Here is a 72,089-nt window from a genome sequence, read left to right on the forward strand (position 1 = left end):
AACACTAATTCATAACAAAATTACGCAACATGATTATAAATTATGGCCAATTATACAAAATGTTTGGGATGAACTCAACACAAGCTCAATACATTAACCATACCCTAGTTCATCAACAAAATGCTATTACATAACCAAAAACCAGACGTGTTCCATCGACAAATCGAACACTTCAACTTTGACCACTAGGCTAATCCTTGACTTCAATTCTTCGGCCCTGTTTTTGAAAACAACAAACAAAAATAGTGGTCAAAATTTAAGTCGTTTTCAATTGTTCTAGTTACTGAAATAAAAAAAACTAAATTCAATAAGTGATTGTTTTACCTTGAATAACACCATGAAGAGCTCTCTCTTCCTTTGAAACAGTTATGAAATCGTTTTTGTACGAATTCCATAGGATGGCAATCCCACCAGTGAATGCACATGCCTCCACTACGCGTACTGAATCAAACTCGGGGAGAGTCATTAGTATAGCTTCAGCATTAGGTTTGGAAACTCTTGTATCAGTAATAACCAAAATGTCAGGGTAGTGATCTTCGATTAGTTGATCATAATTCCCTCTGAACCATCTTCGAGCAATCCCCCTTGCATTCCATAACACGACAAGCATAAGCCTAGGCAGCTTAGGAAGGCTTTTAGTTTCAACCATCGCGTCGTATGAAATGTTGTTCTCTGAAACATACCTTTCAAGGTACGGGCTATACATCTCAGACACATTCTTCCGCAATTTTAAGCCACCCATCAACTTCTCGGTTCCCCTCTTCCAACCCCAAGCACAGGACAAGGAAATTTATCTCGCGTCCTCTTTGTAACACCTGAATAGAGTGACGTTGTTACAACTCAATTCATACTGGGCCCTAACCCATTCTTCAGAAATTACCAATTGATATTGTTGCTGAGGAAGTACTGGTTCCGGATCCGAAAGGAATTGAAGCTCGGAGGGTATAACAATCCTATCGACACAACCAGCAGCCAACTTATCTGTCCACCACCTTAGGACAATTCCGACTACCTTAGACATCGAATCAACATCTTGGAAGGATGGAATGTGTGCCGGTATCAGTTCAGCCTCAGCACCCGGCAAAACCATGAAAAGGTTCCACAGACTTTGGGGGACATCCAACGGATTCATCATAATGTCCCTCATGGTGAAAGTAGAAATGTTGTAAGGATTCCCATTAAGCCCGATCCCGTAGTAGTTTCTCATATTAATATGAAGACCTGGTAAGGTTAAGCTAGGAGGGGTAGTGGAGGTTACGCCCGTCCAACTAGTGCTTAACTCATGGACGTGAACGGGTGCAGGAGTGGGAACAGGTGGAGATCGAATTGGATTCAACTTCACTCGTTTCTTAGGGACAGTAGAAACAGAGGAACTGGAATTAGAGGAAGCCATTTGTGGAAAGGGTGGATTCTTGGAGATACTGAGAAGAAGGAGGCGCTTTTTTAGGTAAAAAACACTGTGAAGTACGAATTGGATTTATACTGGATTTCGTTGATTTCGATGGCTACGATTAAATTAGATAAACGGCTCAGATTTGTCTATGAAACTACTTACTTGGAGATAAACGGCGTATTATCATAGTTCCCTATTTCCCAAAATAGTATGATCCATTTTTTACGAATAAGTTTTCTAGAGTGGCGAATTTAAAAACATAGTATGAACTATGAGTCATGATAGAGGTCGCAAGTAGCGATAACATTTAGTTGTCGCAATCTTACGTGTTGGAATCTAATTGGTACATATAGGCGCCACGTAGGTTTGCGTCATCACAATATTTTGAAATATATATAATAGGTTATATAATTTAAATATATTAGTTTCCAATTTAAATCACGACACATAAGCATGACATGTCATCATTGTGACACGGCTTAAAGGTCGCATGTTGCGACCTTTATCATTTCCGATGAACTAAATACGCCGTGTAGAATTACTATGATGTGAAGTATTTAGTTCTACTTAAATGTCGAAGAATCAGTTTAGGATGCGAAAGTGAAGGGTTGAAAATTGAATCTGTACTAATGTAGACACGTATACCTATCCTCATTACGCCACGCCACCACTAATTAGCATCATGACCAGTCAATACAACAAAATAACATGTAACAAGGATCGAAGACTTACAAATCTTTGTCACTCCGTAAAAGTTACACTTCCTTTGTTGTTTCATATATTTTTCCTTTGTTGTTTAATATATTATACAACTCGAATCGCCTCTTTCACTCCATCTTACTCATACAACATCAATACACCAATCTATCATTCAACATTTTTCGCTCCATCTTCCCGATTAACACTCAATACGAATACATTTTTTAATATATGTATTTTTTCAACTTTCATAACTCACCTCTATTTAAATCATATATTCTCTCTTATAATTAAAGCTAAATCAAATCTATACCTAGTACGGAGTATTTAAAAAGCAAAACCATAAATCTATAGATGACATGTGGCATCTCCTTTTTTTTTCATGCATCATTTTTTGAAATGTGGCATCCCCTTTTTTAATTCATCATTTTTTTTCCAATTGTTTCTTATACTTTTACGACTCTAACACCTTTTCCACTTCATATTCTCCATTCAACATCGATTTACCATTTTAATTCATATATCAGTATTCAATCTTTTCCACTTCATCTCTTTCTTTAATACTTAATATTAATTTCATCATTTAATTAAATTTAATTTTATAAAGTATATTATTTTAACCTTCAAATTCCTCACCTCTTTTAAATCATACTAGTAGCTGGCTAGAAGGCTATCCTTGATAAATTATGATACAATAATGATAGAAGGCTATTCTAATTTCAATGTATTTTTCCTTTTAAAAAAAAAGAGTTCACAAGTTGGATACTCAATACTATACACAGTACATGTTCTACATGCTAATGTATATGAGAAATTAGGTGTACTCAACATCCAATTTTTTTCTTCTTATTGATCGGTTGTACTAAATCGTAAATAAACAAAACCGATAAAGTTAATACAAAAAAATATACATTTGGTACATGTACCCAACTCTAAATATACTTCGTACTTAGTGCAAGATTATTAACTAAGGAGTATGAGTTGACCGAGTACCAAAAATATATGCAGTGAAGTGTTTAGATTAGAGTGGCAATAAGACTATTGCCCTTAATAAAGGTAGTTGACAAATTAGTTAAAAAAGAAATTAGGATAATTAGTTAAAATGTATAATTGGTGCATGGAGTTAATGTGCGTATCCTCCAAATATCAAATTACTGATTATTTTCTTTCTAAATAAATCAACACCTCTATGACTTCACCCCCACCTCATCAAAATTAGAAAAAAAAGACCATAATTCATGCAAGACCAGAGACATATTTTAATTTTGAGGTTAACAATGAAGTGTTCCTTTGGAAGCAGAGACAACAAAACATAATTATTTAAAAAAGAAATTAGGATAATTTGTTAAAATTAAAATAAATAATTGGTACATGGAGTTACTGTTCATAAGGAATAGTAACAACTATCCCACTTTTTAAACTGTAGAGATATTCCTACTTAAACACAAGATAGCCCTCCAAAAACAATGAATTTCAAAAGAAAGTTTAACAACCACTAATTGGCCCGTTCTTGGAACGGGCTTAAGAGCTAGTTAGAACAAAAAAAGATACAATGATAATTACTAAAACAACAACTCACAAATGATAATTACATTTTTACAAAACACTATAGTTGAATTTATAAGTTTAAATATACACTTTTTTTTTAAGATTATTAATTAAGAGGGGATTTAGAAACCAGATATCAAATTTAATCATTTTGGCTTAAATCCTTCACTCCACATTAAAAATTAAATTTAACCACATTAATTAAAACATCAAAACAAGAACTTGTTCATTCATAAGCCATTTTGGAAACAAAATACATAAATTAAACATGGCTGCAAAATAAACCATTAGCTTAAAGATACGAAATACATAAAATAACACGTTCATACTAAACTATAACTAAAACACACATTATCATCATAATACCAAACTAAAACTCATATTCTAAAGTCCACCTAAGTCTGGGATTCCCAGGAGTCGCATCATAATCCTCGAACTCATCATCACTTGGTTCGAGCAATTCATCAGCCTTTGGATCTTCTGCTTCTTTGGCCTCCTTCCATAGTTCACAAGCACACGTATACCTGATCAAAGCCTTCAAGCCAACACCATCTTCACTTCTTAAGTGGTGACTTTCATAGTACAAAAAATTGGCATACCGAATACGACTCACAAAATCCCATACGTAAAGCGGCTGGTTGAAATTGTAGTCAATTTCCCTTGCCCACTCCTTGCAAACAGCAACACACCTTCCCCTGGTCTGATAATCAAGTCTAGACAAAATTTCCAGCCTAATTTCTGGAATAGACCCAACCAATGAGGCATTTACCTTTGATGGAGAGTTCATATCATCGAATTGGACCAAGGGGTTAGGCCCGTATTTCTTATCAAGCGATTGGACGAAAGACTCCTTCTCTTCAGCTATCCAATCATCCAGACTGCCTGCGAAGTTATCAAATTTAAGATGGTGATTTGGGCATTCACAAGGGTACTCCTCCATTTTTTGTTGGTTTTTTGGAAAGAGGAAATTATAAAGGAGATATACTAGACTTCTCTTAAATGTTTAGTGCGTAATACTAGCTCGAGGGAAGCTGTACTTATAGGACCCTTACAGTGACTTTCTACATTCCTGTTATATCATTTTGCCCATGTGAAATTAGTCTGCTAGGGATTTAAGTAATTGCTTGTTACTTTAATCTTTAGTATGCCTCGGATTACAATTTTGGCAAATTACCTTCAACTGTATTTTGTGCACCTAACACGTTGGATTCCTCTTGTAACACATACGGTAGATCATAAGTACTTTGCATGCCTATATTTACAGTCACACTAACCAACAGACACATTACAATATAATTGAATGCATTCACATATAAAGTTCACCAACATTATCTAAATTGTTGTACACCTTACCTTCCCTATAATTAGTATGCCATACACAATTTCGTTTAGAAAAATAATTTTTTACATACTCTTCACTATCATCACTTAGTATGAAATATTGTTTTCCAATTTCGACCGACTTACATGCAAATTTCAAGCGTCAAATGTGCATTGGGAATAGGTGAGTGAAAGTAATAATTACACCCGACATTGAGTTAATGTATTTGGTATGACATTTAATATATTTTCAGTAACTTTAGCATATAGGAGAAGTTCAAAAGATTAAATTTTTTTTTAGGATAAACATAATTACCTTTAAACAATCCGACGGTCCATATTTGTTTATTACTTTCAAGGGTCCAGATCATTTGCATGATCATTTAACCTACACAACCTCTAAAATTATAAGATCTAAACATTAATGAGGTAGAGTCTAATTTTAGTCTGATTTCGTGTTTCAAGAGTGAAAGACTACACTAGAATTTTAGTCTGCACCCAACAAATGACGTCGTTTCGTATTTGTATCCCTAACATATATAAATAGCCTGCAATACAACATTTAAACACCATACCCAACAAATCAATTCATCTCATTTCTAACTCTCTCCCCATCTCCCTCTGTAAGCTCCATAGTAACTCTTTCTCAACATCATGACATCCAATCACCAAAATCTCCCAATTGTAGACCGGACTATCCGTCCAGAAACGCAGCTCAACGTCGTAGATAACAACCCCATCAGCAATGAACTCCCCACCACCGTCCAGCCGGAGGAAAACCTTTCACCTGCTGAGTTATCCCTTCTTCAATTGTTTGACGACCTGGAGCGCGATGAACGGAAGGAGCGTCGTCGCCAGAGGTGACGAAGAATAAGGAGGCAAGCAAGGGCAGCGGAATGACGTAGAGAGAGGAGGAATAGAAGGCCTGAGAGGTTGCACACTTACAACTACATACGGTGTAAGGAGGAGGGCGACATCGAATCAGGAGCAAGCGACTCCGGTGAGCATTCCGGTATGTATGAAGAAGGACCTTGGTACTAAAGTTGGTGTTGGAAGTTTCGTAAATCAAGGGATTCCTGGAATCCTGTAGTAGTTTATGTTTTTTATTTTGTAGTTTCTATCATCATCTTGTCAAAATTTTCACTTATTTTGTATTTAATTATGACTTTTCATTTACTACTAGTAAGTAGTAAGCGGATGTATTTCATGTTAATATCTAGTTAAAGTTTTTGGGCTTATTAGATTTTCATTTAGTAGTAGTAAGCTCTGAAAAATTGGTTTCCAATTTTATGCGTATAACATTAATAGATTTTGGACTTATATTTTGCTTTGACAATTTGGTTTCCAATATAATATTAGATTATTAGATTTTGGGATTTTATTTATCTTAATAAAATTCGTACTATGCCATATAATATTATACAAGATTAATATATTTTAGGATTATATCTAGCTTTGATTAATTCGTAGTCTGTCACCTAATACAAGATTATTAGTTTACACCGTACCCTTTTTTTTGTTTTACCAAAAGGCATTGTAACCTCTTGGTGTCACTTCCAAATTTTTTCCTAAACTAGACCCACCAATAATATCAAAAAGTCAAATATTATGTGTTACGACACATATTACAGGTGTGACACTATCACATAAGCATAACACCATATTTAAATTACTAATAACACGCGTTCATTTTGATGAACTTTCCCACATGTTGTAAAAATAGTATGACTTAAGGTCATATGTAAAACATACCGATCACCTTTATAAAATTAGTATGACTCTTTCGTTTTCTTCTACGCCTTATGTAAAACATACTGATCACTTTTTTTAAATTAGTATGAGTTTTTCGTTTTCTTCTATCACCACGGATCCGTCAAACTAGCATGCCAAGGTCATATGTGCATTGGAAAGTGGTGTACAAAGAGTAATAATTAAAGCCGACATTGATTAGATGGATGTGGTATGACATTTATTTCATATTTCAATAAATTTTACTTGTGAAGAGAAGTTAAAAAGATTGAATTTTTTTTGTTTTAACTTCAAGATAATTCAGTTACTATAATCCTACGATATTAATTTCTTAAAAAAAATGAAAGTTTTGCATGTAAGTTTACCCTACCCAAGCACTACATATAACTAACAAGTGTAACTACCATAAATAACCACCCCAATGTAACTACCATATTAACTACCATTACAATAGTAACCACCCTAAAGTTTAAAGGGATAAAATGGTCATTGTACATATTAGCCCTTTGGCGGTTTCGTGAGTACTATATAAGCGCATTGATCCAACATGCATTATGCATCTAACCATACACCAACGATAAGAAATATATTCTCACCATGTATAACCTCCCCCATTTTACAATTACCTTCACCGAGCGTGGGCTAAATGACAACCGCGTCAAAGTGGTAAAATACATTCTTCTCAAAGTCCTTGTTATTGTCATTATTTTCATACACTCCGTATATTATATTTGTATAATACTGTTTTACGGCCAATTTGCCCCATGTGAACGTAATCATTGCAGGAAATACCGCCGAAGTTTACGAAGGCTAAGGACATATGGCGCAGGAATTTACATTTTGGAAGGATACGTATGGTAAACACACCAAGGGAATGGCACGTTGCAATTTGGCGTGCGAAGGATTTCTTGTACATCGGGGCTGGGTGGAAACATTTCGTTGATGATTTACACCTTCGACAAGGAGATGTATTGTATTTCTATTATGCTGGGCTCGGTGTCTTTCATGTCAGGGTTTACAATACCGATATGGTGGAGAGGTTCTTTGTAGAGCCCGCCGGACCTGTTGACGTGGAGGAGCCTGCTATAGGGGAGGAGGTTGTTGACGTGATGGTGGCTCCAATAGAGAAGGTTGTTGACGTGGAGGATGCCATGGTGGGGGCTGCTTTAGGGAAGGCTGCTATAGAAGAGCCTGTTGACGTGGAGGACCGGGAGGAGGCTGCCGTAGAAGAGGCTGTTGAATTGGAGGACTGGGAGGAGGCTGCTATAGAAAAGGCTATTGAAGTGGAGGAACGTGAGGAGCCTTCCGTAAAAGAGGCTACTCGGGGCTAATAACGTGAAGAGCCTCTCGTAACAGAAACCTTACATAGGCCTTGCATTCATTATGGATGTTGGATTGTGCGTGGGTTGTGTAAATAATTTACTTATGTCGTGTGCAAATTGTGTGTGTGAATTGTAATAATTAGTTTGAATTGTGGATTGTAATAATTAACTTATATTGTTGATTGTAATAACTAAATATCATTTGCAGGTCCAGATTTGATGTTTTGTGAAAATTTTTGATTTAGGGTTAAGTAAACAATAACTTTATCACAAACCAAACCAAATTTTGATTTAGGGTTAACTAAATCATAATAAAGGAGTATTTCACAAAAATCCACATTTAAGATTCATATGTAAATTATCCCAATACACTACCAATTACCCTTGTGTTTTATAACCTTAAACCATAAAACGAAAAAAACTATCTTTAGAATACTCAAACATTTTTTTTTACGGGAAGAATACTCAAACATGATTAACTATGATAACTACCTTCCCAACAAATAATAGCTGAACATACAAGAATACCTTTTTAAAAGCACTTAAAATATTAGTATGACATAATATATTTAACTGTGTTTACTAAAAATACTAATATATTATAAAATATCTACACTTATTAAAAATATTAGTATGCCAAGAAATATTTAACCACACTTTATAAATATATTAATATGACATAAAATATACATAGTCAACAATACAGTTGAATATAAACAATGCCAGTTCAAATAGTGCAATGTTTACGGCCACAAGTCACATTGGTCAATAGAAGTAAATGCCAAACCTGTGAGCACGAGTTCGATTCTTACTGTAATTTTATTTTTTGCGCTTAACTTGGCAAAAAAATATTTTTATTAATTTAAATATATTTTTTCCAGTACACTAATTAATTAATACATGAGAACAAACATCCTTCATAATCTGTGTAAGGATAAATCGTAATAATAATAACACAATTTCATTACAACACCCCAAATTCATCTACAGGGAATGGTTACACCAATATAAAATCATAATTTTTCTAGGGACATCACTTACACTTACACAAACTAACCAGAATCAAAGTAGCTATCAGAAATAAAATTACACAGCTCTGGACCATTATCTTCTTCTTCTGGTCAGATGTATTTTCCTCCAGATCTTTGTTCCTATTAATCATGTTCACCATTTCAATACTTAGCTCAATAGGGTGTGGATTATCAATCCACTCATAAAAGGAACAACCATTAGGCTGCTTGTAATTTTGGCATATCAAGAACCTCATAAACGGATGATGTACAGTCCTTGACACCCTCCAAAAGACCCGACGTTGACATTCACAGTAAATCATCTAGAATTTGAAAATTGTTTTTCTACAAAAAAAATAAGAAAACAGAACAACAATAGAACGGAAATTGGTTGTGAGCAATTCATTGTTCCAAAGGGTTTATATACACACACATTGTTCTAGCGGCTAAATTTTTAAATTATTATTTTTAACTATTTTAATTGATCATACTAATATATGGTCACTGCAGACTAAAACGGCTAAATTTTTAAATTATTATTTTGTAACTTTTTTAATTGGTCATACTAAAATATGGTCACTGCAGACTAAAACTAACTTCACACTAATTACACAATCTCATAGTCTCATGCAATTGAACAAACTTGTACTAATTCTAAAATGCCTAACAATTTAACAAATTACGTTACAAATTTTTTTACGTTACAATTTTGTAATTTTTGATACAACTACGCATTAACAGATTATCAATTAGGGTGAAAAACATCTTTGGGACTACAAATAAAAATTTAGACCTACACCACTTAGTCAAGCCGTGTACTCCAATCGAAACCACTGTACTCAGATTGTTGTGACATATCTTGCGAGGTGTTGAGCCGAGAACTTCGTCGCAAGAATAAATCATACCCATTCGGCGGATTATCCTGCGACATGTTCACCCGAGACCTTTCTCTCGTAAATAAATCAAACCCATTTACTGGGTTCTCTTGAGACATGTCCACCTGAGAGCTACCTGCAACGTCAATCCTATATCCGGAGCTACTAGGATTGTTCACCATACTTTACCGGTACCAAGCTGTCGAACCGAAAGTGGTACGAATTAGGGCCTGCACATTTTGCATTCTAAATCAAGGTGTACAATAACAATAAATTGATAATCGAATAAAATACTATTACATACCTCCTTTGTAGCTATTTCCTCGGCTACAGCCGCATCTGGCACCTTCCTACGCTTATCACCTAAGACCGTTGTGTTAGGTTATGATTCATATGACAGTTCATAAATCATGCGGAAAAACCATAAAGCCAGGAAACATATTATTTACACATAATCATTTAGCATAGTTTAGATGCATACTCTTTGTTGCGTGCCTTCCCTAGCTGCGCCCGAGCCGAACAAGAACAAGTCTTTAGGACTCCAAGTGTCGTCCCTCCGTAGATAGTCCACAGCACGTCCGGATCCGCCTTAAGATTGACCAACTAGAATCGCCCTTAAGGATCTAATATTTTCGGTTAGGTAGGCAAGAATATTGGCTGATTTTTCTGCTTAAAAATCTTAGTTTTGAATACTTAAAACTTGTATAAATAATGACCCCTAGGCCTTTATTTATAGAGTTATGGAAAAGGAATCGTAATCCTAGTAGGATACGAATTAATTGAAATTAGAATCCTACATGAATTCTATTTAATTAATTTATCCAATTAGGAATAGGAATTTAATCATACACTAACTCTTGTAGATTTAGGAATCACGCATGAGCACAAACTCACACACACACGGCAGCCACAAGGGCTGCCCATGCGCGTGCGAGCAGCAGCCCACGCAGCGCGGCCCACGCATCCGTGGCCTTGGCGCGCGCTGGGCTTGTGGCGCGCGTGCTTGCTGGGCGATGGCCCGGCTTCGTGCTGGGCCTTCGTCCGGCAGGCCTCGTCCGATGCTAATTCGTACGATACGCTTCCGATTAAATTTCCAGTTCCGGAATTTATTTCCGATACGAACAATATTTAATATTTCCGATTCCGGAATTAATTTCCGTTTCGAACAAATATACAATATTTCCGTTTCCGGAATTATTTTCCGATTCCGGTAATATTTCCGATTCTGACAATATTTCCGTTTCCGGCAATATTTCCGATTCTGGTATTATTTCCATTTCCAATAATATTTTCCGATACGTACCATGTTTCCGTTTCCGGCAACATCTATGACTTGGATAATATTCATATTTCCGATACGATCCATATTTCCGTTTCCGGCAATATCATCGTTTCCGGAGTATTCATTTCTTGCCTGTGACGATCTTAGCTCCCACTGAAACCAAGATCCGTCGGTTCCGAATATTCATAGATGGAGTATTTAATGCCATTAAATACTTGATCCGTTTACGTACTATTTGTGTGACCCTACGGGTTCAGTCAAGAGTAAGCTGTGGATTAATATCATTAATTCCACTTGAACTGAAGCGGCCTCTAGCTAGGCATTCAGCTCACTTGATCTCACTGAATTATTAACTTGTTAATTAATACTGAACCGCATTTATTAGACTTAACATAGAATGCATACTTGGACCAAGGGCATTATTTCCTTCAGTCTCCCACTTGTCCTTAGGGACAAGTGTGCATTTCCTAATTCCTTTGTCGCTCGATGCTTGCTCTTGAACATAAGGTAAGAGTTGTCATCCTTATTATGTCCAGAGGCGTTCCTCGGTTTCAGAGTTCAACTGATCAAATAAACAGATAATCATAGCCTATGATTCATCCGAGCACGGCCATGCATTTCACAGTTTCTAGCTCTCCGAGTGGCCTTGTACAACTTTTAAGCATCTCATCCCGATTTATGGGAGGACAATCCCAATCTTGCGATCTTGAGATTAGACTTCGTTTGATAGGTGATTACCTGAGCGTTGCCTTTATAGCCTCCTTTTACGGTGCGACGGTTGGTCAACGTCAAAGCAACCAGTTCTCAAACAAGTAATCTCAAATCACTCAGGTATTGAGGATTTAGTGTCTAATAATTTAATGAAATTTACTTATGACAGACTTTCATCTCTTACAGTAAAGTTTCATAGGTCTTGTCCGATACTAGTCTTCCCAAAGTAAGTATCTATGCAAATGATTATGACATTGCCATGTCCACATAGTTCAAGAAACAGAATTACTAGTCATCTTGCATTCTAATCGTCTAACGTTTTCTATGCGTCCAATTTTATAGAAAACTCCGATTAGGGACCATTTTCCACCTTTGACATTCAAGTTCACTTGATAGACATTTCTTAGTCACAGGACTGGTCCTGACAGTCTATCTTGAATATATCGTCAAGTTGAAGGGACTCATCATTTAATAAACCACAAATTAAATGGAAAAATGAATTCCTTTCATTTATTGTGAATGATTAACCAATAATGTTTTACAAAGATTTAAACTCTAAAACTTTAAAACATTAAACAGAGACATCAAAGCCATTCTCCAATATGCTTGATTCCCATAGCTGCAGTGTGCGAGTTGTGCTTCGCTTGCGGCAGAGGTTTAGTTAATGGATCTGATATGTTGTCATCAGTTCCAATTTTGCTTATCTCGACTTCTTTTCTTTCAACGAACTCTCGTAGAAGGTGAAATCTACGAAGTACATGCTTGACTCTCTGGTGGTGTCTAGGCTCTTTTGCCTGTGCAATAGCTCCGTTATTATCACAATACAGGGCTATTGGTCCTTTAATGGAGGGGACTACACCTAGTTCTCCTATGAACTTCCTTAGCCATATAGCTTCCTTTGCTGCTTCATGTGCAGCAATGTACTCCGCTTCAGTTGTAGAATCCGCAATGGTGCTTTGCTTAGCACTTTTCCAGCTTACTGCTCCTCCGTTGAGGCAGAAGACAAACCCAGACTGTGATCTGAAATCATCTTTGTCGGTTTGGAAACTTGCGTCCGTATAGCCTTTAACAATTAATTCATCATCTCCACCATAGACCAGGAAGTCATCTTTGTGCCTTTTCAGGTACTTCAGAATGTTCTTGGCAGCAGTCCAATGCGCCTCTCCTGGGTCTGACTGGTATCTGCTCGTAGCACTGAGTGCGTACGCAACATCCGGGCGTGTACATATCATAGCATACATTATTGAACCAATCAATGATGCATATGGAATCCCATTCATTCGTCTACGCTCATCAAGTGTTTTTGGGCACTGAGTCTTGCTTAGAGTCATTCCATGAGACATGGGTAGGTAGCCTCGCTTGGAGTCCGCCATCTTGAACCTATCAAGCACCTTATTGATATAAGTGCTTTGACTAAGTCCAATCATCCTTTTAGATCTATCTCTGTAAATCTTGATGCCCAATATGTACTGTGCTTCTCCTAGATCCTTCATCGAAAAACATTTCCCAAGCCAAATCTTGACAGAGTTCAACATAGGAATGTCATTTCCGATAAGCAATATGTCGTCGACATATAATACTAGGAAAGCAATTTTGCTCCCACTGACCTTCTTGTATACACAAGATTCGTCCGCGTTCTTGATGAAACCAAAGTCACTGACTGCTTCATCAAAACGTATATTCCAGCTCCTGGATGCCTGCTTCAATCCGTAGATTGACTTCTTTAGCTTGCATACCTTTTTAGCATTCTTTGGATCCTCAAAACCTTCAGGCTGTGTCATAAACACAGTTTCTGTTAAAACGCCGTTTAAGAAAGCAGTTTTGACATCCATCTGCCATATTTCGTAATCGTAATATGCAGCGATTGCTAACATTATTCGAATAGACTTTAGCATTGCAACTGGTGAAAAGGTTTCATCGTAATCCACACCGTGGACTTGCCTGTAACCTTTTGCAACCAATCTAGCTTTGAAAACTTCAAGTTTCCCATCCTTGTCCTTTTTCAGTTTGAAAACCCATTTGCTTCCAATGGCTTGGTAGCCATCTGGCAAATCGACCAAATCCCATACTTGGTTTTCAGACATGGAGTCTAATTCAGATTGCATGGCTTCTTGCCATTGCTTGGAGCTAGGGCTCGTCATAGCTTGCTTGTAAGTCGCAGGTTCATCACTTTCAAGTAATAGAACGTCATAGCTCTCGTTCGTCAAAATACCCAAGTACCTTTCCGGTTGAGATCTATATCTTTGCGATCTACGCGGGGTAACATTTCTAGATTGACCATGATTCTCACCAGATTCTTCTAAAGATCTCTGAGTTTCATCTTGAATGTCATCTTGAGCATTCTCTAGAGTTTGTTGTTCGACTCGAATTTCTTCGAGGTCTACTTTTCTCCCACTTGTCATTTTGGAAATGTGATCTTTCTCCAAAAAGACACCATCTCGAGCAACAAACAGTTTGTTCTCAGATGTATTGTAGAAGTAATACCCCTTTGTTTCCTTTGGATAGCCCACAAGGATACATTTGTCAGATTTTGGATGAAGTTTGTCTGAAATTAATCGTTTGACGTATACTTCACATCCCCAAATCTTAAGAAAAGACACATTTGGAGGCTTTCCAAACCATAATTCGTATGGAGTCTTTTCGACAGCTTTAGACGGAGCTCTATTTATAGTGAGTGCAGCTGTATTTAGTGCATGTCCCCAAAATTCTAATGGAAGTTCGGCCTGACCCATCATTGACCTGACCATGTCTAGCAAGGTTCTGTTCCTCCGTTCTGACACACCGTTCCATTGTGGTGTTCCAGGAGGATTCAATTCTGATAGAATTCCACATTCTTTCAGATGGTCATCAAATTCATAGCTCAGATATTCACCGCCTCTATCAGACCGCAGTGCCTTGATCTTCTTGCCTAATTGATTCTCTACTTCACTCTGAAATTCCTTGAATTTGTCAAAGGATTCAGACTTATGCTTCATTAGGTAGACATAACCATACCTACTGAAGTCATCAGTGAAAGTGATAAAGTAGCTGAAACCACCTCTAGCATTTGTACTCATTGGTCCACATACATCTGTATGGATTAAACCCAATAGTTCATTTGCTCTTTCTCCAACTTTAGAGAAAGGTTGCTTTGTCATCTTGCCAAGTAAACATGATTCGCATTTACCATAATCCTCTAAGTCAAATGGTTCTAGAATTCCTTCCCTTTGAAGTCTTTCTAAGCGTTTCAAGTTTATATGGCCTAATCGACAATGCCACAGATAGGTGAGATCTGAATCATCCTTTTTGGCCTTTTTGGTATTTATGTTATATACTTGTTTGTCGTGATCTAATAAATAAAGTCCATTGACTAATCTAGCAGATCCATAAAACATCTCTTTAAAATAAAACGAACAACTATTGTCTTTTATTATAAAGGAAAATCCCTTAGCATCTAAGCAAGAAACTGAAATGATGTTTTTAGTAAGACTTGGAACATGGAAACATTCTTCCAGTTCCAAAACTAGCCCGGAGGGCAACGACAAATAGTAAGTTCCTACAGCTAATGCAGCAATCCGTGCTCCATTTCCCACTCGTAGGTCGACTTCACCCTTGCTTAACTTTCTACTTCTTCTTAGTCCCTGTGGATTGGAACATAAGTGTGAGCCACAACCTGTATCTAATACCCAAGAAGTTGAATTAGCAAGTATACAGTCTATAACGAAAATACCTGAAGATGGAACGACTGTTCCGTTCTTCTGATCTTCCTTTAGCTTTGGACATTCTCTTTTGTAATGGCCTATTCCATCACAATAAAGACAGCTTGATGTGGACTTGTCCTGCTTTGATTTAGCATTGCCCTTGGACTTTCCACCTTTCTTGAAATGGTCTCTTTCTAGCCTTGAGTAAATCTTTGGCTTCACAGTCCAGTACTATTTCAGCCTTTCTGACAAGGTGAATAAATTCTGCAACTATTTCTTCTCTTGGTTCACTTAGGTATAGTTGCTTGAAGCAACCAAACCCACTGTGTAGTGAATTGAGCAAGACAGAGACTGCCATCCTTTCGCTTATTGGTGTTCCTAGTAGACTTAGGCGATCAAAATATGAACACATAAGATCCACATGGAACCTCAGTGGGACGCCTACCCTCTGTTTAGTGCGAAGGAGCTGAACATGTGTTTCTTGGACCTCCATCCTATAACACCTGTTGGGAGAACTAACCTTTAGACCAGACATTGATTCAATCAACTCATGGACGTTCAGGTCCCTGTCCTCCGTACTTCCACGACAGATATCCCTCAGATTCTTGATGAGCGTAAAAGGTTCATAGGCTACAAACCTTCTAGCCCAATCATCAGGGATATTGTTCAGCATGAGACTCATAACCTTTTTGAGATCCGCATCCCAGGCGTAAAATCTCTCAGGGGTCATGTCTCTGGCATAGTAGCTTGGCATGGGATGTGACAGTACATACTCAAGTCCATTGAGTTTGACTATTTCAACTAGCTTAGCTTCCCATTCAAGAAAATTTGTCAGGTTCAGCTTGACCATAAGCTCAGAACCCATGATGATGTTTTGATTGTTGTTTGCCATATTAAAAACTACAATTGAAAAGAATAAACAAATAAATAACCATTCACAGTTTCTCTTAATAAACTTAAATTCTAGCATTCATGCATAATTCAATGTTTATTAAGCATTTTATTCAAGTTATGTGTTCCGGCAGGTGTGAATAAAATGATTCCAAGATCCTAAAATCATTGAAGAACTAAGCACAGTTTGTCGACTTAATCCTAGAACATCTTAGGTAAGCAAAAGCCTTTTGCTAATAGTCTAGAAACTATTCTTGGTTGATAGGTACGTCTAAGAACTTATTAGGTAAACCTATCGAATTTGCCACGACATAAAAGGACTCCTTACTTATATCGTTGAGTTTCACCAAAACTAACATGTACTCACAATTATTTGTGTACCTTGCCCCTTTAGGACCAATAAGTAACACCTCGCTGAGCGAAAACTATTACTAGATTGATGTAAAGGATATCCAAGCAAGTGTATATTTTGGCATGGCACCTTTTAACTCAATTTTTTTTTAAGTTTGGAACTTAAGGCTCTTACTATGTTGGTTAGATTTTAAGTGAACTAAAATCCTTAATCATGCAACATAATCAAGCTTTTGATCTCATGCATTTTAAGACATATTTAAAGCAATAAATAACTTAAAACATGCATAAGATATTTGTGATCTAGTATGGCCCGACTTCATCTTGAAGCTTTGACTTCAAAGTCCGTCTTGAAAATCTCCGTGGGAGGCACCGTTTTCTTCAAATAGGATAAGCTATAACTAATTACAACTATTTGATGGTTCGCAGACCATATTTGAATTGAAAAATAACTTTGGTACTTTAGACCAATTACATTCAAATTAATGGTACGCAGACCATATTTTCTATCCTATTTGGGCCATACTAGTCACTTCATAACCTGCAAAACAGTACATATACAATATATACCATTCACCCATTCATTATCATGAATGGCCCACATAGCTGGTTAGTAAAACACATTATGCATCACGTAAACATTTGCAGCAATTAATCAAGGGCACCAATAATCTACCAATTATTCAGTCCTTATTAATTCTAATCAAGTTGTTTTAACCTTAAGGATTTGTAGACCTAATCAAGAGTTTATGACTAAAAAGCGCTCCCACTTAAACCAATAAATTCATATGCTTTACCAATTTTAAACATAAAAATGTATTTCTAGTCCAACCGGAAACATACAAATTTAATTAAAATTTAAAGCTCATATCAATTTATAATTGAATCCAAAAATTTAATTTAATTTCAGTCGTATTTAAATTAATTCATGATTTTAATTTTAGTAAAATAATTAGAATAAATAACATTTATTATAATTATAATATTCAAAATTAAAATCCAAGAAAATAATTCAAATTATTAATTTTAAAATTAATTAAAATTACGTGAACTGAAATTTTCAAATTAAACATTCAAAACGATCTAATCGTAACGCAAACACCCTACGCGTTGCACGCCCATGGGCCGTACGCACACAGCCATTGCTGGCCATGTGCGCGCAGCCTATGCGCTCGTCGCATAGCTGCTGCTTCCCTATCGCAAGCCTCCGCACGCATTGGTGCTCGCTGCGCGCGCCAACGCTCATCGCACGCGAGCTATCGCTCGCAGTGCGCGCGCGCGACATCGCTCGCTGGGCGCGCGACATCGCTCGCTGGGCGCGCGACATCGCTCGCAGTGCGCGCGCGCGACATCGCTCGCTGGGCGCGCGACATCGCTCGCTGGGCGCGCGAGCCATCGCTCGCTGGGCGCGCGACATCGCTCGCTGGGCGCGCGACATCGCTCGCTGGGCGCGCGACATCGCTCGCTGGGCGCGCGACATCGCTCGCTGGGCGCGCGACATCGCTCGCTGTGCGCGCGAGTAATGCTGGGCGCAGCGCTCGTGGCACGCGAGCTTGCGCTCGCTGCGCGCGAGGCTGCGCGCTCTTGTGCGTGGCAGCGCGCGTTGTGGCGCAGCTCGCTTGCTGCCCACACGCGACTGCCTTGGCTCGCTCTTCGCCCATGCCCATTCGTTCATAGCTCGTGGCACACGACACAAGGCAGGGCTGCTGCCTTGTGCTCGTGCACTACGCCCTTGCTCATTGCATTCGTGCCGCACGGGCGACGAGCTCCCTTGCTCGTCGTCGCATGCCCGCATTATACAACACCCCTTAAGGGTAACACGAAGCGTCCATTGCTTCGTGCGTGCAAGTTTTATGAACGAATCGCATAAAAATTTAAAATTTATATTTAAAATTAATGACAAATTAATAAATAATATTAATTTCATAATTTTAGGGCGAAAAATCGAAAATTTATTATCCAATTGATTTCCGATTGTTATGGATTCAAGTCTAGGTCATAAAAATTTAAAATTTATCGTAAATTTACAATTTTTATGGTGGTTTTTAATCATAGGTTTCTAATTAAATTACAATTAATTATGAAAATCAAATTAATTCTAAATTATTCTAATTTTCAACAAATTAATCATAATTACAAATTAGATTGCATAATTAACAAGACTAGGCATTCAAACTTGTTAAACATATGCAGTAGGTCAATCAAAAATTCAAGATTTATCAACAAGAATCGCAAATATTTAATTTAACATCTTAAATTTACGAAATTTTGCATTCGAAAAACTAAAACCTTCGAAAAGTCATAGTTAGGCTTCGAATTTGAGAATTCTGGGTTCGGCAGAAAAATACTGTTTTTGTCAAAATTTTAGAATGCCTTTTACATGCGTAATTGACACAAAAATCACTCGATTTGGATGAGTAACGAAGAAACTGCCGAAAAACTGCGTACGTATAATTAAATAAACGCAATTTGCAATTAATTAACAATTACGAAAATTAATCACCCCTTTTAATTCTTGCAAATTTGTAATATTTAACCATGTTCATGCAATTTAGATTATGAAAATAATAAGGGGCTCGTGATACCACTGTTAGGTTATGATTCATATGACAGTTCATAAATCATGCGGAAAAACCATAAAGCCAGGAAACATATTATTTACACATAATCATTTAGCATAGTTTAGATGCATACTCTTTGTTGCGTGCCTTCCCTAGCTGCGCCCGAGCCGAACAAGAACAAGTCTTTAGGACTCCAAGTGTCGTCCCTCCGTAGATAGTCCACAGCACGTCCAGATCCGCCTTAAGATTGACCAACTAGAATCGCCCTTAAGGTTCTAATATTTTCGGTTAGGTAGGCAAGAATATTGGCTGATTTTTCTGCTTAAAAATCTTAGTTTTGAATACTTAAAACTTGTATAAATAATGACCCCTAGGCCTTTATTTATAGAGTTATGGAAAAGGAATCGTAATCCTAGTAGGATACGAATTAATTGAAATTAGAATCCTACATGAATTCTATTTAATTAATTTATCCAATTAGGAATAGGAATTTAATCATACACTAACTCTTGTAGATTTAGGAATCACGCATGAGCACAAACTCACACACACACGGCAGCCACAAGGGCTGCCCATGCGCGTGCGAGCAGCAGCCCACGCAGCGCGGCCCACGCATCCGTGGCCTTGGCGCGCGCTGGGCTTGTGGCGCGCGTGCTTGCTGGGCGATGGCCCGGCTTCGTGCTGGGCCTTCGTCCGGCAGGCCTCGTCCGATGCTAATTCGTACGATACGCTTCCGATTAAATTTCCAGTTCCGGAATTTATTTCCGATACGAAAAATATTTAATATTTCCGATTCCGGAATTAATTTCCGTTTCGAACAAATATACAATATTTCCGTTTCCGGAATTATTTTCCGATTCCGGTAATATTTCCGATTCTGACAATATTTCCGTTTCCGGCAATATTTCCGATTCTGGTAATATTTCCATTTCCAATAATATTTTCCGATACGTACCATGTTTCCGTTTCCGGCAACATCTATGACTTGGATAATATTCATATTTCCGATACGATCCATATTTCCGTTTCCGGCAATATCATCGTTTCCGGAGTATTCATTTCTTGCCTGTGACGATCTTAGCTCCCACTGAAACCAAGATCCGTCGGTTCCGAATATTCATAGATGGAGTATTTAATGCCATTAAATACTTGATCCGTTTACGTACTATTTGTGTGACCCTACGGGTTCAGTCAAGAGTAAGCTGTGGATTAATATCATTAATTCCACTTGAACTGAAGCGGCCTCTAGCTAGGCATTCAGCTCACTTGATCTCACTGAATTATTAACTTGTTAATTAATACTGAACCGCATTTATTAGACTTAACATAGAATGCATACTTGGACCAAGGGCATTATTTCCTTCACGTTGTTCGTCTAGTCTTCCCCCTACCCGTTCTTCGCTTATCCATAGGGGTTTTTATGCATCCTTCATCTTCTTCAGCAGGTTGTGCGTTTCGTACAAGTTCTCGTTCATTGTTCTCCCTTGGCCGTAATCTACGACGCCCAAATACACTACGTGCTGCGGGATCCCACCACGGTTTTGATTCATCCCCACGCTCCCCGGTCTTCCGTATTCCAACTAAATCCTCCAGAGTCAGCCGAATTTTATCCGTGGCCTCGTTGTACAATGCAAGAGTAACGTCGTTGTGCATAGCTAGAGTACTCAAATAGTTGTGTCTTTGAGCTAGCTCTTTTGCCTTCGTCGCCACTGCGGATTCTTCTGGATCATAGTAGGACACCTTTATGTTCTCATACGACCTCGCGTCTTTCTTCCAGCGATTTAGGATGTACTTTTCTGGGATAAATTCAACATCTTCAATGGACATGGCCCGGATTATGTGTCTGCATAATATACCTCTAAACTCAAACAATTTGCACGAGCACGAAAATTCACCCTTAGACTTATCACATGTCATGTCGAAGGTCTTGAATTTTTTTCGCCAAATTACAGTGGGGAACCTTTCAACAACTACGTAGAATACTGCTGACCCCAGTGCATAGTCCTTCTTCGTAACATTTGTGTGAAGCAAACCTTCACACTCTTTCTTCACCTCCGCAAACATTGCGTTTGTGTACGACTTCTAGAAAACGTACTCCGCTAGTATTGTCTTGTTAAACTTCAGAGGTTTTTCCCTTGTTTTTAAATTATTATTTGCTTCCTCCGTGGCTTTAATCTTCAAAGCTTGCTCGTATCGTTTCACAAATGTAAGCAACCCACATTGTAAATTAACTTGAGTTTTAAAAAACCTATTCATACCTTCACTCCTCTGCGTGGAAGACATCCCAGCTCAAGAAGTGCCTCTACAATACACGGGAGCCCATTGACTCCTTGTTTCATATTGGTCCTTCATCCAACCCGCTTCCCTTAGACCATATTTGTCCATTATTATACACCAAGCTTCATCAAATTCTTCCGGATCCACCATATCACGGACAGTTGTACGTATTAAACGGTCAATATCTTTCCAATTGGCATTGGTTCCCAGGTTCTTCGACGCATTCTGGAGCAGATGCCATAAACAAAATCTGTGCGGGACACCCGGGAACACAACCTCCACTGCTCTACCAATCGCCCTACACTGATCTGTACAAATTCCTTTTGGTTTCGTACCCATGCACTTCAGAAATTGCTCAAACACCCATACAAAAGTTTCTGTGTCTTCGTGCGTGATTAATGCAGCCCCAAATATTATAGATGATCCGTGGTGGTTGATACCGATAAAGGGTGCAAAGGGCATACGGAACCTGCATGGGGAAACAACATATTAGCACCCGATATTTCATTCATTCACATTACTTGGTTAGCAGAAGTTAATTTAGAATAACACCTGTTCACAGAGAAGGTTGTGTCGAATGTTATTACATCTCCAAAGTATTTATAGGAATCTCTGCTCCGGGCATCAGACCAGAAAGCATTCAACAAAGTCCCATCTTCACCAACTTTAAGACAACTATAAAATTCATTATTCAGTTCATGTTGCTTCTTGAAGTAATCTTCTAGTGCCTTTGCATCTCCCAAACACCTTGACATACGTCGATCTAAATTAATTGCATTCCTCAGATCTCGATTGTTGAAAGTCATATTATCAAACCCACCACGCTCAAGAACCTGTGCACTGAAGTTCCTATTTATGCTAATTCCCGCGTTATCATTGATGATCGCTCTCTCAAACGTTCCTTGATCAATACTTCTATAGTTAACCATTAAATTACTACACGAAGGATTGAGTTCATGGTTATGCGCCAGCTCACACCTCGTTATCTCATATTTTCCTCCCCTCAAAACCCCATAAACAAACATTTGGCAACCAGTGACATTACAACCTTCCGTTTTTGCCTGACCCCCCCTCTTACATTTGAACCTCATACGTTTCGTCATATCTGGCTTCGCCTCTTTTTCTCCTACACCTCTTCTACAAACCCCCTTAGCCTTAAACTCTTTCAGCAAGTCACTACTTTTTATAAATAGCTCGAAACCTTCTCCGTAAGCATATTCATGACAAAATCTACTAAAGTCGGCTCCTGATAGAAAGCACATCCCTACCCTATGTTTAAGTAATTCTTCTGTTTCACCACTTTCATTCAGGTCTATGGGTACCCTAGGATGCTCTTCTATGTTATCCATCACGCTGCCATTACACAAACATAATTTCAAATTCACGCTTCCATTACACAAACATAATTCAACGGCATACTAAATTTTTCAATTTATGCATTAATATTCAATTTATCATTGCATGCATGCAGGTACGTCATACTAAATGTTTTTTCGAGTATTTAATTGATCATACTAAATTTGAGCACCTTATCCCCTCTACTCTACTATCAATGGCTTCGACAACTCCGCCACCCAAATTTCACACATAGATTTGATGCAACATTAACTTAATAATTAATACCCACCCTTGTTTGTTATTACAAATATCACCAATTAACTCATACTTTCATTTGATAATGATTAAATATAACCTACAAGTATCAGGTCAATTGCCGAATTTAACAAAATAATTATTGCAATATTGAATAGAATTTACCAGCTCTCAGTTGTGTTCGCTGGAACTTTTGTTGACTACGGAATTTGATTATTAAACCCTCTCATTTGTGGTCGCCGGTACTCTTGCTGTGATCGGAATTTGATTCTTAAACCCTATTGTGGCCGGAACTTTTGGTACCGCCGGAATTATATACCAACCACCTCTCGGCTGAGGTAGTCGGAAGTTTTGATGTTGACGGAATTTGTATAACTCTGGTGAAGTTCACTTCAAATTGACTCCCGTCAATGAAGCTTTCGATTTTAATTTCTAGGCTAATAATTAGTGCTAAGTTCTAATTAATTAATTAGTGCTAATTTCTAGGGGAACTAATTATGGGGAGATAATTGTGTCTGAAACTATTAATTACCAATTTTTTTTTTTAAAAGACCAAAGTTGGCGGGAAAGGGAAGCCTTGTGAAAGTGGCGCAATTCCACAAAACAATTTCTCCCCAAATTGCCCCACCTTTGCCGCTCAGCACCAAAACCAATCAGATGCAAGGGTATGGAACTATTCCATACCCATTGTGTAGATGTAGCCTTTTCTCTTTTATTCTCTTTCAAAAGGTATATAAGTTCGTAAATCGTACATGCAATTATCAATCAAACTACTAGCTAGAGGCGGAACATAGGGGCGCGGCGAGGATAAAATTTTGCCCTCCAATCGATTATCAACACATATTGAACCTGTAAGGCTGTACCTATATATACTCCAATTCATATAAAGTACGTGTTGGATAAAATGAAAAGTATCGGTAAAAATACACTTACTATTTTTGGGGAAAGTTTTGTCTCTCATTAAAAGGGAAATGAAGTTGTTCCCTGTTTAAATAGTAGTAAGGTTTATATACTTTGAAGTACTTCCCTTGGTGGTTCGGGCTAGAAAGAGGCATCTCCACACGTGCTACGTCGTCGTCCGGCCGTTTTCTTGACACTTGCGCGGTATGTTGGTAACTGTCACGTGATTTTCGTATTCTGTTAATTTTCTCTCCAGTTACGATTGTTTTATAGTTTTAAAAGGGAAGCTTATGGATTATTAAATACACACGGAATCATTCTTCTTCTTTTTCTCTTTTCTATTTTTCTATAACCACTATTCCGAGCATATTATGAGTTCGTAATTCGTCTTATTTGAGTGCACATTAAGACCGACCACTGTGTTAAATTTTGGGGGGAAACGCCTTTTTCCGATTGCACCATAGTCGGGGCGAATTTTGCTTCTAAGACAATGTTGTTCAACACGTTACCGGTTCACATACAAATCAAATATTCGTCCCACGTTTACATAACCATTTTCGTTCTTTGCAATAATATTTCCTACAATTTAGAAGCAAAGTTCTCATCTACGAAATCAGATTATGGATGCGTCTCTTTTCAAAACCCTTCCTGATCACTCCAAATTGGAACTCCTCAACGGTACCAATTATAAGCGATGGTCGGGCTCAGAAATTGCTGATATTTTTTGAGCCATTGGAGGTTGCTTACGTCCTTGTTCAAGATTGTGCTCACTGTCCTACTACCGAGACATCAGATGTTGCCGATGCTACACCTAACCTCGACGAACCAAGTATAAAAAACACAAAAAATTCGTTAAAGGGCATCTTCTCAGTCACATGGGTAATTCTCTCTTTGATCTCTTTATCAATAACAAATCTGCTAAATCTATTTCGGAAACCTTGGAAAAGAAATATGGAACAGGTGATGTTGGTATAAAGAAATATGCTACGGGAAAGTGGTTACGATTCAAGATCGTTGATGGCAAGCCAATCATGGATCAAGTCCATTAGTATGAAAATCTAGTTGTTGATATCTTGGTAGAAGGTATGAAGATGTGAGAGGTGCTACAAGCTAATGTTTCGATCGAGAAACTTCCCGATTATTGGTCCAACTACCACAACCATCTCAAACACAAGAAGAGAGATATGTCCCTTGAAGAGTTGGTCAGTCATATGAAGATCGAAGAATCCAACAAATTGAAGGATAAGGATTTTTTTCCCTATGAACTTTATGTTAAAGCTAACATTGTAGAATCCTCTTTCCCAAAATCTAACAGGTCTAATAAACAAAACAAGGATGATGGAAATTTCAAGAAAAATCAGAATACAAAGCAACTTGGTGTTCAAAACAAGAAGGCTGAAAACTTGAAGAAAAATGAGAAGTTCGAGAAAAGTTCTGGTGGCTACTACGTATATTCATGAAAAGTCAAGCCACAAGGCTAATGCTACAACCATAAAGATGTTGCAAACAATGTCTATAAACCGGATTAAAACAAGAACCAAGCTCACATTGCTGAAGAACAAAATGACATTATTGCTGGTGTAGTTTCTAAAATTAATTTAGTTGATAATAAAACTGAATGGATTATCGATACAAGTGCAACTAAGCACTTTTTCTCGGATAAGGAGTTGTTTGCAAAATTTGAAGAAGCTACTGGAGGACCAAACAGCCCCGAGGTACGTGCTTGGTAAAGGAAAATTTCTCCTTAAACTAAATTTTGGAAAATCTTTATCCTTGCAGAATGTATTTTATGTTCCTTTCCTTCGCAGGAATTTAAAGGTGCTCTCCTTAACAAAGATGGTGTGAAACTTATTTTTGAGGGTATAAATTTGTTTTATTATGTAATGGATAATTTGGCGAGAAGGGATATTTTAGACATGATGTTGCTAAATTTATTAATATGACTTCTACTTTTGCCTACTTGCTTGAATATGTTGATCTTTGGCATGGTAGATTTAGATATGTTAATTATGGTTCTATGAAACGTTGGAAAACAATGTCTTTAATTCCTAACATAACGAGAAATGGTCAAAATAAATGTGAAGTTTGTGTTAAGGCTAAGCATTCTAGGAATCACTTCGTTGCCACTTCTGGACAAATTGATTTACTTGAATTGATTCACTCGGACTTAGCTAACTTTATGAATACCGAAAGTATAGGCGGAAAACGATATTACATTATATTTAAAGATTACCATTCTACAATTACCAAAGTGTATCTCTTGAGAAACAAAGACGAGGTAGAATAAAAGTTCTTAATTTATAAGGCAGAAGTAGAAAACCAGTTGGGCCGTAATATATATTAAAGACTTAGTTAGGGATGGCAATGGGTAGGATCTGGACCGGATCCTATTGGATCCAAATCCAGATTTGTTTTCCACACATGGATCCAGGTCCAAATCCGGATCCGCCAGTCCAAAGTTTTGGGATCCAGATTCGCCGGATCCAACGGATCTGCGGGTAGGATTTGGATCCATATATTTTTTTTTTGCTTCAAAAAATATTATTGTTATGCTACTTTACAAAAAAAAGATAAAATTATGCATTCACCCTATGATGCAAAATTTATTTTAACGGTATAAAGAAAATAAATATCAAAATTATGAAAAAAAATTCAAGTTCATACTATTTTATACATATTTTTTTATTAAAAATAAAATTTTATTTTAAAATGGATCCATGGGCACGATCTGGATCGGATCTAGATCTCAAAAACGGGATCCAGATCCAGATCCTATCCGCCATAAACGGATCCGGATCCAGATCTACAGGGTCCAAATTTTAAAGATCCATATCTGCAAAACGGACCTGGATCCACCGGATCTGCGGTGAGTGTGATACGACCTTTTTAAAAGAACTTTGTGATAAAAAAAGGGAATTATTCATGAACTATGTGCTCTCTATACTACCCAACGAAATGGCATTGATAAAAGGAAAAAATAGAGCCCTTAAAGAACTGATGAATGCAATGTTGATTAGTTATGAGTTACCTGATAATTTTTGGGGGGAGGCCATACTTTCTGATAATTATGTGTTGAACAAAATACCCCGTAAGAAGTTATACAAAACCCCTTATGAGTTGTGGAAAGGGCATGTACCCAATCAGAAATATTTGAAAGTATGGGGTTGTTTAGCTAAAGTTGGTTTACCTTCTTTTTCACGGGATAATTAATATTGGACCAAAGACCTTTGATGATGTGTTGTTGGTTATGCTGAAAATAGTGCAACTTATAGGTTTATATGCTTAGAGATAGATCAGTGTGTGAATCTAGAGATGCTAAATTTTTTGAGAACTTTTTTCCTTTAAAGAAAAATGTTGTTACACATAATGATTCTCATGATGCTTCACATGATGTGTCTACTTTTTTCTTCTTCATCTTCTATGCCTTTACCTTCTCGATCTTGTTGTTCAATAGTTGATGTCATGGAACCTAGGAAAAGTAAGAGGCATGGAACTGAAGCTAGTCATGGTCCTGATTTCTTGATTGTGTTTCTATCTGAACTCAATGATGTGGATGAAATATATGAGTTAGTTATATTTCTTCACTTGTTTGATGATGAACCTAAAACCTTTGATAAGGCAATGAATTCAATTAATGCTAGTTTTTGGAAAGAAGTTGTTAACTATGAAATAGAGTCCATTATGTATTTATGTCTAATCGTACATGGGAGCTGGTTGAATTACCTAAAGGTAGCAAGGCCATTGGTTGCAAATGGAATTTTAAAAGAAAATGGAAAACAGATGGTGCATTTCACAGGTACAAAGCAAGACTTGTAATTAAATGTTTCACTCAAAAATTTGGTGTTGGTTCTTTTATACTTACTCACCTGTAACTAAGATCGCCACTGTTCGTGCTTTACTTGATTTAGCTTCAAGTTATAAGTTGATTGTACATCAAATGGATGTAAAATTATTTTTCTGAATGACAACTTAGAGTAGGAAATCTATATGGTTCAACCTCCTGGTTTTTTTGTTCCTTGACAAGAAAATAAAGTGTGTAAGTTAAAGAAATTTCTGTATTAATTGAAACAAGCTCCAAAACAGTGGTACGAAAAGTCTCATAAAACTATTTTTAGTTTTGGATTTATAGTGAACCGTGTTAATGCTTGTGTTTATTAAAAAATGTTATGATCTGATTGTGTTATTGTCTGCTTATATGTAGATCAGTAGATGATATGTTGATTTTTGGTACACATATTGATGCTATTAATGAAATTTGACTGTTTATATCCTTTTAGCTTCAAATGAAAGACTTAGCTGAAATTGATGTGATTTTGGGTGTTAAATTCACCAAACTTGTAATGGTTTCTCTTTGTGTCAAGCTCACTATGTAAAGAAAGTGTTCAAGAAATTCAACTGTTTTGATGTTGTGCCAGTTAAAACTTCTTATGATCCTAGCATACACTTGAAAAATAACTAAGGTAATAATGTGTCTAAATTTGAATATTGCTAAAATAATTTTGGAGATTAATGTTAATTATGAAATACACTCGGTCTGACTTAGCCTACGTTGTTAGTATGCTTAGTCGATATACCCATAACCATAGTAGAGATCATTAGAACGCTCTTAGGCGTTTGTTGATGTACCTTAGAGGTACTATAGACTAGGGTTTGCAACTTTTCATTATGTTTGATTTCCTGTTGTATTAGAAGGTTATTGTGATGCAAATAAGGTACCTGGCAATGATGAGGTAAGTTCCACTAATGGATAGAGCAACGATCTCTTGAAAGTCTTCTAAATAAACTTGTATTGCTCAGTTAACTATGGGGTCTAATTTTGTTGCGTTGGATTTTCCCGGACAAGAGGCGGTGTGGTTGAGATACTTATTGGATGATATTCCATTGTACACATGTATCTTTACATTATGATTCATATGCTGCTATTTGTATTGCCAAAAATGGTGCTTATAATGGAAAAAAGGAGGCATATTCATGTGAGAAATGAAACTATAAGAACTTTGATAGAGAGTGTTGTAATCACTATGGAGTATGTGAGATCTTAGAGGAATATATCAGATCCTTTAACAAGGGACTAAATAGAAGATTATTCCTTGATACGTCGAGATTAATGAGGGTTAAGCCCGCTAGTTGAGGAATTTTCATGGTGGACACCCGACCTTGCTCACGCAAGGTTTCTTGTGTCCTAACGAAGCCATGGAAAGACTCATTCTTGTACACTTCTCATTCCTATGACATGTACATTTTTCGAGGTTAAGATTTTTAGCTTTTAATTAATTCTATCCCAGGTTTTGGGTGGTCCTATTGAGAAGGACTTGATGAATTCAATGCATATATGTTGAGAGGTTGAGCAAGAGATCTTAATGATTTCATATCCCAGGATATGGGTGGTCTATGTGTCAGATTTGATGAAATCACCTAGTTGAGTGTGAAGGTTTAGCCACCTTCTATGGAAGACTTGGACAAGTTTTCTAGAACACTCATGAGCTTCCCAAGTATAATGGTTTTTGTTGGTTGACTATTGAGGAACTCATAAGTCATAATGGTTCAGATAAGATATGTGTTATTGGGATTTATTTCTCAGTTGGGAGAGTTCCAGATTCTTTCACTTTCTCAATAAATAAATTTCCTAATGTTCATTATGTGTTAGTTCAATCACAAGATACCAACATTTAAGTGTCAACACTTCTAAAAATTCCCAAACTCTTTTTCTCATTATTTTTAATTTGTCTTTACATTTATGGGGGATTGTTGGATATAATACAAAGTGTGCGTAAAAATTCCCTTACTATTTTTGGGGGAAAGTTTTATCCCACATTGAAAGGGAAATGAAGTTGTTCCTTGTTGAAATAGTACAGTAAGGTTTATATACTTTGAAGTACTTCCCTTGGTGGTTTGGGCTAGAGGGAGGCACCCCAGGCGCGCAGGCGCGCGCTGCCGCCGCCGTCTAACCGTTTCTGGTCGTGTTCGTACGTGGTGTGGCGGGGCCTCCTTTTTGGGCCAAGATGTAAACTGGCGGTTCAACTCTTACGTGAACGTTTAGTTACGAAACTCATTCCACAACCTTAATTGTGTTTGTAACAGTCACTTGATTTCTGTCTTCTGTTAATTGTCTCCCTTGATTTTCTCTCCAGTTACGATTTTTTAGGGTTTTAAAAGGGAACCGTCTAGGTTGTTAAAAACACAGAATCATTCTTCTTTCTCTCTTTCTATTTTTCCATAACCATTATTCTGAGTATATTATGAGTTCCTAGTTCATCTTATTTGAGTGCACATTAAGACAGATTGTTGTGTTAAATTTAGAGGGGCAATGCCATTTTTAATAGTCGGGGCAAATTTTTCTTCTGAGACAGTGTTCTTTAACACGTCATAATTTTACATACAAATCAAATATTCGGTCCATATTTACATAACCATTTTTTGGATTTTGCAGTAATATTTCCTACAGTACATAGTCAAGTAAGTTAGTCCGTATATCACATCAGGGGCATACCTATATAGGTTCGGAGGGATCCAAATGGACCCCCGTTATTTTTGTAAAAAAACTGTAAAATTGATATTGGGGTAATTAATTATACTAGAAATAGTTAACTTATGTGTAATTAACTTACATTAATAATAACGAAATATACTTGTAACATAACGGTTGCTTGAATACTATAGTACATGTGATGTTTGGGTTCGAATCCACTTAAAAGGACATTAAATATGATTCTTCTTTTTCCTTCTTTATGTCTTTTACTTGTCATTCGTTGATCATCTAAATTATTCATGTTTTTTTTCCTTTTCCCTTTGCAAATCGTTTTTCCTTAATCGCTTTTTTTTTCCCTATAATGGTTCATGATTTTGCTTTTACAAAAACACCAAAAAAAACAGTTATGTTATTTTTTCTTCAAAAAATATTTTGTAATTTTCATACGTTATATACTTCTAGTAATGTATTTTTATACTCCAATTTTATAGACGTATAATTGCATGTTTCTTAGACTTAATTAGAAGCTTTATTAATTCCTCCGTATATAATAATAATGCCCCATAAGCGTTAAGAATGTTTTTTTCTTATTAGTTTCTTTGCGTGCTATTTGTTCAATGACAAATATTGTAATAAAGTAAATCTCCTTCAAAATATTAAATTGAAATCGAGCCAAGTTATTGTTGCAATTTGAACTAGGTGTTGAGTTTTATTGTTATGAAAATCCAAAATTAAAATTCCTAAATCCTCCACATAATTTATTATGGCATTTTTTAATTTTTCGACTATTTATCTCTCAAATTAGCCCCCTTGAAAGGTGCAAATGTGAGAAATTAGAAAGCAAATCTAATCTTTTATATATATATATATATATATATATATATATATAAAGGAGGCACATTTGCTGAAATATTAGAGTGCCACCTAGGATTACTATTGGTTTCGACCAATGAAAAATAAGATTTCTAATTTATTTTTGAATTAAAAAATCAAGTGCCACATAGATAATTAATTAGGTGCCACGTAGATATTTTAATTAATTAATAATGTATACAACTTCATCCAAAATCAAACACTCTGATAATAAAAAAAAAATCTAAAATAAAATTCATCCAAAATCAAACACTAATCTAAAATAAAATTCAATATAAAATCAAACACTAATCCAATATTAGAGCGCCACGTAGGAAAACCAATGCTTTCGGCCAATGAAAAATAATATTTTGAATTTATTTTTGAATTAAAAAAGTCGAATGCCACATAGATAAATAATTAGGCGCCACATAGATATTTTTTATTAATTAATTGTTAATATTACGCATATACAATTTCATCCAAAATCATACACTCTAATAATTAAAAATTAAATTTAAAATTAAATTCAATCCAAAATAAAAAAATAATTTAATCTAATATATAAATATAGTAGTTGGTATATATAAAAGTTTTATTTTAACCTAACAATTTGTTAGAATCCGTGCATCGCACGGGCTAAAATCTAGTCATAAATATTTTAGACTCCCATTTATAAATTTTTGGATCCGCCCCTGCAACAGTGCAACTCACGTTACCTTATTACATAGTATTACGTATTTGTAAGCTGGCGAATTATCTAATAATAGATCGAGATGATATAGTTAAGCAAGATAATAATAGAAAATCCTAGATATGATTGGAGCTTAAGATCGAGAGTGGTAGCTTTGTGCCATCATAGTCATCAGGAAGTGACACTTGATAACAATATGTAAGCTAAATTATAATTAGGCACCAATCTAAGTACTTAATTTGCTAGTAAATTAATAAATCGGTAAACAATAATCCATGTTATTCCAAGTTGAGTCAATAATAAGTCGGTAATGGTGGTCCAATATTGTGGCCCTACACAATTCTAAATACCACGTGCATGCAGCATGCCGGAATCAAGATCCTTAAACATTAATTAATTTTACGGTCACAAATAACTATCACTTAGGAATAATTAATACTCATTTCGAAATTGGTTTGTAGCTTAAGGGGTATGTATGAGTATAGAAAAATATTACAACTAGAACTGCGCACGCCGTATATGCACCGTGCCCAAACAAGTCATGTCTAGAAAGAAAGTCGTACCTTATTAGGTTCGAGGTCTCTCTTTTAAAAATGAAGCTCATGCATGCACTATCCGTCCCACATGTTAAGGCGCGCAAGTTGGGTTGGATCGTGTTGGACTAGCGGACCCCCCTACTAATTTTAATTTTTTTTTAATTTATTGCTTAAAAAATAGGTGTACTGATGTAAATATCAGCCCGTCGTATTCGTGCTAACTTTTTAAAAAGATGTTCATACATGCCCCGTGACCCAGCATCGTGCCTCTCCTACCGTATCTAGCGCACAATATTGTAGACTTGTAGTCAGACATATATGGGTCGGGCTAGTAACACAATATTGTGGGTTGATTACTCGACTTGAAAAGCAAAGCTAATTAGGTTATGCTCTCCTTAGTTTATTTAAATAAGTCATAAAAAATAAGTTAATTAAGTTTATAGTTAAGGCACTTTTTATTAACTTTATTTTCATTTTATTTTTCAGGAAAATAAATTTAGTTAAGTTCATACTTGGTACGAAGTATAAGATAAAATTAGAAAAAATAAGAATAAACAAAATTAAGGAAGTTAATTAAGAAAAACTAAACCTTTTTTTTTACAGGAAAAAAACTAAACTAAAATAACAGGGTTTAAATTATTTATCTTTAAATAAGTAAAAATAGGTAAACAATTGTGATGTTTGGTTGACATGAAATACAATGAGAATTATGACTTCCTAGGAAGTGAAAGATTGTAGGTTGTTTGTTTGACAAAAACATGGGAAGTCACACTTCCTACAAAATGGAGCTACATATATCCCCTGGGTATGGAATAGTGTCATACCCTGGGCTATGGTTGGTTTAGATTTATAAATTCCATGTGGGGTTGCTATTTTAGATTTAAATTTAAATCTCATGTGGGGTTGCTTATGTGAAAACAACCAATGGGAGCCCAGGGTATGACACTATTCCATACCCAGAGGGTATATGTATCAGCTTCAGAAAGTTGCTTACTTTAGGTTCCCCTAAGTAAGTGGAAAGGCTACATGCCTACATGTACACCTAGTGTACAAGATTCTCTTGTACACCACCATTAATTTGTTAACAAATGAAAATGAAAACAATGAATATGTCATTTCAACCTGAAAAGCATGGTGTACAAGATGTCTTATACACTAGGTGTACATGTAGTAGAATACTCCCATGGAAGTTTATTTCCCATATTTAACTAAACAATATCATCTAATTCCTAGAAAATGCTAATACATGGGAAAAACTTCTTTCTAAGAAATTCTAGTTTCATGGTCAACCAAACTACCCCTTTAACCTTAGATTATCATCAACGCGGGTTGCTTACTTATGTACTCCGTAGTCCAGAACCCGTAGTTACAAGAGGGACCAATAATGGAAGCACGCGTACGTATAATTATTTTAATTAAAATGATTAAGTAGTAGTATTTGTTAATTAATACAAATGAGTCCTGTTTGATGGCAATCTGGCAAAGGTTTTTAAGTGGACAGATTAGACCACTTATAATTGTTGGATTAGCAATTATTAGAAGAATATTAAGTCATAATTTAATATTATTGTTTTATAATTTTATACTCGTATATTATAGTTTATATTATTAATATATAATTTTATAATATGACGTGGAAAATTAATTGGCTAAGGTCGTCATTGTCTTGGCTGTCCGACAAAAAATATGCTCTTCATTGGTGTTTAGAAAGAGTAGCTTTACCTAACAAACAAACCGACCAAGATTTCCTTAATCGTGATTTGTGGGCTACACTATCTATTTTAAACGAGATTTTCGATTTAATTCTGTTAATTAATCAAATCTAATTTCTACTTGTCCTTTAACAGATGGAATACTGAGGAAATAAATGGCGGTAATAAAAATGTATTTAACACAATTTTATGAATAAAGGTAACAAAATGATTAGGTCAATAGTGTTTATTTTTCATTACCTTCAACTCTCCAAGTCATCAAGTGGTAGGATATCTTCTTCTTCTCTACAATAAAAAGGCCCAACAACAATTTCTTTGGCATAATATTTTGGGACCATTTTCCCCTTTTTTATATAATTATTTTTATTAATTTATTTTAAAGATTTTAGTTTTCAACGTCAACCGTCATTTATGTTACGTACACCCTCCATGTTTTTAGGATTCATAATTATTATTTCCGACCGTATTTTTTTAGGAATCACATCTTGACAAGTACTACGTATGAAGTATGCTAAATGCTCCACTAGATCTTTACCCCTAACTTGTTTTTCCATCTCATTAAACCCTATTCCTTCTTGGTCTAGGATTAATTATTCAGTGTAACCGGTTGTACCATTGTACCATGCATACACTCGAAATCTGTTCCTAATTAGCAAATTAACATAAGTTCCCCTCCTTTAAAAATCCAAAAAATGATATTCCACACCAGATTTGATCTTCAAATTAAGGACAAAATACTGACTACTCTGGAAAAATGGAATGTAGCAGGTTGTAGTCATAATAGAATAAATAGGGACCCAAAGTGCCGACTATTTAAGCCCCATGGACTCAGATTTTCGTATTATTATTAAATGTGCTTTACATCTCTTCTTCATTGGCATTCTTAATATTAATCCACCAACCCACCATTTTCATTTTTCATACTAAACTTATGTCTCAACTCTCAACTCTCAACTAACATATTCCATATATACAAGTGAATAGAACTAAAGAATATAGCACATATATAGAGAATCTATAATGCATTCTTCCGCTTTATTATGATGTTGCAGTTTCTATTTTTCATGTTTGTAAATGTGCACATTTTATATAATTTGTATTTCATACTTCTTGTAACGAATCAAACAAGACCTCATACGATGTTTTTTCTTATACATTGGGAAAAATTCAGAAGATTCTTTTCAATTGTAAATAGTGTCAAATATCAAAATTGGAACATCGATCGCTATGGAGTGGAAGAGAGTACATCGCAGCTAGTACTTTATCTGTTTTGTTTTAGTTGCAACCTTTAATGTTCACACCCCAATTTTCGCAATGCAACTGAATATGTGCTAAATTACATTCATGCCTCCATTTTTAGATATAATTACGAAAAAATGTGGATTATTGTATTGATGATGGTAGTTTGGTGAAGTCAAGTGGATAAATTGCAAAAAATAAAAAAGGATGCAGCTAAAAAGAAACAGCCCAAAATAGAAACATTGTAAATTTGTAATTAAAAGAAAATGGAGGAAGTAAGAATATTGTTAATGTTTTTAACAGAATTAACCCATGTAAATTTGCCATTAATGTTCATAAAACTATACATGTTTAATGAAAATTTTCCTGTCATATCCTTGGTGTTTTTTCTTTTTGAGCTACGCAATAGTACACTTCATATATTGTAAACTTAATTTGTAATGCCAATATGTGTTGTCGGATAATTAATTACGTAAATATAAGCTCAGATAAGACAAGTTTAAACAAATTAAAAATCTCTTTAGCAAATAAAATAATACTTAAAGGACAAATGACATATATAAGTTTATTGTTTCTCCTCTTTCTTATGTACCAATATTCTTACCATGGCTAAAATATAGGAAGTAACAACTTTCTTACCAGCTAATCCAATCATTTGGCCCCACCAGGCCAACATAAATTGATAAGTTTTTCATAACCTCCACAAGCACATCCTTATTCCTTAATTTAACCATCTTGTTAATCAAATCAATTAGCCAACATTAAGGTATATTACAAGACCACGAGGGTACACATGATGCCAACTGTGAAAATTCACTTTACCCAATCAAGGGGTACCCTACAAAGGACCCCACATTCCCTAGACTAACTTCTTCCCAATAGGCAATCCTTTCATTCCATGTCAGCACCGACCTTCTCTCTCTTTTCTTTATTCTCTTTCCAAATTTATAAGTTTACTTCATGGGATTGCATGAAGATCTTCCCTTCCCTTCTTTTAAACTAGTCCAAAACTAATGGCCAAACTAACAAGGCACTATCAAGGGTTCTTCTTCTTCCACGTGGCATTAACCCACCATCACCTTAATCACTAAGTATCCAACTTGGTTAAATTATTTTCTTATCCTATTATAATATCATGTAAAAAATTGAGTGATAGTGAAGTTTATCACACATGATTTTGTATTATTGTGTTACTTCACTCACTTGTGGTGGTCCGTGCAACGGTTAGTAAACGGTCAAATCACATATTACATCATCCATCTTTTACCAAGCTCCATAGTACTCCGTATTAACTTAGTATAAAATTGAACATAGTTTGACAATTAGATATACTCATATACGTCAGACAGTATAATAGAGAATTAAATGATTAATTTTAAACAAAAAATTTACACTTTAAATACAACATATTTAAGTATGTATCTCGTCCCCTAAAATTAAAAATTTATAACAACATGAATAACCATTCAAGATTATTTCTCCACTTGAAATCATGAGACAAATTGCTCATATTACCCTACCTAATGCCTATATAGCAATCAAGAAACCTCCCTAAGGCTCAAAGAAAAAAATAAAAGAAATTAAAAATTTCTTGGTTCATATAACTATTCCATTTACAGATAGGCTTTAGATTGATAAAAACATAGACATAGATAGAGAGGGCAAAAGAGTGTGTATAAGATATGCTCACTTCTCCTCATCTTCCTAGCCACTTCTTAAAGCTTGGATCAATAATATTCTTCTTTCTTTATATTTCTTCATACCAATTCACTATTAAGCTTCAAACAAACAATCACAATAACCTAACCTTGTTGTTGTTCTTCAAATTCATCTCCCTTCTCGTACCGCGATCCAAAGGTTAGATTATTTTTTTAGGGAAAGGTTGAATCATCAAAGGTAACATAGAACATAGGGTTTTGTTTGAGCATTAGGTGAAGTTCTTTGATTGGTTTTTTGTTTCTTGAAATAATGGGTTTGAGTTCTAAACAAGTTTCAAGTGATAGGCATGGTTGGAACCAAGCTTTGTTGCAAGCTAGCAACTTAGAGCTTCCAAACCCTCCTTCTTCATTGAAGAGGCAACAACCCCAACAACAACAACAACAACACCAACAACAAGGTCAACAACAACAACAACCTGAGCAACTGAATTGCCCTAGATGTGAGTCATCCAACACCAAGTTTTGCTACTACAACAACTACAACAAGTCACAACCTAGGCATTTCTGCAAGGCTTGTAAGAGGCATTGGACTAAAGGTGGGACGTTGCGCAACGTCCCAGTTGGCGGTGGCCGGAAGAATAAGCGTCTCAAGGCATCGAATTCCGGTAGCAAGACCGCCTCGAAAACCAAAAGTTCTACAACCAATAACACCTCCAATGACAACGTTAAAGCTTTAATACAAAGCCAACAACGTCAACAGCAACAACCACCAACAAGGTTTAGTCTCCCTCTAGGAGAAGCATCACTAATAAATGGGTTTGATGAGAAAAACACAACTTTCTCTGAGGCATTTTATCAAACACTTGGTCGGCAACCACCTTCTTCACTCCCAGAAACCTCCATTACCTTCAACAACAAGAGCTTAACTGATGGGATTTTTCTATCTCTTCCCCAAAACAACAATGATCAAGAACACCTTCAATTCCCATACACAAATCTTGGTAATTTTGAGAACAACCCAAGTTCGATTTCTTCCTCAAATTTCTACAATTTTACAGGGGATCATCATCAAAATCATCAAATTTCTGCAAATGGGTTGGAAGAATCAGTGATTAATACAAGTAATAGCAGCTCAATGAGTGTGATTGACATGTCCAGCAATTGGGGTTGGGATGATTTTGATAAATTTGTTTCAGTTGAAGCTGATCTTACCATGCCATGGGATGAAACAGAAATCAAGCTGCCAAGCCCTTGACAGTTGACACCATCAAGTAATAATAGTATAAAAACTTTATATTTAATTTTATAGTATGATCTTACCATATTATTACTATATATAACTTAGTTAGTTTAATTAATTAGTAATTAGTGTGTGTTAATATGGATTTGGGGTAATTTTTTTTAACTTTTGATAAATTTGACAATGTTTTGTTCTTTTAACTGCTGTGATAATAATGTAATAGAGATTAGTGACTACTATTATTTAAAATCTGCCCTCATTTTTTAATGGGTTATTTTCTTATTAATATCATGATTTTAGAATAATCATGTTTTAATTGGTTTTCTATGTTGTTTTCTTGCTAATTCCTAGGAAATTTTCATTTATTTCATTATCCAATGATGATGTACTTTGACAATTTTGGTTTTATATACTACTCCGTACTAAAATCTTAAGCCATAAATACTCGAGACAAATCGCAAATTTACTAATTTATCTATACAAAATTGGACTTAATTCGAAAATAATTATGGAGTACTTCTTTCTCTGTATTATTTTATAGGGAATCCTTCGTGGTGGCGGTAGTACTAGTAATAACAAGAATGTTAATGTGAGTGTTTAGTTTTCTCATAATTAAACTAAATTCAGTGCAATTGAATTTTGCTTTATACTTAAATTCTTTTTGAATTGACGGAGGGAAATGAAATTATAAAATAAGATTAAGTTGAAAATAATACAATCTTTATTCAACTTTAAAATAAGAGTTATGAAATTACACGGAGGTGGCCTGGTACGTGTGTTGACATGATTTATATCCAGAATCATAATAGAGGTTCACAAACTAGCTTGTATCTACCTCAACTTGTTCATATATGCGCTCGTGGCAAACAAATCATGTTCGCAGACAAGATCACGTACAACAAGTTATTAAGCGTTATTAATTATCTAAATCAGATATATCTACTTATGACTAATAAAAGTCGTTAGTTACTAGTAAAAGATTTATCTACTAGTTATGCATTCCGAATTGAGCAAATTGGGCAAATTGGGCAAGAGACAAGTACAACTCAACTTAGGGGATGCCTCAACCAATTTAGGGGAGAACCAACTAGCTCCTCAGTCTTTGAGTATTGGCATGGTACTGGAAAAAAAGACTGCAATGCGTTAAATATATGCTTACAATGTTTTTCCATCATATATACCTACTCAATCATCGATTAAACGAGCTGGTAACTGAAGAGTAGTTCTCCGTTCTTAAGAGTTGATTGCTATCTTTTTTTCTTTTTAATACGAGTCTAACTCATAATGTGCATTTTTTATCTTTAGATCTCAACAATTCCCTGTATCATTCTAGTTTTGTAACCAATAGTAGTATATTTTGTGTCAACAAGGTCCCCTCTCTCTACTCAAGTACGCAAAGTATTTGGTAAGCCATATAGGGTTAGTTATTCATGACATATATATTTTAATAAAATTAAATAAAATTGGGGAGCATAGTGTTAATTATAAGATTAGATAGGGATGTAACGGCAAAAATAATGGGGTCTCCTAACAGCTATGAATAATGGTCATAATTCCTCAGATGTGATACAAGATTCCTGTGGACATTATGCTTGTTTTCCATTCAGATTTTTGGCAGAAGATTATCGCCCAATTTTTGCATTATTTTTTTGGTTTAATAATGCACTGATAAATACTGGCCCTAGTCAATCCCACGTTGTAGGAGAGTTTGACCATATTCAAGACTGTTGACAGAGTTCCATCCTAAAATTTATTGATGATAGATGGAGTAGATTATCAATTTTATTTCTCTGTATTTCTTCAACGTAGAACAATTAGTTCCAACACGGAAACACTCACATGAAGAACATACTTGTTACGGAGTAGTTGTTAGAATATGCTTTGAATAAGTCAAGTCCCCATTCTGCAATGCCTCATCACGGGAATACGTTATTCTAAATTAGGATTATCTATTCGAGCATATTTTCCGCATCTATCTAAAGTGTACATCATCCGTTCTTGAATACTTACAACAGTTTGACTTTTGCACTATTCATATATTAATTTTGACCAAATTTTCTTACTCATATGTAAAAATCAAATGTTATTGTGTAATACGAAGTATGTTGTTAGATCAGTCTTAATGTACATTTTTCAAATATCAATTTTTTAAGCTTTTTTTTAGGGAATAAGCTTTTACTACTATGTAATTGCATATAATTATGGTCAAACTAATGTTTTGACAAATTTGTTAGTCAAGCTGTTGCAAATATTCAGGGACATATTTGGAGTATTATATAAACTCTTTAGGTCATAACATAGTTTTAAAATGCAGTTGTACTCCTAAAGATCAATAAAACTTATCTCCCTTCTACATGCGGACGTAACTAACATATTGTTAGTGAACAATTTTAAATTTATTTGTTCTCGTTCTTAATTATCTTTCTTGCTTTTGTTATAACAATAATCTTAAAATTACTTCTGGTTTTAGTATTCATTTTTCACTCCAGCTTTATTTCATAAGGGCATTATTTTATATAATTATTGAATCATAAGAGTTGGTGGATTGATGCAAATATGATTGAACAAACCGGATTTAATTCAATTTGATCAAGTTTTAAGCTATTCCTATGATTTGGGTTGTTCTAATCAAACTTCAAAATTACAAAGCACTTGAAATTCTATTAGATTTTCAGCTTGCCTTTTCCGCCTGTAACTAACTTTTTTAATTTACGAGAAATCTATACAAACTCTTAACGTACCCGGAAAAAATAATGAGCTTAATCTATACTAATATATTAAAAGACGTTGAGAAAATTTTGTATGTGTTACGTAGTACTTTTCCCTTTGCGCCACATCATTCACTCAACAAATGAATGTTATATCATAAACAACCAAAAATCAATACGTACAACGAGGTTCGAACTCCAAAGCTCAAGTGTGGATGATAATCCTTATTACCATCTTAACCAACAACTAATTGTGGTTTGTCTCTTCATATTAATTTATAAATGAATGTTAACATGAAGTCTAAAACAACTAAATTTTTATGTATCATTTATTTTCTATTGACTATTTTAGAAAAATAATAATAAATTAAAGAATTAGGACAACCATGAATAAACATGATGTCATAAGTCTCATAAGTATCAACTACATAAATGTTTTGCATGGTTGCATATATCTAATTTGGTGTTTATTAATTTGAATCACTTAGTTCCACTAGAAAAAAAATTATACAAATTGTAAGATGATGTAATTGAAAAAAAGAATTATTTTTCATGATAAACGACGTAGTGTGTTTGTGTAGTTGGCGAAGTAGATGAATGTTTTTCACTTTATAATATACATGTATTTTATCAAATATTAAGCTCAAGAAAAATTTAAATTTTTAACTATTCAGTGTAGCAATCGGGGCATCGCCTGAGCCACACACTAGTTAATATTTTAAAAGCCGGATAGGGATATAAAGCTATACCTTAATTATAAACAATTTAATTTTCTACTAAATTTGAAAATTTCTTTTGGATATATGAAAACTTTTAAAACCAATCTAATATAATACTCCTATATACACAAAATTTAATTCCATATTAGCGTCAACATAACCCAATACCATCATCATTCATCAGGCATCAATGAGACGTTTTCTTTGTCCACATATATAAAAATCCTATTCGTACAACAATAGAAATGTCATTTCACTAAACAAGAACAATCTAAGAGGTCATTGTTATAACATTATATTTCGTTATTTTTATCCTATAAATAAAAATAAAAATAAAATTAGAATATAACAAAATAGATTATGTAAGATCGATGAGGTTTGTGGGGGTGAGTTTAAATTAGGTGATGGTGGAATCCTATCATAAGCCCTACCTGTAAAGCCAAGAAGCACTAATATTTTCCATACCAAAGTGGTCCTTTTCATACTCCTTCACATACCCAATTTGATCTTTCATCATGTGCTTCATCTTCAATAGGTCCTCTTTCTCTCATTTTCCTATTGCTTTGTCCCATCATTAAGCCCTTCTAAATTGTACTATTCTAGCAAATATATTATACATTATACTACCATAATTAACACTCATTTTGGGCACTTGGGCATGCATCTACTAGACTACATGTCATCATATGTTCTTGATCACCAAAATCCATTTAGAATAGCAGTGGATCTTAAACAATTTATATATAAATAGGGAGGCCAGTAAGTTTGCCGATATAATATACTTATATAATTATACTTAAATTTTAGGGAGGATGAAACTAAATTTACACTATAATTTTTTGGTTTGGTGGGCCTGGCCCACTAAGGCCAGACTTATCATATGCCGACTACCCCTGGTTTAGAGCATGGATGGAGGAAGATGTTGTCGTAATCACAAGGTCCCTCTCGAGATCACAATTGGACTTATTCATGTGCATGCACGGAAAAATAAACGGATTTTTAAAATAATACGTAATTTTTCGTATACGGTAGCTTAGACGAGCCGATAGGAAAATTTCTATGTACGTATGATTTTATCTCGACAACCGTAAAATCATGGCTATTTTCTTTGCTGTTTGCTCGATCATTTAGAAGGTACAACGATTGTATGATAAATTTTCGATGTATGACCACATCATGGAAAGAGGTACAACCTTGTACAACCACATATTGTTTTCATGGATGATTATAGGGTACATTGTACTAAGAAAATTATCAACAAAAATATTGGTCTTCAATCGATAGTCGCTTTCATATGGAGCTATGGTTAGGTATGAAATTTGTGACTTCAAGTCCAACTTCACTCTTTTTATTGATTTTATTATCTTATTATGCCTTGACCAATCTATACTTATTTAATAAACCTGCTCCTTCATTATTAATTTAGATAAAGGGTATGAATTCAATGCAAGAATTGAAGATCATAACATGCGTATTGAAAAATTCAAATAAAATTCAATTCTGAATATCTGAATAACGAACATTCAACACAATTATATATCCCAAATTCTTATATGAGACGGTCCTCACCATCAACTGATGGTGAGACCAGTTCACACTTGCGAATTTAGGTATGTTACTTCTATAGTTTAGATATGTTACTTTTTTTTATAATTTTAGAGGAGGTACTTTTTTTAGTTTAGGTATGTTACTTCTATAATTTATACATGTTACTTTTTTATACGGAGTAGTTTTAGGGGAGATACCTTCTTAGTTTAGGTATGTTACTTCTATAGTTTAGACATGTTACTTTTTTTTATATAATTTTAGAGGAAGTACTTTTTTTAGTTTAGGTATGTTACTTCTATAGTTTATACATGTTACTTTTTTTATACGGAGTAGTTTTAGGGGAGATACCTTCTTAGTTAGGTATGTTACTTCTATAGTTTAGACATGTTACTTTTTTTTATATATATATATATAATTTTAGAGGAGGTTTTTTTTTTTTAGTTTAGGTATGTTACTTCTATAGTTTAGACATGTTATTTTTTTTTATAATTTTAGATGAGGTACTTTTTTAGTTTAGGTATGTTATTTCTATAGTTTAGACATGTTACTTTTTTTTATACGGAATAGTTTTAGGGGAGGTACATTTTTAGTTTAGGTATGTTACTTCTATAGTATAGACATGTACAAACTTTTATATAAGGCGGTCTTACACAAAAGACCACCTTGGTGTCATATAAGTTAAAGAATGAAATCAATTAGTAAAGCACTAGTACTAATTAGTTAAACACTAAAACCAATTAGTTAAACAATGAAAGTAATTAGTTAAGCGCTAAAATTAATTAGTTAAGAAATGGAACCAATTAGTTAAGCAATCGAAGTGGTCTTTCCGGTAAGGCGGTATTACACAAAGGTTCCCGTTAGATATGTTACTTTTTTTTTATATAATTTTAAAGGAGGTACTTTTTTAGTTTAGGTATGTTACTTCTATAGTTTAGATCTGTTACTTTTTTTTATATAGTTTTAGGGGGGGTACGCTATTGATTTCGCGCTCGTCACACCATCAAGTTGATGGTGTGACTGGTCTCACAGGAGACGCGCTAATTATATATATACAGTAATTTGCATCAAAATTAATTTATGGTCAAACCATTCTATCATGATAATACTAACACTAACAACCTTTTAAAGATGTAAACAGATACGGAGTTCGCCTTCCGTTCCTTTGATTTTTTTTTCCTTGTTAGTTTATTGGTTCGTTAATTCACTCTCGATCCATTTTTGCATGATCCATTTCGACCAGTACATATAAGATTATAAATTGTGGCAGTCCGAATGTTTAAACACCTGATCCGTGTGGCGCACTCTTGTTTTTTGGCGGCAAGGATGCAAGTATTATGCGGAACGAGTGTCTTGTAACTCGTAGGGGCATGAATAAACGTCTGATTTTATATGGGCGCTCTTGCCTATTGGCGACAAGAGCGAGAGGCGAGGGTCAATCGGGGCACTTATGTGCGCACAACAGACAAAAGCGGGATCGACGACAAAAATTATCGGATTGCGGGACTTTGTGAGATTTGGGATACTTTAGGGCAAGTGGCGGCACAATATCTATAAAGGTTTACAACAAAACACAAGCAATGAAGCGATGTCAACAATTGGTGCTAAGTAGGAATTCATGATCCGATCTACTTTAGTCTTGCACATATTATGATAGATTCTCCAAATAATCAGGTTTAGTACTAAATGATATACTTAGTCTAGGGGAAATAAGTGATTATATCTCACAACCAAGAAGTTATTGGATCAATGTTCGGTCCATTGCAAGGTATGGGACTTAAGTCCCACGTTAGTCATAAGGGAGGTTGGTGTGAGGGTTATATAGGACTAGATTAGATCCCGTGTACGCACGGATATTCAAAAAATGTTCGTTTATCATCGTTTTTGTAAAATATTTAACTAAAATATTTATTCTTTATATCTAATACGTACGTATTTAGTAAACCTTGAACATACTCATTCAATCATCTAATATGGAACTTTTGTCATACTACTTATAATATATTTTATATTTTAATACGATAATTTGACAAAAATATTCGATATGCTTAATATATTTGACCAAAATATTAAGTAAATATATTTTCTATTATTGATATGACAATTTGATTAAAATATTACCAAAATCATCAAATATTGTTATATTTTATAATCCTATTTTTTTCCATACATAAACAGTTTATACCAAAGGAGAAAAAAAATAAAATAGAGTATGTTATTTCAGGAAAGAGATTTATGGCGGGAAAATTTTGCACCAGGAAATGACATGTGTCATTTCTAGTATCTGTTTTATTATTATAATGTAATAATGAGTTATCTTTTCATTGAGTTAGCTACTGGGGATGGCTCTCCTATGGTCTTTTGTATCAATGGTATTAGAGCCGACCACTGCTCCTAGCACCACATGTGAGTGATGGCCAGAGGTGATGTAGTGCTCGCCCAGGGCTAATAACCTTCTCTTCTACATTTCCTCCCTTCTGCCTAGCGCAGCTGCGTAGAGGGGTTGTGTGTTACTGTCAATTGCAAGGTATAGGACTTAAGGGTGAGTTTATCCCTAGTCTTGAAGGGAGTCTCAAGAGTAAGTCTTGGGATAATGTGGTAAAAGACTACACCAAGTCTTGAAGTGAGTTTGAAAATCCAAGACTCACTCAAGCCTCTTTAAGACTCCACTTTTTTCTTCCTCCAATCAAATCATGCCACATCATCAAAATTAATTTATCTTATTTCACCCAACTACATTATAGTTGATGGTTTATGTATTATTTTGTTTCATTTTCCTTTAAATTTATGTTCTAAATCTTTTGAATTTAATATGTTGTATTATTTTTTCTAATTTGTACGGTATATATGTCAATTTCGAAATTGACATTTTCTGTTTTATTTTTCATTTTTTTCTCGAATTATAAACTACTTTGTTTGTATATAATTTCAATATTATTTAGAAAATGTATAAAAAAAAAGATATATAACTAAAACATTATTTTAAGAGTTAGATGAGTCTGAGGTGAGTCTGGAGATAATGTGTAAAAATAGGGTGAGTTTTGTGTGAGTCTGGATAATGAAAGAGTTAGTGGAATACTGATGTGGCAGAGTCTGAAGATTGGAGGTGAGTTTGGGGATAAACTCACCCTAAGTCCCACATCGGTCGCATGAGAGGCTGATGTGGGGTTTATATAGCACCATGGGCTCTCTTCTCCTTGGGCTAGCTTTTGGGGATGACTCTCCTATTACCTGTACAAACAGTTTAAAGGATCGAGATTCCCTTACCCTTTCTCTCACCTTTGGGCCTTATCTCCTAAATTAGGCTAAGTTAATCAATGTGAATTACTAGCACAATACTTTCTCCCTATTTTTTTAGGAGTCATAATTATTATTTTCGGCCGTATAATAATAAAAACCGTACTAAACTAATACTCTTCTTGGGCCTTATCTCCTAAATTAGGCTAAGTTAATCAGTGTGAATTACTAGCGCGATACTTCCTCTCTACTCCCTCCGTCCCTTATGAAGGAAATAGTGCCCTTGGTCCAAGTATGCATTCAATGTTAAGTCTAATAAATGCGGTTCAGTATTAATTAACAAGTTAATAATCCAGTGAGATCAAGTGAGCTGAATGCCTAGCTAGAGGCCGCTTCAGTTCAAGTGGAATTAATGATATTAATCCACAGCTTACTCTTGACTGAACCCGTATGGTCACACAAATAGTAAGTAAACGGATCAAGTATTTAATGGCATTAAATACTCCATCTATGGATATTCGGAATCGACGGATCTTGGTTTCAGTGGGAGCTGAGATCGTCACAAGCAAGAAAAGAATACTCCGGAAACGATGATATTACCGGAAACGGAAATATGGATCGTATCGGAAATATAAATATTATCCAAGCCGTAGATGTTACCGGAAACGGAAACATGGTACGTATCGGAAAATATTATCGGAAATGGAAATATTGCCGGAATCGGAAATATTGCCGGAAACGGAAATATTGTCAGAATCGGAAATATTATCGGAATCGGAAAATAATTCCGGAAACGGAAATATTAAATATTTGTTCGAAACGGAAATTAATTCCGGAATCGGAAACATTAAATATTTTTCGTATCGGAAATGAATTCCGGAATCGGGAATTTAATCGGAAGCGTATCGTACGAATTAGCATCGGACGAGGCTCGCTAGACGAAGGCCCAGCACGAAGTCAGGCCGTCGCCCAGCAAGCCACACGCATCAACAACACACGCCAAGCCTCGACCAGGCCCAGCGCAAGCCAGGCCCAGCCAAGGCCTTGGGCGCGCGCACGGACACAGGCAACGGGCATGGGCCGAGGCGCTGTGCGCTCAGCGTGGGCCGCAAGGCCTGCGCGGGTGTACGGTGCTCGTGCGATGCTCGTGTGCGAATCCTAAAGCTATCGGGATTCGATAAAAGATTAAATCCTAAACCTATTAGATAAAGTTTATTTAATAGAGTCCTAGCAGGATTCTAATTAAACTAATTAGTATCCTAATAGGATTATGATTCCTTTTCCATACCTCTATAAATAGGAGCCTAGGGTCATAATTTATAGAGACAATTGAAGTATTCTAAAGGTAAGATTTTGAAGAAAAATCAGCCACTCTCTTGCCCCTAATCAGCCGAAATCTATACTACCATAAGGGCGATTCTAGTTGGTCAAGCTTAAGGCGGATCCGGACGTGCTGTGGACTATCTACGGAAGGACGACACTTGGAGTCCTAAAGACTTGTTCTTGTTCGGTTCGGGCGCAGCTAGGGAGGGCACGCAACAAAGTGTATGCATCTAAACTATGCTAAATGATTATGTGTAAATAATATGCTTTCCTGGCTTTATGGTTTTTCCGCATGATTTATGTTTTGTCATATGTATCATAACCTATCAATGGTATCACGAGCCTCTTATTATTTTCATAATCTAAATTGCATAAACATGGTTAAATATTACAAATTTGCAAGGAATTAAAAGGGGTTACTAATTTTCGTAATTGTTAATTAATTGCAAATTGCGTTTATTTAATTATATGCACGCAGTTTTTCGGCAGTTTCTTCGTTACTCATCCAAATCGAGTGATTTTTGTGTCAATTCCGCATGTAAAAGGCATTCTAAAATTTTGACCTAAACACTATTTTTCGGCCGAACCCAGAATTCCCAAATTCGAAGCCTAACTATGACTTTTCGGAGGTTTTAGTTTTTCGAACGCAAAAGTTTGTAAATTTAAGATGTTAAATTAAATATTTGCGATTCTTGTTGATAAATCTTGAATTTTTGATTGACCTACTGTATATGTTTAACAAGTTTGAATGCCTAGCCTTGTTAATTATACAATCTAATTTGTAATTATGATTAATTTTATTGAAATTCGAATAATTTAGAATTGATTTGTTTTTCATAATTAATTAATAATTTAATTAGATACCTATGATTAAAAACCACCATAAAAATTGTTAATTTGTGTTAAATTTTAAATTTTTATGACCTAGATTTGAATCCATGATTAATCGGAAATTAATTGATTAATAAATTTTCGATTTTTCGCCCTAAAATTATGAAATTAATATGTTTTATTAATTTGTCATTAATTTTGAATTAAAAATTTTAAATTTTTATGCAATCGGTCATAAAACTAGCACGCACAAAGCAATGGACGCTACGTGTTACCCTTAAGGGGTGTTGTACAGTGCGGGCATGCGACGACGAGCAAGGGAGCTCGTCGCCCATGCGGTACGAATGCAGCGAGCAAGGCGAGTGGCGCGCGAGCACAAGGCAGCAGCCCTGCCTTGTGTCGAGTGCTGCGCGCATGTGGGCGATGGGCGAGCAGCGATGGCATGGCACGAGCAGAGGCGTGCGCGCGCGAGGGCGAGAGCTGGTCGCCCAGCGATCGCAGCTCAGCGCACCAACACGCGTGGCCTCGAGCGCTTGCTTGCGCGAGCGAGCGATCGAGCGAGCACCATCGTATAGAAAAAGGACATTTAACGACGAACAATTTCGTCGTTAAAAGCCTCAATTTTCGTCGTTAAAATCTTTAACGACGGTCATGATGTTCGTTGTAACAGGTTCCGTCGTTATTGACTTTAACGACGATGTTCATCGTTATTAATTAACTCTTATTAACGACGAATTATTGTTTCGTCGTTAAGCATTAACGACGAATTATTCCTTCATCGTTAACAATTAACGACGGATTACTGTTTCGTCGTTAAAATAACGACGAATTTACGATTTCATCGTTAAAAGTTAACAACGAACTAATGTTTCATCGTTAAAAGTTAACGACGAACTACCGTTTTGTCGTTATTAATTAACGACGCAACAGTAGTTCATCGTTAATGGACATTTTATTACGTTGAACTATTAATAATAATGACCAAACAAGCCCTCGTTAAATATCAATTCAAAGATAAACAAATTTAAATATTTATAATAACGATCAAATATATTAGAAATGAATAAGACACATTGAAAATCATATAAAATTAGTGTAAAATTATAGTTAATCTCCAAAGTATAAAATACACAATATTCCATAAGTGGAAAATACAAAAAATCTTATAAGAACTAATAAACAAAAACATGATAACTAACTAAATCCAAGTTCCTAGTTTAATTCTAATATTTTTGTTCTTTGACAAAGAAGAAAAAAGTGCATCGAATAGCTGGAGTAGAAGTTTTCCCTTCTTTAAACACCTACAAAAAAAGTTAAAGGAAAAGAAATAAAATTAGAAAACTCAAACTCCACATAAAACTAAAATTATTGGGATGATTCCAGCAAAAAATCCATGAATGTCAGATACAGGTATACAGTACTCTGGACACTAGTTTAGTCTACTTTACATTTCTACAAGTTCTGAACACAACAGAAATTAATTAACAAGTTGTTCAAAATTTCGACAGCATCTCCCTAAAAGTACAACAATGATCAACATTTAGATATTATTCAACTTGTAACCCAATCATTTAAATCCAGCCTATACAGTCAAACTCAATCCACGATCTTATCCTCCATTCCGGTAGAACCATCCATAAACAAATAAAAGACGAGTACTAGGAGTCTCCTTTCCCACGGTTGAACGTTTCAGTACCCTTAAAGAAAAAAAAACAGAAGACAAAGAAGACACTTAGCTGGTTTGTCGATCTTCCAGAATTCCTGCTTCTCACTCAATGCGTAAAGCGATAGTTGTTAAAGTAGCTCCAATTATGGCTCTGACTTATGTTCCAACCAACACAGGACACAAGTTTGCACCAAGTTATACAGATGTGCATGCACCTTCTTGTGTCTAATAAAAAAATAGAAAAATTGAACAGCATAATTGTAATGGAATTCCTTGGGAATAAATTAATTTCAGTCCAACATCTGCACCCCGGATTAGCTATAAGCCAATAACCTGATAAAAACCAAGCAATCGGCAAAGATAAGCTCATGAGAAGCAAATTGTAGCTTGCAAAAATTAGCTAAGAAACAAGAAATGTTTATTGCTAAAACCAATCTAGCTCATAATATAGAATAACCTTTTCCCAAAACAATCTAAAAATAAATCTAAATTCTATAACAAACTGAGAAATATGGGTATATACTATTTTTATCAATTAGATTATATCTAAATGTAGTATGCAATTAAGAGTGCAAAAATGGGTGACCCTGTACCCCTACAAATCATGAAAATATCAAACTATATATTTCTTAGTCACAAATCAATGAATAAAGTAAAGATGGCTTACAAAGCATACCGAGCAACCTAACTAATACAAGGGACAAAAACTAGTAAAATCATACATAGGAAAGCGAAGCAAAACCAAATTAGATTGATGCATCAGACTAGAACTCCTAAAAGCAACTAGAATAAACTAAACCTGACTCTGGCATGCTGTATAAATCCAACCTGCATCAGTCTTGCACTCACATCCTTACAAACTTGCACAATGTCGCACACAGACACCTGCTACCTCTGTCCAGGCACAAATGCTCATCCAAAACGGTTGCTTGTTTCTGCTACCCCTGCAAGGGACACATAAACACAACACTTAAGCTTCTTGATGTCATAATAGCTGGCACACACGTCGGCATATCTCTGCAGTCTTGATGTCATTACTAATGCAAGAGACTAAAGAGAGTCAATCAGAAAAGAAAAGAAAAGTTACATTTAACTTTGCTAACTCATAGAATACGAAAAGGTCAAAACCTTTTGAATGAAGCTGATCAGTGCAAGTTTTTCCATATGACCATAACTTTATTTTCTATCAAACAGATGGAATAAGTTTAAAGTTAAAGAATAGGAAAAACTTATAAGATAGTGCACAACTAAAAAGAAGCTGGAAAAATTAAACAGACTTGATAAATATCCTAAGAGACACAATAGTCACTTCAATAATATAGCTGAATGTGGGCATGACTTGGATTTTTGATTTTGGAAATTTGATAAAAACAGAATATGCCCTTTTCTTGTTTGTTGCAGACATTCTCAGATTCCAAGTTTGGTTTCTTTTCTTTGATTTACTCAAAAGAGGGACGAAAGCTAAGAACATTACCACCGCCATTTTTATCCACCATTTTTTCTTCATCCATTTTCAACCGTTTTCCTCTGCATTCAAGTCATTCGAGAAGTTGGTTGCACGACAAAGAAGCTGAACTTATTGTACTAGCAACGGCTGGTTTCTTATTGCGGAATGGGCTCTAACAGGCCGGCTGTTGGTTTACTGGATACACTAAATATGGATAACTTTAGGACTATACTTCCTCATAGTTATCCTTATCCACACGAGCACTCCCGTCACGCAATCATAGCAGTTGCCTTGGGATGCCTTTTTTTCATATCGTTTGATAGTATGAATACTTTCATACAAGGGTTTGACAGCAACATTAAGTGGTGGTTTATGTATATCTGGTTGTTAGGATTTTTCTATTTTTTCTCATCACCGTTCATTGGGAAGACAATTAAACCAAGTTATTCAAATTTTAGTAAATGGTATATTGCCTGGATTTTTGTGGCAGCTGTATATCACCTCCCAAGTTTTCAATCAATGGGAATTGATTTGAGGATGAACCTTTCTTTATTCATATAGCTGAATGTGGGCATAACCAACCTGAAAACATAAACCTATTAGGATTTATGCTTTTTCTATGACTAAACTCAAAGGTACTACACATATTGAGCATCCAACTACTGAACTAGTGCGAATAGTCTATAGCAATTTACATACATGACCATTAACTACGAAATTGAAACTGAATAAATTCCAGATAAAGACTCCGTACTTCATTCAGGTTAACAAAAATTTCGAACAATTTCTCTCCCATATAATTAGACTATTGGAAAGAAAAATTGAATTGTAATTCACCAATTATCTATCACAATTACATAAATATAGAAAGAAATCAATTGAAATATAGTTGAGAAGTTTTGAAATTGCAATGTAAAACAATGTGATAAGGTAAAATTATGAGTTACCGATGATGGTCCTTGTAGCGGCAGTGCCAACTAGTCGAGCCGCCGCCACGGCCGTGCTGGTGCCCTTATCGGTGTGGGACGTGTGGCCTGTTGCCATCGTTGCCGAATTGCCAAATTCCTGCAAGGATAACAACATATTGATTAAGAGCAGACTAGAAGATGTTACCGAATATTGTCTATGACTAACCCTAGTGTGAGGGGGTCGAAAAAGCGCGAGGCCAATGCGTGACCTGTCCCTCGTGGGTGTGACGATTCTTTTTATTCAATCAAGTGTAATTGGATTTCCGGTGAGTATACACCCAATTGAGTAGTAATATTGGAGTTGCCATTCAGTTTTTAACGACAATGAGAAAAACTGACAAAACCCGGTTATCGTGACATAAAGGGAGTGCAATTATGTTTGACCACGATGGCCGTAGGTTCCCTTGTGATCCCTGGTGTGAGGATCTCTCAATATACACTCGCAAGGTAGAGATTGAGGGTTCGGGGGACTGTAACTACCGAGAGGAGTAATTCGCTCGTCGATAACTCCAGAGGCAGGATATCCTTACTAGCTCAGCATAAATAATTGAAGGGACATGTGTTAACTATTAAACTAATCTGAATTGATTTTAGCAATATGCAACATATAATACTAATTCGATCGTGATTATCTGATTTAAATAACATTAAGGGACCTAGCATGATAATCCGATTTCCCAAAGATATTATATTTGTTAGGCGTGGTAGAACAATCATATTAGGTTAGTTTAACAGTTCATAAAAAGGGTGAGGAAAGCGGTTAAATCATCGAAAAGGGACACATTACGACGCACCCTTGAGAGGTGCGTCACGGTTCTCAGAAAACTAACCACTTTGACTTTGCTATTTCTCCTTTTTATTTAACGAATCTCGATTATGGGACAGGATACGTTCTGTTCGATTTATGGATCGATTGCGACAGAACGCGTGAACAGTTTCGCAGCGAGAGGCTTAGGCTAAGGGGTTTAGATTCAATACTCAGAGCATATTATGTGTTGTTGTGTGTTGTTTCACGTCGAAACTAGGGGCCTATTTATAGGGAAGAGTTCGTGGAAAGATAGAATTGCAGAGTTCTAATCCATAAAGAATTAGGAAAAAAACACGTCCCAGGTAATTTCGGCGCCCAGCTCTGGGCGTCAAAGATTTCGGCGCCCAGGGCTGGGCGTTGAAAATAGAGATCCATGTAATTTCAGCGCCCAGGGCTGGGCGTCAAAGATTTCGGCGCCCAGCTCTGGGCGTTGAAAGTGATGTTTGGGCCGAATTCTTTGTCAGATTCGGATTCCTGAAATCCGTAGAGTTTGAGATTAATTCGAGTCTTTTAGCGCGTATCAATTTTGTGACGGAATGCGTCTGGGCCCGTTACGAACTCTAGGCTCGTTAGGATTTCGATTAATACGTAACTCTTATTTCCGAATCATATTAGGAATAGGATTCTCGCAGTTTTCTATCTCATTTAGGATTTATGTTGGAATGCAACACCTAATTCTGACAGGTTTCTATCTTTTATGATTTGCCACTTTTAGAAGCTACCTTTTACGGCAGTTACTATTTTTAGCAGGTTTCCATAAATAGCAGGTTTCGGGTGAAATGAAATGGGAAATCGAGATTCGTTTATTTTATAGGAGATGCGTTGTCAAGTGGAGTTTTTATGCTTTCATCATCGAACCTTTCCCTTGCGGGAATGGGGACAAAAGTAGGTGTCTATAGTTAGCCCCCACTTTGACTGAGTCTTGGAGTAAGACGATGGTCAAAGTATTAGACGGAGTGCGTCACACAAGCCATGGTGTATGTGACCTGTTTTGCGAGGGTCTCACAAGCCCCCGAGTGATAACATTTGACTTAAGGGTCATCACTTGAAGTGTCGACATATCCCTCACGTGTCATTGGGATTTGTCCACTGATAGTATAGAAACTTCCTCACTTTGTCATTGGAAGGACCTAAAGGTGCGTAGAAACTCCCTCACTTTGTCATTGGGAGTAGCTACAGATGTTTTCGAAATTAAAGCTGTAAAGTGTAATTGGGCCTGGCCAAGCCCAATCACGAGGTAAAACGTTTTTAAAGATTCTCATTTTCAGGGCTAGCTAAACGAGAAAACCCCCTTGTTTTTATAGGACGTAAAACGAAGGGAAATCCAGCACATCGTTCTTTTTTGGAAAAACGGAAAACCAATCCTTTAATTTTTGGAAAAAGGGAAAACCAATCCTTTAATTTTCGGAAAAAGGGAAAACCGATCCTTTGATTTTCGGAAAAAGGGAAAACCGATAAAAGTTATCGCTGCAGCGACTAAGGACCTGCGCTGTTAGTGACGCAGACCCCGCCCGCTGAAGGTGGGCGAGCCTATCCGCTGAGGGTGGACCCCCCGTCCGATAGAAGTGGACGAATCTGTTTTGATGTTTTTGAAAATAAGGACCTACGCGGTTTGTGACGTAGACCCCGCCGGCTGAAGATGGCGAGCCTGTCCGTTGAGGGTGGACCCCCCGTCCGATAGAAGTGGACGAATCTGTTTTAAAATTTTATTTTGTTTTTTATTTTTTGAAAATAAGGACCTACGTGGCTTGCGCCGTAGACCCCGCCGACTGAAGATGGCGAGCCTATTTTAAATTTGAAGACTTTATTTTTCGAAAACTGAGGAGCTGCGCGGCTAGTGATGCAGACCCCGCCCGCTGAGGGTGGGCGAGCCCATTTTGAATCTCTTATTTTGCCTATATAGAAGAACTTTTGGTGATTACAACCTGTTGGTGGGTCGTAATATTTCCTGATTAGATGTGTCCTATAAGCGGGTCCACAATATATTTTTTGAGATATTCAAACATGATATGGTGCGTGGCGCAGTCTGGGAATGTGATTTTGATTGCGCGCTCCTTGTTGGAGTCCACTTTTTGCGAGCCCCCAAGCGTTGGGGCTCGTCGGGTGTTTTTCGCATCTTGTAATCATATTTGGGGTCACGCTCGTATGTGCGAGCGACCTCCTATAGTAGTGTGCTATTTTAGTGAAGCCGTGGAGTGCGACTTTCAGTGAAGAAATCGGCAATTTTCAAGCCGAATGAGTATGGCAGGGCCCAATAGAAGTTAGGGCCTTTTTTTAGCCTGGGTTCATTTTCGGCGCCCAGGCCTGGGCGTTGAAATAATTCACGCCCAGGTGGGGCGTTGAAAGTGTTGTTTGGGCTGGTCTTTTGATGACACAGTCGGCCTCTTGTTCATTCGTTTATTTCACTTGAAAGTTCTATGTATTCTCTTTTCTTTTGTTTTTTCTTTATTTTTAGAACGTGATGATTTTCTTGAGAAGCCGTAGCCGATTGGTGGACTACGGTGCTTGTCGCTTTGGGGCGATTATTTTAAGGAACTGTTGTTCTTAAGGCGTACAGTTATTTGGGCGAGTCTATATGGCCTGAGGAACATACCTTGAGGCGTAAGACTTTGACCGCTCTTATATTTTTTTGAACGTGTTCGTGAATGATGATATGTATGTGTGAACGAGCATTCATAGAATGGCCGTTGTGTGCGGTCCATTAATCAGTTTGCTTGAATCATTTTTTTTTGAGCAATGACTGATTTTGAATAGTTTGCTTAGAAGCTTGATAAGGGTCAGGTCCATTCATGAAGTGGTCTCAAACATCGTGCCCTTTTGATTGTTCAAACATTTTCTTCGAGATTTTTTATTTTGCCATGGTTGTTTCGTAGCTTGGAGCCCCCAAGTATGCATGTTGGGATGCTTCCTTTTGGCGTACGATTTTGTAGGTTCTTTCGAGAAAGGTGCCTTGGGGTTCCGCTCGTGTAGGTGCGAGCTATCCCTTTCGTGGTAGGTAATATTTTGCTACCTTTAATCCTTAATGTAGAAGTCGTGTGGCTTGCATTTTGAATTTGGGCGATAAGTAGTCTTTGCCTCTTTTACACGTGCTCTTGGTCGTGCCTACATTAGTGCAATATGCCTTACTTTTCTTTTAGACTTGTACCGTGGGACGGTTGAACTTATGGTGCGACGCAGGCTTGTGTGTCTTAGAACATTTCTCCAGGTGTTGGGATTTTATTATTTTTTTTGCATTGGAGTATTTCATCATGCCTCGTTCAGGTGTCCGAACAAGTGTGGCATTTTCTGCATGGGTTTGCACGGCTTATTACTTCGTTCGATGCGAGGATTCATAGGTGTTTCTTTCTTATTTTTATATCTGGGCAAAACTTGGCTAGCAGAAAGATTCAGTGCCCAGGCTGGGGCGTTAAAGATATCGGCGCCCAGCTCTGGGCGTTGAAAATGATTTCTGGGCAGAACTTTGACAGTATTTTTTCTTTCGCTTTTGCCTTGGAACGGTGTAGACTGTGTAACTGGCGCTTTATAGGGCGAGCGTTATGTGCAGTGGTTTAATCGGAGTTTTGGTGACTCGCGATTTTCAGTTACCCTTGTTAGTGGGGTGACTTTATATATTCTAAGTAGTGCTTAGAATTTGGGAGGGGTTGTAGCCATTCTAAGGTTCGTTTTACACGATCAAAGCTTAGGCTTGTGCCCCTATGATGTATGTATAGTATTAGCGTCGAGAAGTTGCGATAAAATCGTCATTTCGAGCATTTTTAGAGTGTTTTTCTCAAGCCCCCAATTGTAGCTACGGGATTGGCTTGGTGCTATAATGCTTTGCATACGTTTTTATGCATTCATGGTGACACGGATCATGAATAGTTTGAACCAGACTCGTTTAGTGCGAGGTATGTTCGAGTAGTGATTTTGCTACTTCTCTTGTAAATGTCGTATTGTGCAACATTGCCATGGTCAAGGTAGTCACATGTTGAAGTGTGCCTTGACCAAAAGCTAGGTGCCTTTCTTTACCCATAATCGTATTTAGAAATCTTTTGACTCACTTGCAACATTTGAGATAAACGCATACTTAGATTAAACCAACGACACTTTATTATGTTCGAGGAAGTCTTTGAAAATCATTTGAAAATTATTTAAAATCCGAGTCCTACTGTGTACAATCCGAGGTGTCCTAAGTAAGTTGACTTATAGAAGGGCTCATACAGGATTACATGAGTGAATCAAAATACTGTTACGATTTTTGGAATGCTGTCTAAGGCTTTGCTGGAAGCCAGGGTGCAGGCGTCAAGATATTACTTGTGCCCGTTTGGCATATGCTTTAGGCTTTTAGGGCCATCTTTTCCAGAATTGCGGGAATATAAACCGTTGTCAAATTGACTTAGATTTACTTGCTGTATGTCTGCACAAAAGGTCAAGGTATACTTAGTTCTTTCCCTAGCTCTTTCAGTTCAATTTTTAGCCCCCAGTTGTTGTTATGTCTTCCCATTAATGATGCTTTCAGATTTCGATTTTAGATGCCCGTGTCGTATTCCTGAGTAGGGTGAGCCTTGGTTAAGTGCCAAGTCCTATTGACAATGTCTGATTTTTTTTTCAAAGGGGATTCGCAAGCATTTGAATTACCATGAACGGGTGCCCTGAGTTCGAAGGAACGATGGGGCGATGCCGTAGAACAATCCTCTTTATTGCAAGCTTACTGCCCTTACTACTTGTTGGCGATCATGACTGTGTCTAGTGGTGAAAGAAGGTCTTTAAGTGAGTTAGTTCGCTTTAGGGAGGGTCAAGTCGAGTATTTTAGAGGTCATGGACGCTTGCGCTAGCCCCCATTCAATTGAGGCAAAGCGGTCTTTTGAGTCTTGGCTAAGTGCCTAGGAGTGTGAGTGCTCCTTCTGGCAAGGGTACGTGCCTTTATTATTTTTCGATGTGTGCTCATTAATTTTGGCATCTTGGTGACTTGGATTCTTCCTTTGACTTAAATTTTTCTTTCGACTTGGGTTGCAAGTAATTAAATTTCAATAAGGGACTTCTATTTTTATTCTTGTTATTCTATAGGCTTTTAACATTTTTGCAAATTGGTTGGACCGAATCATGGATTGCCTACGTATCCGCCTTAAATAATTTTAATTTGGAATCAGGTCTTGCGTAGTTCTTAGCCTAGAAAATGGTTTCTTAGAATGCAGATTTTAAACAAGTACGTTCCGAGGTGGAAACATATTATTTGAAATGGTAGAATAAGTGAAGTTTATTATTATTTAAATCGGCTGCCAAAAATTTGTTTTATATTTTTTTTTGAGTACATGTATTTTTTGGTGGTACGTATATTTGAATACGTGCTGTACCCCTCCAAGTGTTCGTTATTTTTTCGTGCATGTGCGGATAAAATGACGAGCACTTCTGGACAAAAATTTGGCAAGCAGAGAGATTCGGCGCCCAGGCAGGGGCGCTAAAGATTTCCGCGCCCAGGTGTGGGCGCTGGAAATGTTTCCTGGGCGGTTCTTTTTGGTGCGCTAGATGCTTCTTTTCCTTTTTAGACTAACTTTAGAGGCGCTTTGCAAAGTTCTTTTTTTTTTTATTATTCACATTCTTTAATTTTTTTAATTTTCACTTTTGAGTGTAGAATGTATTTTTCATTTGTCTCCTTTTTTTTTATTTGTGACTCAAGACGGTTTGAAAGATGGGTTGAATGAGATAGGGTAATTTGTATAGGTATTGGTCAAGCATAAGGATTACATCTGCTAGGATTCACATTTTACGGCCTCAGGCTAGTGTCGTTGATGTATCCACACAAGTTATATGGTCATTATGCTAATGGTGGTGTAAGAACAGGTTTTGGGCTTTGGAAATAATGGGTATGACGCACGTGTCAATGGACGTGTGTGGTTTGCGGTTGACAACAAGTTCAAGAACAAGAGTCGATGTAATGGTTTCTTGGGTTATGGCAATGAGAACATGGATGGGTTAGATGAGCTGAACAGGGACCCCAGAGTGAATGCGTCTAAGAGCATAAGGATTGGAAAGGATAGTCATCATAGAATTTTATGATTTGGATTGGTTGACTCAATTCTTTTCCTTCGTGTACTTGGGTAAATGTTGCACTTTGCGAGGTACGGGCTAAGTATTTCATGGCTCGCTCTTTTCGCTCTCCCTTTTCTCTTTCTATTTTTTCTTTTTTCTTGGGATTTCTCCCCAACATAAATCCTTCAATCAATTTGGGCTAAAGGGTAGATGGTTGTGGTCTTTGAGTCACGAGGCGAGACTGAGTGAGCCTCGTTTGGTGGGCCTATAGTGGACCTTTAATTTTAGTAGGCCTAGGGTGGACCTTTAGTTTTAGTGGGTCTAGGGTGGACCTTTTAAATTGTCTTACTTTGCAAGCGTATTTAGTCGTTTCTTTAAAATGTGCAAATAGCGTAGATTCAAAATGTTGTTTTTACCTTATTGAAATTTAACGAAAGAATTACATCGAAGATAATTTTTGCTTCTTTTCAGATTCCAGTTTTCGGGATTTAATTGGAAGTTGTGATTTAGACTCGAACTTTCATTAACTTTTCTGATTATAACCCGTGTATGAATACAAGGAGGTGTCCTAGACTCAAAATAATGACGTGGCGTAAGCCTATAATACTTGACCAAGCGACTCTCAGACTTAGGTTAATTGGACCATAACTTTCGTTGGTTGACACTTTAGATTTTAACCCTTGGGTGTTCATTTGCCATGCGCCATTTTGCTTAATGTTGGCAAGGTAGTTAATTGGGGAGATCGAATTTTTATTTTTGCAAGACTAGAATCATTAGTGCGGCTTCTCTCTTAGTGTGTATTGCTTTACCCCAATGGTAGCCCTATTGGTATGCCGATTTGGGTATTTTCATGGTTGGTCATGTTGCATTCATGGAAAATCTTTTAGTCCGTACTTAATAGTATTTCAAGGAGTGAGTGACTCGAGAGGACTATGATAGTCGTGACCCAATGTGATTATAAGCCTTGAGGCCATTAATTTTTCTTGCCAATGGTATTGACACCTTAGGTTCACTTTAGGGGTTGTGCGACTATGGGGGAATGATTTTCAGAATGTGACCGTTTCCATTTTGCAAATACTATAACATATTCTTTTTATTGGTGAGAGAGAGTATTGAGGCCGTAGACTCTTAGTAAGGGATGACAATTACATATGGGTGCTTATTGATTTAAATGTTAGGACGGGAGACTCAATATGTTTTAACCTTTTAACTTGCAGAACGACACCAAGCATTAGGACCGATTCTATGGATAAGACAACTAAGACTTATGATTTGGATTGTACTTTGGCATAGCCTAGTATAGACTCGGATTTATTTGAACATTTATTTTTTGAAGACTTCATTCGAACATTATTTTTTGAATACTTCGCCCATGTGACATTCATAATTATTAGCATGTTCGGTTTTTAGTGCCGAGCATTGTCGTCGTAGGAGGCCTAACAACGACGCAAAGAGTTATTAATTTTTTACGAGTCGCTTTTGAAATCGAGTGCTTTTCTTACGCCCTCGTAGCAACTTTTTCGAAAAGTCTTTTTTTTTTTGCTACGTACATATTTTTATGCGCGGGCACCGAGGCTGCTGTGCCTGACCAAAGGCCAGGCAGCAACTTCGGCGCCCAGAAGTGGGCGTGAGAAATTTTGGCGCCCAGCCAGGGGCGCTGAAAATGCGTCCCTGACTGGTACTCGTTTTCAGTTTTCGTCTACTTTTGTTTTTGCGACTTTTAATTTTGCGTGCTTGCCTTATAACGTCCTTTACGCGTTGTGCAGCGTTTGTGGGATTCGTTACGGCCATCCCGAATGTCGTTTTTTTTGTGGCGATCGTTCGGGTTTGCGGAACACGTATTGTGGTATAACTCTTTGGCCAATTGGTTTATGAATGTTTGGGCAATTTTTAAGGTCGTTAGTTTTCTAGCATTATTTGTCTAGCATTATTCGTACGCACAATCATAACATAGTCACATAGTTCGCTACACATAACTACATTACAAACATGGATTTGAAAATTAAATATGTCACATAGTTTATGATAGGCTTCTATGGGTAGTATTTGCGCCTGGCTTGGTACCGCTTCTATCGTAGATCCAACACATGCCCCGGTCGAGGTAGTGTCTTCAACAGACAAATTTCGCTCAAGAGGCCAACCCGCAAGTGCAAGCCAAGGGGGCATGCAGGCGAGAGGGACCTAATGGGCGAGCGATTGGGTTCGGGATAGGTGTACTACCTGCACAAGTACCGAGTGGGAAACATGCGCGGCGTATGCACCCCCCTATTGGCGAAAAAGGTATCCTTAGTCCCAACTCCCGAGGGAGCCGAGATTCGTTATGATGTTCTGCCCGTTCACATTAATATGCTGATTTTCAGGTCGTCCCAACTTGATGGGGAAATAAACGTGGGGTAGGATCGTTTCACCCTTCGGCTATTTTGATTACCTACAAGCACGAGTATTTCCTTCACTATCCCCAGTGGAGTCGCCACTGTGAGGGGGTCGAAAAAGCGCGAGGCTAATGCGTGACCTGTCCCTCGTGGGTGTGACGATTCTTTTTATTTAATCAAGTGTAATTGGATTTCCTGTGAGTATACACCCAATTGACTAGTAATATAGGAGTCGCCATTCAGTTTTTAACGACAATGAGAAAAACTGACAAAACCCGGTTATCGTGACATAAAGGGAGTGCAATTATGTTTGACCACGATGGCCGTGGGTTCCCTTGTGATCCCTGGTGTGGGGATCTCTCAATATACACCCGCAAGGTAGAGATTGAGGGTTCGGGGGACTGTAACTACCGAGAGGAGTAATTCGCTCGTCGATAACTCCAGAGGCAGGATATCCTTACTAGCTCAGCATAAATAATTGAAGGGACATGTGTTAACTATTAAACTAATCTGAATTGATTTTAGCAATATGCAACATATAATACTAATTCGATCGTGATTATCTGATTTAAATAACATTAAGGGACCTAGCATGATAATTCGATTTCCCAAAGATATTATATTTGTTAGGCGTGGTAGAACAATCATATTAGGTTAGTTTAACAGTTCATAAAAAGGGTGAGGAAAGCGGTTAAATCATCGAAAAGGGACACATTACGACGCACCCTTGAGAGGTGCGTCACGGTTCTCAGAAAACTAACCACTTTGACTTTGCTATTTCTCCTTTTTATTTAACGAATCTCGATTATGGGACAGGATACGTTCTGTTCGATTTATGGATCGATTGCGACAGAACGCGTGAACAGTTTCGCAGCGAGAGGCTTAGGCTAAGGGGTTTAGAGTCAATACTCAGAGCATATTATGTGTTGTTGTGTGTTGCTTCACGTCGAAACTAGGGGCCTATTTATAGGGAAGAGTTCGTGGAAAGATAGAATTGCAGAGTTCTAATCCATAAAGAATTAGGAAAAAAACACGTCCCAGGTAATTTCGGCGCCCGGCTCTGGGCGTCAAAGATTTCGGCGCCCAGGGCTGGGCGTTGAAAATAGAGATCCATGTAATTTCAGCGCCCAGGGTTGGGCGTCAAAGATTTCGGCGCCCAGCTCTGGGCGTTGAAAGTGATGTCTGGGCCGAATTCTTTGTCAGATTCGGATTCCTGAAATCCGTAGAGTTTGAGATTAATTCGAGTCTTTTAGCGCGTATCAATTTTGTGACGGAATGCGTCTGGGCCCGTTACGAACTCTAGGCTCATTAGGATTTCGATTAATACGTAACTCTTATTTCCGAATCATATTAGGAATAGGATTCTCGCAGTTTTCTATCTCATTTAGGATTTATGTTGGAATGCAACACCTAATTCTGACAGGTTTCTATCTTTTATGATTTGCCACTTTTAGAAGCTACCTTTTACAGCAGTTACTATTTTTAGCAGGTTTCCATAAATAGCAGGTTTCGGGTGAAATGAAATGGGGAATCGAGATTCGTTTATTTTATAGGAGATGCGTTGTCAAGTGGAGTTTTTATGCTTTCATCATCGAACCTTTCCCTTGCAGGAATGGGGACAAAAGTAGGTGTCTACACCTAGAATTTGAGAGGAGAGAATATTAAAAGACTTTTAGGGCTTGAGATCTGAAATTCTGATCTAGGTTTTGGAGAATTGGCTCAAAATCCTGCAATTAAAAGCTAAGATATGAGCATTAACGACGAATGTTTTTTTTAGGAACTAGGTTCAATTTTTTATTTGAAATCATTAGATGACCCGCGCTCCATTAGAAAAATTTACATTTTAACGATAACTTTATTTGGTTGGTCGTTATTTATTTTTCGTTATAGGTGTTATTTCTAGTAGTGGTAGCTGCTGCGATGCTATGGGCAGGCAGGCTGCGCACAAGCGTAGCTTGGCTTGCTGCGTTTGCGCGTGGCTGCTGCGATGATGTGCCATGGGCCAGCGATGGTCGTGCAATCGATGGGGCTTGGACGCAAGCCCAAGTGCTCGTCATGTTACGATTTTCGAGTTTTAAATTTTAATTTGAAATTTTCAGTTCATGTAATTTTAATTAATTTTAAAATTAATAATTTAAATTGTTTTCTTGGATTTTAATTTTGAATATTATAATTATTATAAATTTTATTTATTCTAATTATTTTACTAAAATTAAAAACCTTGAATTAATTTAAAATTCGACTGAAAAATAAATTAAATAAATGGATTCAATTATAAAATTTATATGAGCTTTAAATTTTAATTAAATTTGTATGTTTCCGGTTAGACTAGAAATACATTTTTATGTTTAAAATTAGTAAAGCATATGAATTTATTGGTTTAAGTGGGACTCCTTTTTAGTCATAAACTCTTGATTAGGTCTACAAATCCTTTAAGGTTAAACAACTTGATTAGAATTAATAAAGGACTGAATAATTGGTAGATTATTGGTGCCCTTGATTAATTGCTGCAAATGTTTATATGATGCATACAATGTGTTTTAACTAACCAATTATGTGGGCCATTCATGATAATGAATGGATGAATGGTATATATTGTATATGTACTGTTTTGCAGGTTATGAAGTGACTAGTATGGCCCAAATAGGATAGAAAATATGGTATGCGTACCATTAATTTGAATGTAATTGGTCTAAAGTACCAAATTTGTTTTTCAATTTAAATATGGTCTGCGTACCATCAAATAGTTGTAATTAGTTTTAATTATAGCTTATCCTATTTGGAGAAAATGACGCCTCCCACGGTGAAATTCAAGACGAAGTTTTCATTTTCGAGACGGACTTTGAAGTTGAAGCTTCAAGATGAAGTCGGGCCATACTAGATCACATTTATCTTATGCATGCTTTAAGTTATTTATTGCTTTGAATATGTCTTAATTATGCATGAGATTGTGGCTTGATTATGTTGCATGATTAAGGATTTTTGTTCACTTAAAATCTAACCAACATAGTAAGAGCCTTAAGTTCCAAACTTAAAAATTGAGTTAAAAGGTGTCATGCCAAAATAACACTTACTTGGATATCCTTTACATCGATCTTAGTAATAGTTTTCCGCCATAGCGAGGTGTTACTTGTCGATACTAAAGGGGTAAGGTACACAAATAATTGTGAGTACATGTTAGTTTTGGTGAAACTCAACGATATAAGTAAGGAGTCCTTTTATGTCGTGGCAAAATCGATAGGTTTACTTAATAAGTTCTTAGACGTACCTATCAACCAAGAGTATTTTTTAGACTATTAGCAAAAGGCTTTTGCTTACCTAAAATGTTTTAGAATTGAGTCAAAATACATAATGTGCTTAATTCTTCATTGGTTTTAGGATCTTGGAATCATTTTATTCACACCTGCCAGAACACATAATTTGAATAAAATGCTTAATGAACATTGAATTATGCATGTATGCTAGAATTTAAGTTTATTAAGAGAAACTGTGAATGGTTATTTATTTGTTTATTCTTTTCAATTGTAGTTTTAATTATGGCAAACAACAATTCATTCAACATTCGATCAATTCTCGAAAAGGAGAAGTTGAGCGGGAAAAACTTCCTTGACTGGCAAAGGAACTTGCAAATAGTTCTTATGTAGGAAGAAAAGGAGTATGTCCTGGAAGAGGCGATGCCCGAAGCCACAAGCGACGGGGTCACTCAAGCAGCCCTCAATCGTTGGATTGATGCCAACAAGGATGTGAAATGTCTAATGCTCGCCACCATGAGTGCAGATCTGCAGAAAACGTTCATCAACGCAGATGCTTTCATAATCATCACTGAGTTGAAGAACATGTTCCAAGATCTGGCTCGAGTCGAAAGATTCGAGACTCATAGGCAAATTCTTGAGACCAAGCTTAAGAAAGGCGAGCCCGTAAGTCCACATGTTCTCAAAATGATTGGACTCATTGAGAATATGAGTCGGCTGGATCAGCAATTCTCTCAGGAAATGGTTGTAGACACCATCCTCCATTCTCTTCATAACGGGTATGATCAGTTCAAACGGAACTACAGTATGAATAGTCTGGACAAAATGCTCACTGAGCTTCACGGTATGCTGAAGACCGCTGAAAAGACGCTCAAAAGTGATAAGCAGGATGTGCTTATGGTGCGTGGGGGCAAGTTCAAGAAATCTGGAAAGAAGAGGAATGCTAAGAAAGGTGGCAACAAGGCCAGCCCAACTAAGCAAACTGGCGCCAAGTCTAAAAAGAGGAAGGTCAGTCAACCCACTTCTGAATGCGAATCCTTCTACTGCAAGAAGAAGGGGCATTGGAAGAGAGATTGCTTGAAGCTAAAGGAAGATCAGAAGAACGGAACAGTCGTTCCATCTTCAGGTATTTTCGTTATAGACTGTATACTTGCTAATTCAACTTCTTGTGTATTAGATACAGGTTGTGGCTCACACTTATGTTCCAATTCACAGGGACTAAGAAGAAGTAGAAAGTTAAGCAAGGGTGAAGTCGACTACGAGTGGGAAATGGAGCACGGATTGCTGCATTAGCTGTAGGAACTTATTATTTGTCGTTGCCTTCTGGGCTAGTTTTGGAACTGGAAGAGTGTTTCCATGTTCCAAGTCTTACTAAAAACATCATTTCTGTTTCTTGCTTAGATGCTAAGGTATTTTCCTTTTTAATAAAAGACAATAGTTGTTCGTTTTATTTTAAAGAGATGTTTTATGGATCTGCTAGATTAGTCAATGGACTATATTTATTAGATCACGACAAACAAGTTTATAACATAAATACCAAAAAGGCCAAAAAGGATGATTCAGATCTCACCTATCTGTGGCATTGTCGATTAGGCCATATTAACTTGAAACGCATGGAAAGACTTCAAAAAGAAGGAATTCTATAACCATTTGACTTAGAGGATTATGGTAAGTGCGAATCATGTTTACTTGGCAAAATGACAAAGCAACCTTTCTCTAAAGTTGGAGAAAGAGCAACTGAACTATTGGGTTTAATCCATACAGATGTATGTGGACCAATGAGTACAAATGCTAGAGGTGGTTTCAGCTACTTTATCACTTTCACTGATGACTTCAGTAGATATGGTTATGTCTACCTAATGAAGCATAAGTCTGAATCCTTTGACAAATTCAAGGAATTTCAGAGTGAAGTAGAGAATCAATTAGGCAAGAAGATTAAGGCACTGCGGTCTGATAGAGGCGGTGAATATCTGAGCTATGAATTTGATGACCATCTGAAAGAATGTGGAATTCTATCAGAATTGACTCCTCCTGGAACACCACAATGGAACGGTGTGTCAGAACGGAGGAACAGAACCTTGCTAGACATGGTTAGGTTAATGATGGGTCAGGCCGAACTTCCATTAGAATTTCGGGGACATGCACTAAATACAGCTGCACTCACTATAAATAGAGCTCCGTCTAAAGCTGTCGAAAAGACTCCATATGAATTATGGTTTGGAAAGCCTCCAAAAGTGTCTTTTCTTAAGATTTGGGGATGTGAAGTATACGTCAAACGATTAATTTCAGACAAACTTCATCCAAAATCTGACAAATGTATCCTTGTGGGCTATCCAAAGGAAACAAAGGGGTATTACTTCTACAATACATCTGAGAACAAGGTGTTTGTTGCTCGAGATGGTGTCTTTTTGGAGAAGAATCACATTTCCAAAATGACAAGTGGGAGAAAAGTAGACCTCGAAGAAATTCGAGTCGAACAACAAACTCTAGAGAATGCTCAAGATGACATTCAGGATGAAACTCAGAGATCTTTAGAAGTATCTGGTGAGAATCATGGTCAATCTAGAGATGTAACCCCGCGTAGATCGCAGAGATATAGATCTCAACCGGAAAGGTACTTAGGTATTTTTACGAACGAGAGCTGTGACGTTCTATTACTTGAAAGTGATGAACCTGCGACTTACAAACAAGCTATGACGAGCCCTAGCTCCAAGCAATGGCAAGAAGCCATGCAATCTGAATTAGACTCCATGTCAGAAAACCAAGTATGGGATTTAGTCGATTTGCCAGATGGCTACCAAGCCATTGGAAGCAAATGGGTTTTCAAACTGAAAAAGGACAAGGATGGGAAACTTGAAGTTTTCAAAGCTAGATTGGTTGCAAAAGGTTACAGGCAAGTCCACGGTGTGGATTACGATGAAACCTTTTCACCAGTTGCAAATGCTAAAGTCTATTCGGATAATGTTAGCAATCGCTGCATATTACGATTCCGAAATATGGCAGATGGATGTCAAAACCGATTTCTTAAACGGCGTTTTAACAGAAACTGTGTTTATGACACAGCCTGAAGGTTTTGAGGATCCAAAGAATGCTAAAAAGGTATGCAAGCTAAAGAAATCAATCTACGGATTGAAGCAGGCATCAAGGAGCTGGAATATACGTTTTGATGAAGCAGTCAGTGACTTTGGTTCATCAAGAACGCAGACGAATCTTGTGTATACAAGAAGGTCAGTGGGAGCAAAATTGCTTTCCTAGTATTATATGTCGATGACATATTACTTATCGGAAATGACATTCCTATGTTGAACTCTGTCAAGATTTAGCTTGGGAAATGTTTTTCGATGAAGGATCTAGGAGAAGCACAGTACATATTGGGCATCAAGATTTACAGAGAAAGATCTAAAAAAATGATTGGACTTAGTCAAAGCACTTATATCACTAAGGTGCTTGATAGGTTCAAGATGGCAGACTCGAAGCGAGGCTACCTACCCATGTCTCATGGAATAACTCTAAGCAAGACTCAGTGCCCAAAAACACTTGATGAGCGTAGACGAATGAATGGGATTCCATATGCATCATTGATTGGTTCAATAATGTATGCTATGATATGTACACGCCCAGATGTTGCGTACGCACTCAGTGCTACGAGCAGATACAAGTCAGACCAAGGAGAGGCACATTGGACTGCTGCCAAGAATATTCTGAAGTACCTGAAAAGGCACAAAGATGACTTCCTGGTCTATGGTGGAGATGATGAATTAATTGTTAAAGGCTATACGGACGCAAGTTTCCAAACCGACAAAGATGATTTCAGATCACAGTCTGGGTTTGTCTTCTGTCTCAACGGAGGAGCAGTAAGCTGGAAAAGTGCTTGGCAAAGCATAATTGCGGATTCTACAACTGAAGCGGAGTACATTGCTGCACATGAAGCAGCAAAGGAAGCTATATGGCTAAGGAAGTTCATAGGTGAACTTGGTGTAGTCCTCTCCATTAAAGGACCAATAGCCCTGTATTGTGATAATAACGGAGCTATTGCACAGGCAAAGGAGCCTAGACACCACCAAAGAGTCAAGCATGTACTTCGTAGATTTCACCTTCTACGAGAGTTCGTTGAAAGAAAAGAAGTCGAGATAAGCAAGATTGGAACTGATGACAACATATCAGATCCATTGACTAAACCTCTGCCGCAGGCGAAGCACAACTCGCACACTGCAGCTATGGGAATCAAGCATATTGGAGAATGGCTTTGATGTCCTTGTTTAATGTTTTAAAGTTTTAGAGTTTAATTCTTTGTAAAACATTATTGGTTAATCATTCACAATAAATGAATAGAATTCATTTTTTCCATTTAATTTGTGGTTTATTAAATGATGAGTCCCTTCAATTTGACGATATATTCAAGATAGACTGTCAGGACCAGTCCTGTGACTAAGAAATGTCTATCAAGTGAACTTGAATGTCAAAGGTTGAAAATGGTCCCTGGTCGGAGTTTTCTATAAAATTGGACGCATAGAAAACGTTAGACGACTAGAATGCAAGATGACTAGTAGTTCTGTTTCTTGAACTATGTGGACATGGCAATGTCATAATCATTTGCATAGATACTTACTTCGGGAAGACTAGTATCGGACAGACCTATGAAACTTTACTGTAAGAGATGAAAATCTGTCATAAGTAAATTTCATTAAAATTATTAGACACTAAATCCTCAATACCTGAGTGATTTGAGATTACTTGTTTGAGAACTGGTTGCTTTGACGTTGACCAACCGTCGCACCGTAAAAGGAGGCTATAAAGGCAACGCTCAGGTAATCACCTATCAAACGAAGTCTAATCTCAAGATCGCAAGATTGGGATTGTCCTCCCATAAATCGGGATGAGATGCTTAAAAGTTGTACAAGGCCACTCGGAGAGCTAGAAACTGTAAAATGCATGGCCGTGCTCGGATGAATCATAGGCTATGATTATCTGTTTATTTGATCAGTTGAACTCTGAAACCCAGAAACACCTCTGGACATAATAAGGATGACAACTCTTACCTTATGTTCAAGAGCAAGCATCGAGCGATTAAGGAATTAAGTAATGCACACTTGTCCCTAAGGACAAGTGGTAGACTAAAGGAAATAGTGCCCTTGGTCCAAGTACGCATTTAATGTTAAGTCTAATAAATGCGGTTCAGTATTAATTAACAAGTTAATAATTCAGTGAGATCATGTGAGCTGAAAGCCTAGCTAGAGGCCGCTTCAGTTCAAGTGGAATTAATGATATTAATCCACAGTTTACTCTTGACTAAACCCGTAGGGTCACACAAATAGTACGTAAACGGATCAAGTATTTAATGGCATTAAATACTCCATCTATGGATATTCGGAATCGACGGATCTTGGTTTTAGTGGGAGCTGAGATCGTCACAAGCAAGAAAAGAATACTCCGGAAACGATGATATTACCGGAAACGGAAATATGGATCGTATCGGAAATATAAATATTATCCAAGCCGTAGATGTTACCAGAAACGGAAACATGGTACGTATCGGAAAATATTATCGGAAATGGAAATATTGCCGGAATCGGAAATATTGCCGGAAACGGAAATATTGTCAGAATCGGAAATATTATCGGAATCAGAAAATAATTCCGGAAACGGAAATATTAAATATTTGTTCGAAACGGAGGAAACATTAAATATTGTTCGTATCGGAAATGAATTCCGGAATCGGGAATTTAATCGGAAGCGTATCGTACGAATTAGCATCGGACGAGGCTCGCTAGACGAAGGCCCAACACGAAGCCAGGCCGTCGCCCAGCAAGCCACACGCATCAACAACACACGCCAAGCCTCGACCAGGCCCAGCGCAAGCCAGGCCCAGCCAAGGCCTTGGGCGCGCGCACGGACACAGGCAACGTGCATGGGCCGAGGCGCTGTGCGCTCAGCGTGGGCCGCAAGGCCTGCGCGGGTGTACGGTGCTCGTGCGATGCTCGTGTGCGAATCCTAAAGCTATCGGGATTCGATAAAAGATTAAATCCTAAACCTATTAGATAAAGTTTATTTAATAGAGTCCTAGCAGGATTCTAATTAAACTAATTAGTATCCTAATAGGATTATGATTCCTTTTCCATACCTCTATAAATAGGAGCCTAGGGTCATAATTTATAGAGACAATTGAAGTATTCTAAAGGTAAGATTTTGAAGAAAAATCAGCCACTCTCTTGCCCCTAATCAGCCGAAATCTATACTACCTTAAGGGCGATTCTAGTTGGTCAAGCTTAAGGCGGATCCGGACGTGCTGTGGACTATCTACGGAGGGACGACACTTGGAGTCCTAAAGACTTGTTCTTGTTCGGTTCGGGCGCAGCTAGGGAGGGCACGCAACAAAGTGTATGCATCTAAACTATGCTAAATGATTATGTGTAAATAATATGCTTTCCTGACTTTATGGTTTTTCCGCATGATTTATGTTTTGTCATATGTATCATAACCTATCACCTTAATACTCGCACTGCTCCCCACCTCTTACACATTTCTCACTAACAATATTAAAAAAATACCCCACTATCAACTAACACCATTAAATTAATAATATTTTTTTAGGAGTCATAATTATTATTTTAAGATTCACAATTACATTTTTTTTTTGTAACTT

At 36.7% G+C, this 72,089-nt stretch overlaps 2 protein-coding genes and 1 long non-coding RNA gene across 3 annotated transcripts; 1 reads left to right on the top strand and 2 right to left on the bottom strand.

Moving 5' to 3' along the window:
• Positions 1-21,681: 21,681 nt before the first annotated feature.
• Positions 21,682-23,018, bottom strand: LOC130463122 (protein FAR1-RELATED SEQUENCE 5-like). Its single transcript, XM_056832165.1, has 2 exons — positions 22,222-23,018; positions 21,682-22,138 (listed from the first exon to the last, which is right to left on the bottom strand). The coding sequence occupies exons 1-2, from the start codon at positions 23,016-23,018 to the stop codon at positions 21,682-21,684; spliced, it is 1,254 nt and encodes a 417-aa protein (XP_056688143.1).
• Positions 23,019-37,109: 14,091 nt separating this feature from the next.
• On the top strand, positions 37,110-38,817 carry LOC110795668 (dof zinc finger protein DOF3.1-like). The gene has a single exon (XM_022000687.2). The coding sequence runs from the start codon at positions 37,633-37,635 to the stop codon at positions 38,575-38,577; it is 945 nt and encodes a 314-aa protein (XP_021856379.1). The 5' UTR covers positions 37,110-37,632; the 3' UTR covers positions 38,578-38,817.
• Positions 38,818-49,985: 11,168 nt separating this feature from the next.
• LOC110778300 (uncharacterized) lies at positions 49,986-53,180 on the bottom strand. Its single transcript, XR_002530753.2, has 3 exons — positions 52,986-53,180; positions 51,391-51,535; positions 49,986-50,924 (listed from the first exon to the last, which is right to left on the bottom strand). It is a non-coding gene; the product is annotated as an uncharacterized lncRNA (long non-coding RNA).
• Between the last annotated feature and the right edge of the window lie 18,909 nt (positions 53,181-72,089).

Source organism: Spinacia oleracea, chromosome 6 (genome assembly GCF_020520425.1).
Source record: "Spinacia oleracea cultivar Varoflay chromosome 6, BTI_SOV_V1, whole genome shotgun sequence".
NCBI classification, from domain to species: Eukaryota; Viridiplantae; Streptophyta; class Magnoliopsida; order Caryophyllales; family Amaranthaceae; genus Spinacia; species Spinacia oleracea.

Bases quoted from the DNA above. Each gene is read 5' to 3' on its own strand.
- LOC130463122 (XM_056832165.1), bottom strand. From the start codon at position 23,018: ATGGATAACATAGAAGAGCATCCTAGGGTACCCATAGACCTGAATGAA. The intron at 22,139-22,221 runs GTGTTATTCTAA...TTCCCCATGCAG, and splicing joins ACAACCTTCTCTGTGAACAG to GTTCCGTATGCCCTTTGCAC.
- LOC110795668 (XM_022000687.2), top strand. From the start codon at position 37,633: ATGGGTTTGAGTTCTAAACAAGTTTCAAGTGATAGGCATGGTTGGAAC.